The sequence below is a fragment of the Notothenia rossii genome (assembly GCF_949606895.1).
Source record: "Notothenia rossii genome assembly, chromosome: 7".
In the NCBI taxonomy this organism is placed as follows: domain Eukaryota; kingdom Metazoa; phylum Chordata; class Actinopteri; order Perciformes; family Nototheniidae; genus Notothenia; species Notothenia rossii.
This window is the reverse complement of record NC_136905.1, coordinates 7,758,731-7,816,558: the sequence shown is the minus strand read 5'-3', so window position 1 is coordinate 7,816,558 and position 57,828 is coordinate 7,758,731. Positions and strand designations below refer to the sequence as shown.

At 40.5% G+C, this 57,828-nt stretch overlaps 4 protein-coding genes across 10 annotated transcripts in view; 1 reads left to right on the top strand and 3 right to left on the bottom strand.

Moving 5' to 3' along the window:
- Positions 1–6,257: 6,257 nt before the first annotated feature.
- On the top strand, positions 6,258–22,843 carry gnb3a (guanine nucleotide binding protein (G protein), beta polypeptide 3a). Of its 4 annotated transcripts, none has more exons than XM_079640422.1 (9): positions 6,258–7,441; positions 10,120–10,227; positions 11,290–11,435; positions 13,045–13,108; positions 15,864–16,026; positions 17,764–17,830; positions 18,873–19,074; positions 20,599–20,815; positions 21,806–22,843. In XM_079640422.1, the coding sequence occupies exons 2-9, from the start codon at positions 10,171–10,173 to the stop codon at positions 21,910–21,912; spliced, it is 1,023 nt and encodes a 340-aa protein (XP_079496548.1). In that variant the 5' UTR covers positions 6,258–7,441; positions 10,120–10,170; the 3' UTR covers positions 21,913–22,843. The 4 variants fall into 4 exon arrangements, with proteins under 4 accessions (XP_079496548.1, XP_079496547.1, XP_079496549.1 ...); XM_079640421.1 differs by having other exon boundaries at positions 7,433–7,521; XM_079640423.1 differs by lacking the exon at positions 6,258–7,441 and adding an exon at positions 8,899–9,305.
- A 1,398-nt stretch (positions 22,844–24,241) lies between these two features.
- cdca3 (cell division cycle associated 3) lies at positions 24,242–28,559 on the bottom strand. Its single transcript, XM_079691231.1, has 6 exons — positions 28,403–28,559; positions 27,827–27,974; positions 27,650–27,746; positions 26,149–27,147; positions 25,997–26,064; positions 24,242–24,589 (listed from the first exon to the last, which is right to left on the bottom strand). The coding sequence occupies exons 2-6, from the start codon at positions 27,953–27,955 to the stop codon at positions 24,497–24,499; spliced, it is 1,386 nt and encodes a 461-aa protein (XP_079547357.1). The 5' UTR covers positions 27,956–27,974; positions 28,403–28,559; the 3' UTR covers positions 24,242–24,496.
- A 456-nt stretch (positions 28,560–29,015) lies between these two features.
- On the bottom strand, positions 29,016–55,981 carry pex5 (peroxisomal biogenesis factor 5). 4 transcript variants are annotated; one of them, XM_079691226.1, is made up of 17 exons: positions 55,773–55,981; positions 50,836–50,980; positions 49,334–49,372; positions 49,072–49,189; positions 48,098–48,244; positions 47,809–47,893; positions 45,457–45,547; positions 45,162–45,284; positions 42,790–42,903; positions 41,657–41,740; positions 40,208–40,327; positions 38,486–38,629; positions 36,558–36,628; positions 36,080–36,298; positions 34,779–34,944; positions 33,721–33,878; positions 29,016–30,948 (listed from the first exon to the last, which is right to left on the bottom strand). In XM_079691226.1, exons 1-17 carry the CDS (start codon positions 55,931–55,933, stop codon positions 30,702–30,704), a joined length of 2,232 nt encoding a protein of 743 aa, XP_079547352.1. In that variant the 5' UTR covers positions 55,934–55,981; the 3' UTR covers positions 29,016–30,701. The 4 variants fall into 4 exon arrangements, with proteins under 4 accessions (XP_079547352.1, XP_079547354.1, XP_079547353.1 ...); XM_079691228.1 differs by lacking the exon at positions 55,773–55,981 and adding an exon at positions 53,657–54,058; XM_079691227.1 differs by lacking the exon at positions 42,790–42,903 and having other exon boundaries at positions 55,773–55,980.
- Positions 55,982–56,949: 968 nt separating this feature from the next.
- Positions 56,950–57,828, bottom strand: part of clstn3 (calsyntenin 3) — a 46,021-nt gene continuing 45,142 nt past the window's right edge. Inside the window, exon 17 of the mRNA XM_079640914.1 lies at positions 56,950–57,828. This exon is cut by the window's right edge and continues 975 nt beyond it. The gene's annotated coding sequence lies outside the window, so the exon portion shown is untranslated.

Here is a 57,828-nt window from a genome sequence, read left to right as displayed (position 1 = left end):
TTCAATGGAAGAAATATGACTCGATACTGATGTACCATATGAGTAACATACAACCTATTACTAACACATAACTAACTAAATTAATATAAATGGGTTATTAAAAAACCTAAACTGTGTTAAAAGAGTTTTAGTGCACAGACAACGGTATTTAACAGCAGATAGCAGCGACTCCCTGTTTCTGAGATACAAAGAAATGTGTTAAAATACAAGAATATGAATATATATAAACATTATTAGTGCACTTGTGGCTCAGGTAAAATACTTCAAAGTCCTTCATTAACCGCTTAAACAATTTAATAGACCTAATAATTGTGAAAACATCAAGATGAGCACTTCAAAAAATGTCAATAAAAAAGAAAAATATTCAGTATCTGGGGCTGCACGATGTGTCGTGACGATAATCGCGTTATGCGCATGTGCGATATTCACATCGCGGGACTTTTTTTTTCTTTTTCTTTTTAGGACGAGCGATATTAAAGGGCCCATGTCATACTTTTCCGGTTATTACCCGTCCCCTTGTGTGTTATGAAGGTTTGTATGCATATAAACGGTCTGCAGAGTGGCTGAGTCCCCATTGACTTGCATAGAGCTCCCTGGTTGGTAATAGACGAGTTGGGATCGCGGAGAAATGCTCTCCGCAGACCCATTCTCACAGCGTTAAAAACCTTTTTCTTGCTCAATATCAAGCCACACTTATTGTTTTTACTTCGGCTGTGAGTGTTTGTGTGTGCTCAGGATGAGTTTCACTGTGTCTCGCTGTATCGCCGACCCGGAAATCTGTCCGCTCCTCGCAACGGCAACGAGCTCCTGGCCCCCCCTCCCTGAGAGCCCAGTGTGCTCTGATTGGTCGAGTTGCGAGACCCGACCAATCAGAGCTCACTGGGCTCTCAGGGAGGGGGGGGGCAGGAGCTCCAGCAAGCCGTTCAGGACAGAGAGTGAATACACATACTATACAGAGATGCTGTTTGAGAAACCAATGCGATTTTGGAAAATTGCACAATATAAATCTATTCTAGTAGACCTCAACAATGGAATTATGATCAGTATGGCCATGACATTGGACCTTTAAGTAGGCAAATGAACTCAAACACGTTATGTTACAATTATTGTTGCTGCTTGCTACAAAAGGAAAACTCGCGCGGCTCTCATGTCAGGACTACTTGAGTGAGTGACATGCAGGCTCTGCCTGCACAGCAAACCACGAATCACAATCATTCTTGATCAGATCACAGCAGGATACCCGAGCTAGCTCAGCTTGTTGCTCTGATAACTTAAGATCCAGACGTCCGTGACTAAAATCCTTCATCCGGTTCAATATCGTTAAAACAAATACCAATTGTATAGCATTCAAGTTCAAGAAAGGATGGTTTGCGGACAAAAAAAGCTTCCTTTTCTTAAATTCCTGTATTTTTTTTCATATCGCAGGGAAAGAAAATATCGCAATGTCAGTTTTTTCCAATATCGTGCAGCCCTAGTATTATCGTAGTAGTAGTATCAAAGCCACTTCATAATAACAATAATAATACATTATATTTATATAGTGCTTTTCACAGTGCTTAAACAATCTTATACAAGAAAAGAAAATACAACAAAGAAGACAGCTGATATCAATTCCTTTTTAATATCAAAAGAATACAAAATAAATCAATATGAGTCCATACTGATCTCACATGAGCTGCATACACTATGACACACGAGTGAGGGGCTCAAAGAGAGGAAAGAAAAGTTAAACGAAAGACTGTGTAATCTATTAAGTGATCAACTCACGCCCTGATTAAAAAAACGCTTCGGCCTGTTAGTAGTGCGAGCATGTGATAAAATGAGCGATTAGACGGCAGAAGGAAACTGTAAAAGCACATTTGTGTCAGAAACTACACTTTGAGGCAGAGAGGGAGAAACTGGAACAGAGCGAGAGAGAGAGAGAGAGGTGCAAAGGAGGGGGAAAAAGGATAGAAATAGAGAGATTACCGTTAATCCCTCATAAATGAGTGCATTTGTTTATGAAGCTTAAAAAATCCCCCATTTAGAATATGGAATAGTAATCCAACGAGAGATCATTTAATCATTCGGCGCGGTGACACTTGACTCCATTTTATCCGTCCCATTACAACCAGTGCAGCCCCCTCCTCTGTCCCGTGCATTAGGAACCAAGTACTGTTTACAGCCCAGTATTAACACTCTCACTCCCCACTGTGTTATAACCCCCCCCCTCCCCCGTCGCTGCAGAATTGGGTCGCAGGCCTGTTTAATGGACCCTCGGTTTTAACCTTTTCCCTCCACCCACAGGCCGAAGCACCCTAAAAGTCTGCATTAATCTCCTCCTAAGTAGGTGTTATGTCTATATAATACATCCTAAGCGCCCTGCACGTCTACTGTTCCAATAACACACTTTATGTATGAAGAAAAAGCATGACATGTAGCGCTGCGTGACGTCATATTTCCTGACTTTATGTGATTAGCAGAAATTACGTAAAGCGTCGTTATTAAACTGGAATCACGGCGTTCTGTTATTATGATAAGTGCTGCGAGCGTCAACGCGCATGTTGCACTTTCGCGCAATTGCTGCTATTTCCAGCGCAAATGACTCGTTAGGTATTTGATAGTGATTTCTGGACTTCATTTATGATGCTGTTTAAATACTATGAGGTTCGACAGGAGGATTCAAAAACATGATTCACGTCACAATAGTTGTTGACCGATATGGCATTTAATCCCGTCACCCTCCCTCCACCCACTTACACCCCATTTATTCAAAGCAAGGTTATGTGGCCCTGATCTACTCTACCTAAAAATGAGTATGTGTACAGACTTCATATGAACTGTAATCCAATAGAAAACCAAAACAACTCTTGCCCTCTTTGCCTTTATCCGTGTCATTTTTAAGTGCAATGCCCCCCTTTTTATGTTTTATGCTCCAGTTTAGTACATTTCTCTAAATCCAGGGTCAGCTCAGCTAAAACAGCCTCTCTGACAGGGCAAAGGTCAACACTTTTATACTAGAAAGCTTAATTTATTCACCAAATTAAACACAAAAAGTAGAATACACACACACACACACACACACACACACACAAAGCAAGCCTGTGTAAGAGTCACACAAAAGCTGTGTCATCCACTAGATCTTTGAATGTTATTTTTAATGTTGCACCTTTTTTACAGGGAGGTCACACACACACACACACACACACACACACACACACACACACACACACACACATACACATACACATACACATACACATACATACACACACATACCATGTATACATCACTTCAGGGGACATTACATTGACTTACATGCATTTCCTGGAGACTTATCCTAACCTTAACCATAACCAACACATGACTAACCCTAACCCTCACCCTAACCCTAACCAAGTCTTCACCCAAAATGAATGATTCCCCTCATGGGAACCTCCATTATGTCCCCATAAGGGAGGCGAGTCCCCACACGTGACTGTGTAAACAGATGTAGGTCCCCACAAGTATATGCTAGGACACACACACACACACACACACACACACACACACACACACACACACACACACACACACACACACACACACACTGTTGGCCAGGCTATCTGGAGTTTTTTTGGGGGGGGGTTATTTGGGGTATCTTGGGATCGATGCAACAACCCTCAAATTGGAGAATAACCGCTCTACCTCCTGATCCATGGCCGTCCGAAAGAAAAACCTCTACGTTCTAGGGTTTGTTTTGTACTTGTACCACCAGAGCAGAACTGGAGAGTGCTTTGGCCAGACAGGGAGTTACATGAGGTCAAAATGACGAATAAAAAAAGTTATATTTTGAACAAGAAGGACGGACAGTATAATAAAAAAAAGCACTTTATAGCAGTATGTGTCCACGCCTGGAGGGACTGTCTGCATAGTGACAATTAGTGGGAATTCATACACTTTCAAATGCGTTTCTGGACAGCATTTAGTCATGAAAACAGGAGGCAGAAGTAGCTCCAGAGTACCAAAGAACTCCAAATGTCAGCAAAAGGCAAGATAATACACCTTCATTTATTAACCTTTTAGTGCTGGCTGTGTTAACATGGTTGACACATCTTGTTTCACCGTGTTTGTTCAGCAAACTAATACTAGACACAATCAACATGAGAAAGTCAACATAGCTTGCGACAAAGTTCAGCCCTCTCTCACAGCCAAAGGATCAACATGGAAACTAGGGGTCAACAAACACAAGCTTTTCAATGGTCTATGTTGATATTTATTAAGCAATGGCAGATGTATAATGCTGATGAATTGTCGTGTTCATTGCATTTGATCAAATCCAACCATTCAATAATAATTACAATTGAAACACAGAATTGCTGAACTTTAATGGACGTTTATGTGACTCTGTACTTGTTTGCATTGTCTCTGTTTGCCTAGTTAGATCTGCACTTTGTCTGCACTGCACTTATTTAAAAAGGGAAGGATGTTTAGACTGAATAAATGTTCACAGGTTGTAAAAAAAACGACACCTTTGAAATATTATGAATAAAACATAACCACAGTTTTAGTACAACAGTTTTTTTATCAGCAGCATTTCTGTCTCAGCTTATACAATGAAAACTGTCTAAAATATATTAGATCAGAAGCATTTGTTCTACAACGAGAAGAGTAAACTCCTTTTTAAAGGTCCCATGTCATGCTTTTCCGGTTATTACCCGTCCCCTTGTGTGTTATGAAGCTTTTTATGCATGTAAACGGTCTGCAGGGTCACAAACCCTCAAAGTACACCCTGTAGGGAGTAAAACTCTAACACAGAGAAGACCTGTCTATGCTGCCCCAGAACGCCTCGTTGGAGATCTCTCATTTTCCATTGTTTGCTTCCTGGGTTCTGTGACGTGTGAACACCCAGATCAACAACAAATGACCGGATTAGCCCAAATGGACCAATCCGCGGAGCCCCTCCCACACCAGGATCCCTTGGCTAACTAACAGGGAGTCCCATTGACTTGCATAGAGCTCCCTGAACGCTGGTAATAGACGAGTTGGGATGGTGGAGAAATGCTCTCCTCAGACCCATTCTCACAGCGTTAGAAACCTTTTTCTTACTCAATATCAAGCCACACTTATAGTTTTTACTTCGGCTGTGAGTGTTTGTGTGTGCTCAGGATGAGTTTCGCTTGTTCTCTCTGAATCGCCGACCCGGAAGCCTGTCCGCTCCTCGCAGCAGTGAGCCTCGCAACGTCCCGACCAATCAGAGCACACTGGGCTCACAGGGGGGGGGGGGGGGGGGGGGGGTGGGGGGCAGGAGCTCCAACAAGCCGTTTAGGACAGAGAGTGAATACACATACTTTACAGAGATGCTGTATGAGAAACCAATGTGAGTTTGGAACATTGCACAATTTAAATCTATTCTAGTAGACCTCAACAATGGAAATATGATCAGTAGAAATGACCATGACATGGGACCATCAAAACATTCAGAAAAGACAACTTACAACAAAGACAGGCAGCATTCACACATACATAAAATAATAACAAAATGAAGTGCAATGTAGTATAATAAATATGTGTGTATTGCACAGGGAGGAAGACTAAGCGGTAGTATGGTAATAATCATTCTACCAATAGGGAAAACTACAATGAGAGAACAATGAGTTGGGCAAGTCAAACTCACCAATCGAAAGGTTTCAGTTTTTTACTCAACGCCACTTCAGCAGCTGATTCAAAGGACTGCAGACCACCTTGGTTATATTTAGTCACCATGTTTAGAAAAGCCTGAAAGCACTGCCTCCTGTTATTCAACCCAGTCTGTTTCATAACAAAGGTGATTCACTGCGTTGTATAATGTGAAACAGCACACTATCTAACAGGAAGGGGCGAATACTAAATGGTCAATTGACTGCATTTACATAACCCTTTTCCAGTCTTTGATACCCCTCAAATCGCTTTACATAAACAAGTCATCATTCAACCATTCACACACAGGCAGTGGCTACCATACACCTGCTCAGGATCTCACACACACACACACACACACACACACACACACACACACACACACACACACACACACCATGTATACTTCACTTACGGGGACATTACATTGACTTACATGCATTTCCTGGAGACTTATCCTAACCTTAACCAACACATGCCTAACCCTTACCAAGGATTTAGGTCTCCACAAGTATAGTAATGCTAGGCCACACACACAATCACACACACTCACACTCACACTCACACTCACACTGTTGGCCAGGCTATCTGGAGTTTTTTTTGGGGGGGGGTTATTTGGGGTATCTTGGGATCGAACCAACAACCCTCAAATTGGAGAATAACCGCTCAGCCTCCTGATCCATGGCCGTCCGAAAGAAAAACCTCTACGTTCTAGGGTTTGTTTTGTACTTGTACCACCAGAGCAGAACTGGAGAGTGCTTTGGCCAGACAGGGAGTTACATGAGGTCAAATTGACGAAGAAAAAAAGTTATATTTTGAACAAGAAGAAAATAAATAATAAAAAAAGCAAACCAGTCCACGCCTGGAGGGACTGTCTGCATAGTGACAATTGGTGAGATGTATTTGTTATGGTATTTGATCTCATTTGATTTGTATTTTACATTCTGTTGTCACTTTTAATAATACTTGTAATTGTATTTGATCTTTTAGCACTGGGCCACATCTCATACTTACGTTACTTTAAGTGTAATTTGAAGCCGATACTTGTACTTTTTCTGAAGTCAAATTGATTGCAGGACTTTTACTTACTTGAGTATTTTTACAATTTACTACGTCTACTTGTAAGACTCTTCACCTCTACACGGTGAGAATGAACCAGAAAGACCTCTCTCCTGGACCCTGCTGTGTTCCTCTGTGTCAGCAGTGTATCTTCCACCAATCTCTCTGCCCGTAAACTTTCTAAACTTAGCTTCACCTCGGGTTTACAAAGCAGAAACCCTGCTGCCAGTCATGCTGTAAATCTTCTACCTTTAGCACCATAAAAAGCCATGTTCTCAGATCCTCTATTTACCCCCCCCCCCCCCTCCCCTCCCCTCCACGATTTCCATCTCTTAGTTTTTGATTCGGATTCACCCCCAGCTTATGTCTTCTGACCCCATAACGTAGCTCTGCACCTTGTTTGGTTTCCCCCACAGTCTCCTCTCCCTTTCTGTCTCTTTTTACTCTCCCCCACCTCCACCCCCCACTCCTCTTCCTTTCTGTCCATCCCAGGGTTTATCCCCTCATCACTGATCTCCCTTCATCCCTCCAATCCTCATCTGTTCCTCATAGGAGCAGTGGAGAGAGTGTGTGACGGAGGAATATCCCACTGTGTGTGTGTGTGTGTGTGTGTGACACCAACAGTGAATGAGCGGGAGAAAGTGTATCACAGGGCGGCTGAACTTATGACAACGAGCAGAGGGGAGACCGCTGGAGGAAAAGTGATTTAAGATCTGCCAAAGCACCCCGAGGACTCTCCTTATCGGTGAGTGGATGCTCCTGTGTTTACATATTTGGTTCCTGGTAGTTGTGTCAAACTGCTCGGACGATGGATCACATGCAAAGGTTGGATACAAACTGACATTTATCCCCACGATTTGTTATAATTGAGTAAAAATCCTGACCTTTTTGACTGACATGATGATATATCCTTAAGCTAAATACAATGAATACCCCTATAGTTAATAGATCCTTACAATATCATATACTCGTGATCTTACAGTACGTTTAAAGACATGATCAAATATGGAGATGCCACTCAAATCACATTTAAACGCACTTGAATACTTCGTGGTTCTGGCACACAGCAGGGGGATCTACATGGGTCTTGTCGTGTAGATTGGTAATCTGTGATAAAAACAAATTCTCTTTGTTGTCTGCTTTGTTAATACCGTCCGACATAATCTGCATCATAAAACCATGCTAGCTTGTTTGTGTGGATGTGTCATGCGTCGTGGAAAATGTAACTTCAGAGGGTTTTGAAATGCACTTTAGAAAGGAGGGGGAAATGGCTTGTTGGTGAAGACTAGGCTCTGGCACTATGGACAAGATTGTGTTATATGTTATTTAATACTGATGTGAGTTGTGATATAGTCAAGTTTAGGTCTCATTTTGGTGTATATTTATTGCTTTGAATAGCGGGCAAAAACTACACATTATCACATTTAAGGTTATTATGACATCAAAATCCCATATTAGCATAAACAAATCCTGGTTATTGATTGAAGACATTGCTCACAACAGCTGTGTACAGTCCTAGATACTTCACAATCAGCTATAACAGTATGAACAACGTGGTTCAATCTTTCTCTGATCAAATGCCATCCATCCATTTCCTACCGCTTATCCGGGGTCAGGTCACAGAGGAAGCAGTGTTTTTATCTCACTTAATATATCATCATACCACCCAGGTTTGGTGTGTTAACCGGCTATGAGGAACACAGGAAACATATGAAGCTACATCACAAAATGAATCGATTTAAATATGTTTTGATCAAATTAACGACAGCCATGTTTTGTTGTTGGACCACAAATTAGAAAAAGCGCTTTTTGGATAAATGTGCAATCTGTCTCAAGTTCACAGGCCGAAAACACTCCACCTTTCACCGGCTGCCATCCTCAAAACTCTCCCTGCGTCGTCCATCTGCCCCCTCCCTCATTCTCATCCCACTATCTCCCCCCTCCCCCCACCATCCCCACCCTTTCTCCATCTCTTATCCAGATGCAAAGAGCAGTCAGTAATCGGATGAGAGCAGATTTGATTCAAAAGGCTTCCCTTTAAAATCTCAGCCAGTCGGATTTAAAACTCACTCTCCTGCCTCTCGCCTCGTACCACCCCCCCCCCTCCCTCCCTCCCTCCCTTCCTATCCTGTAGCTGTTAATGCACTTCACCATCCAGCAAGCCCTATCTGTCATTTAATCACTTGCAACAATGGCAGGGTCCAAGGGACAGAACGGCAAAAGGCTAATAGCAAGACTAAAATACTCATTACGACAATCACTATTGAAGGCAGTTCACCATCTGGAACCAAAGGCCTAAACATAACACTGGCTTCAGAGGTGCTGCTATGAAAGGCCGTGAATCAGCCCTTTAGCTGCATTCAAACACATCCTTCCCAGGCATTATAGAAAGATAAAGCATAAAGCCCAGTGGCAAAACAATTCAAGCAAATATCTTTCTCTTCCAGAGTCACTCCCTCCCTCCTTCACTCCCTTCCTCTCCTTTTCACTTCAAACAAATTAGAGGCAAATGCACTTGGTCATGTGTTTTGACAGGGACACTCATTCAAATAGTGAAAGACAGAGGGACGCATGCAATAAGATCAACGCGAGTATTTCTTCATATCAAGGTAAGAAAAAAGGAAATAGCATAGTGAGAATTAGATCCACACAAGAGGAGGATAAGTCTTGTTTAACACGTGCTGTTGTTGACACTAAAATACAACCTTGTAAAAAAAGTAGTCATTGAAATCAGATATAGCAGGTGCAAACACCCACAGATGGTTTCTCCAGCTTTTTTCATGAAGTTATCGTCCTGTTGTTTCTGTGAAATCAGCTTTGATGGTTTTGAGGACATTGTCCTACATTGTCTGTCCATTAAGGTGATTGCTGCCAAACATTGCTCATTTAATCACGACATTAACCTAATTCCATAGCCGTTATTTATTAAAGTGGGCGCTCGCTGGAGTGTTAAATTGTTAGCGCTGTGAATGATGTGTCGAGAAGTTGGAGCTGCTGACATTGTTGTTACAGGACTTACTGGTTTGTGTGTACATTCAGGGAGAAGTTGTGTGCTCTCCATTGATGTCTCGTCACCTGAAGAGAAAATACTTTGTTAATGTCAAGCTCATATACTCAGTGTGTGTGTGTGTGTGTGTGTGTGTGTGTGTGTGTGTTGAGTGTGTGTGTGTGCAGGATTGCGTGTGTGGGTCCTGCCTGTTTATAAAAGTTTGCAAAGTAGACGAGCGCCAGTTTGACTTGCAAAATAGCGCTCACTTGACACTGGAGCTAGGGAGGAATAACAATTGTTCTGGTAGGAGCAGGTACAATTCCAGCATGAAGTATTTCTCTCTTTTTCTTCACAGGAAACACTGCTTCTACGTCTTATTTTTAAAAAGCAGATTTCATTTTGACTTATGTCTGTTTTTGTTGTCTTGATTTCAGGATCATCATCTTTCTCTCCCTGTCTCCACTGGTGACCTAACGACCAGCGCCATGGGTGAAATGGAGGAATTGCGGAAGGAGATGGAAAATCTGAAAGACCAGATCACTGTCAGTATACCTAAACATATCGTCTTCGATAAACAATGCAGCTGATTGTTCTTTCTCTTTGACCTGAATTCATATCTTTAATATCTCTGCGATGAGTGGACCGATTGCTTAGATCCTTTAGTTTCGTAAAAGTTGAAATACTATGGTGTTAAAATACTAAATCTTCTGACTAATTCTAATACCTTTTTAACTAATATCTGAGAGAATGTGTGGCTCATTTCACTGACATGTATCTGCATTTTATAAATTCATTCATCATTATCTAACAGGTCCCCTGGAGTAAAAGTACTGGGATCAAATGTACCTCAAAAGTACTCGGTTCGTCGAATGACACATTTTTTACAGTGTGATTTTGTCATAGGAAATGTTACCGTACCGTAGATAATTTAAATATAGTTTGTCAATGTAGAACCAATAGAAGTGCCGTACTGCATCATAACATTAAACGTCAGTAGGACCATCAATATTATTATTAACAATTTGGCTCATATCTGTCATTACGTTCCTCTCACTTTGACATCAAACAAATAAAGTTCAAAGCATTTGAATATAGTTTTGCATGTACTGGCATTTCAGTGTTGCCATTTGTGGAGCCACTTTATGAATATTGTGTTGACATCATATTGCATTAAATGTGTTATGTGTATATATGCACAAAGTAACCAGTAACTAGCGGTTACAAAGAATAATTTAAATACTCAAGTACAAGTGCCCCAGCATTATACTTAAATACAGTACTTGATTAAAGGTACTTAGTTACATCCCACCACTACTTTTCACAGTTATCAAGTTAAATTATCAAAGAAAAGTATAATATCCTGTTTATGTCACTAACAAATACATGTAGAAACATTATGTCGTGTAGGCAAAAGAATATTTGTCTCTAAATGTAGTGTAGTGGAAAGTAGTTACTTAAAGTTTGTCAAAATATAACTTAAGTATGGTATTTTAGTTAATACGTGTGTGTGTGTGTGTGTGTGTGTGTGTGTGTGTGTGTGTGTGTGTGTGTGTGTGTGTGTGTGTGTGTGTGTGTGTGTGTGTGTGTGTGTGTGCGCTCCACAGGCAGCTCGTAAGACGTTTCAGGACTCCACGCTGCAGGAGGCGGCGGCCGGCGTCACGGTGGTGGGCCGGGTCCAGCTGAAGACCCGGAAAACTCTGAGGGGTCACCTGGCCAAGATCTACGCCATGCATTGGGGCACCGACTCCTTGTAAATACACACACACACACACACACACACACACACACACACACACACACACACACACACACACACACACACACACACACACACACACACACACACACACACACACACACACACACACACACACACAATCACACACACACACACACACACACACACACACACACACACACACACACACACACATTTATTACGACCAGAGATGGCAAAAGTACACACATCCTTTCCTCAATAAGTACAGATACTCGTGTTTAAAAATACTCTGGTGAAAGTAGAAGTACTGACTAAACTTCTTTACTCAAGTCAAAGTAAAGAGGCTTTGAAATGTACTTCAGTAAAAAGTACCCATAGCTAGCAGCTGTTTTAAAGAGTACCTGACCTCCCTTTATATTAATAGAACAATAATGTAATTGTTAGCTAATGAATGTTTCCATGCTGAACAACGGCAACATGACAACGTTTTCATTGGTCCCTCTTCTTTAGAGAAGACCAGGAAATGATGGATACACGGATCGTGTTCAAATCAATAGGCACGCAATGACTCTAAATAATAATGATCACGCCACCAAACACACATTCAAACTAAAGGAACCAGCCTGTTTGGAAAATGTGAGAAGTAGAAAGTACAGGTATTTGTGTTCAACATGTAAGAAGTAGAAAGTTCAGGTATTTGTGTTCAACATGTAAGAAGTAGAAAGTACAGGTATTTGAGTTCAACATGTAAGAAGTAGAAAGTACAGGTATTTGTGTTCAAAATGTAAGAAGTAGAAAGTACAGGTATTTGAGTTCAAAATGTAAGAAGTAGAAAGTACAGGTATTTGTGTTCAAAATGTAAGAAGTAGAAAGTACAGGTATTTGAGTTCAAAATGTAAGAAGTAGAAAGTACAGGTATTTGTGTTCAAAATGTAAGAAGTAGAAAGTACAGGTATTTGTGTTCAAAATGTAAGAAGTAGAAAGTACAGGTATTTGGGTTCAAAATGTAAGAAGTAGAAAGTACAGGTATTTGTGTTCAAAATGTAAGAAGTAGAAAGTACAGGTATTTGAGTTCAAAATGTAAGAAGTAGAAAGTACAGGTATTTGTGTTCAAAATGTAAGAAGTAGAAAGTACAGGTATGTGTGTTCAACATGTAAGAAATAGAAAGTACAGGTATTTGAGTTCAACATGTAAGAAGTAGAAAGTTCAGGTATTTGTGTTCAACATGTAAGAAGTAGAAAGTACAGGTATTTGGGTTAGAAATGTAAGAAGTAGAAAGTACAGGTGTTTGTGTTCAAAATGCAAAAAGTCATCAGAAAAATAAGTAGTGGAGTAAAGTACTGACACCAGAACAATGTACTTAAGAACAGTAACAAAGTATTTGTACTCGACTACCTCCCTCCTCTGATTACGAGTGAAGAAGCAACAAAACAGCACAATCGAAATGTCCCGTATCCATCATACTCTTCTTGAAAAAGCACCTGTTTTATTTTTACAGACAGAATATGATAGGTTTCTATTAATAAATGTTATTATTGTTGGTAAATTAGATCTTTTAAATTGTGTATTTTAGGTACATGGCTGGTGTAAATGTCTAATTGTCTTCTTTCTCCATCTTTGTTATGATTGTAACACCAGGCTGTGTGTCAGCGCTTCACAAGATGGAAAACTCATCGTGTGGGACACCATCACGACCAACAAGGTAGGACAGGGAGAAGGAGAGCTGTGAAAAAATCACATTCCACGTGAGGCATGTGGAAGACTTTGCTTTCCTATAACACCTTATATAACATCACCTGAAAGTAAATAAATACATCAAGTAGAAAATGTGTGTATCAATGTACAGAATACAGAATCACGTATATAGAAAACAGTAAGCAATCTGTATGATAACACAATCTACTACTAAGTCTAAATATATGAACAAAGGAATACTTAATACTTTATAAAAGTGGGTAAAGTAGTAGTAACATAAACAGTCAATATTTACACATCAACAGCAGACACATATCAATAGAATATCTAAATCATTCACAATATCCAAAATACAGACCAATCAGTAAACAGAAAATATCTAGAGACAGGATACTTGCTTTTTGAGGTAGTGTGAGTACAATATGTGCAAATCCTTCAGGTACAAGTACAGAAGTATTATCAGCTAAATGTACTTAAAGTTTCTCTTGTAAAATAATTCAGTATGCAGAATGACTCTTTTTAGATTATTCTATTATTATAGAATATTATAATTTAATGTGTTCACCAGCACCAAATGCATGTACGAGCGTTTCAGAGTTGTAATTTGTCAGTGGAGCCACTTTATGAATATTGTGTTGACATCATATTGCATTAAATGTGTTATAATATACGACAAGGACAACATATATACACATAGAATATTAAATACTTTACAAAAGTGGGTAACGTAGGAGTATTATAAACAGTAAATATGTACATATCAACAGCAGACAAATATATATCAATAGTATATCTAAATCATTCACAATATCAAAAATACAGACCAATCTAGTAAACTGAAATAAAGACAGGACACTACTTGCTTTTTGAAGTCCTGTGAGTACAATACTGTCTGTTCAAATCCTTCAGGAACTTTCCGTGTTCGAAGAGTTCCTGTTTGTCCCCAGATCAGTTCAACTGACAGCAGAAAGTACGCAGATATTAAAAAGTGCTGATTAAGCTTCATCCTGTTACTAATTTGAAATGTTCATTTCTGCCCACCCCCAAAAACTCTGTGTTATTTTGAGTTCTAAATACAACAAGTATTTATGAACGGGGGCTAGTGAGGGGTCGATGCATCTGTTTCAGGGTGTCCGCGGGGTCTTAAAAAGTATTAAAAGTTGATAAATCAATTTAGCGAAAATTAAGGCTTTTAAAAAGTATTAAAAAGTATTAAATGGCATTTTCCAAGGTATTAAGAAGTCCCACAGCAACGACAACATGAAACACCCTTTAATTTACTGAAACGACATGTCGGGAAACCCCACAAGGCGGCCCCATGCATAGCGCGCCGTAAAATGCTGCTTATTATTTTAAGTTTCGTTGCCTTGCTCCGCTCTGTGTGTGTGTGGGGGGGGAATAAACGACTACAGTAACGGGTCCCAAGGTGGGAAGACCGGCATACGCAACGCTCTGGGGGTCCAACGGCTCCGTGTGTGCCCTATATGATCATTTTCTGATAACGATGAAAGAGCCCGCCTCCCTCTCCCCACGTCTCCTGCTGCTGCTGGGCTGTCAGAAGAGGGGGAGGAAAAGAGAGGCAGTCACCGTTTATTAAATATTATTATATTATTATACAGAGAACAGAGTCGTTATCAATTTGTTTTAAAGCTCAATAAATAACAAAGAAGACCTCTGACCGGCACTTTCCTAATTTTGTACGGAAGATTTAAACTTTAAGGGACATGTTGACCGGCGGAACATTTTTTTTACGGAAACTGCCGCACGGTCCCCTCGTTCCTTGGAAAAGGCGGAGAGGTGGGTGTTTTTCATCTGCTGGTGGACTACCTGAGAGATACAGCAGGAGAACACGCCGTCCACCGAGGAGAATAAACAGAAGGGCAACCATGGCAACCATGCTCCGGGTTCTTTTTCGCTGCTTTTGGTGTATTTCGGGCGGCAGCAGCGCCACTTACAGGCATGACATAGTACTACATCGTTTCCAGCATTTGCAGCGGTCTAGTGTGAACGGACACGTTATTGAATCGAATGCGTTTGAAAGGAAGCCTTTTTTGCGCTTGCGTATGCGTTTTACCGTGTGGGGCCGGGGTCTAAGCCAAACTATATACGGTCACAGAGATTTGCTATTTTAAAGTAAAGTCAACACATATAGACCCTAAATATAGTCTATATTCAGAACGAGAAAAGTCTTAACATATATATCCTTTTTTGTAAACATATGACAAATGTGTGAGGGTGATGACGTCAGAGCATCGTCCTATGTGCCAGGGCTTAGCCCCGGACAGCCCCAGACCAATTTAACCCCTGGGTATTTGTGAGGGAGCTCCTATATGGCATTACCCCGCTGAAGCTCACCAAAGTTTAACATATTTCATAGTTCAAAGTTTTGTCAATTGTTTTGTTTATTGGTCAAATACTGGTTTCTAATGTTTTCTGAGGAGTTTTACTGGAATGAAAGAGCACAGAGTACAGAAGCAACAAAGCAGCATACTGCATTAAACCTGACCTTCACAGAGAGGTTGAAGTTCATGTGGAGAGAAGGCTTCAGTAGTCTGTCTGCACTCTGTTTAGTTTTGCTATCTTACAATCAATATAGTAAATGTGAGGTAAAGTGTGTTGCCAATGTAACCGGTTAGAACTCAAAGTTGCGATGAGGTCTTAAAATGTATGGAAAGGGTCTTAAAAAAGGTCTTAAAAGGTATTAAATTTGACTTCAGGATTCCTGCATATACCCTGTGTTTACTGACTCACACAACTTGCAGGTGAACGCCATCCCTCTGAAGTCGTCGTGGGTGATGACGTGTGCGTACGCCCCCTCGGGGAACCTGGTGGCGTGCGGCGGTCTGGACAACATGTGCTCCATCTACAACCTGAAGGGCAAAGACGGGAACGTCAAGGTCATGAGGGAGCTGGCGGCGCACACAGGTGGGGAGAAAAAACATGAGAAGACACTGACGCTCTTCACTGAGTCATATCCACTTTATCTAGAAGTCCATATTTCATTTGTACTCATTATAAATATCTATATGTGTTCAATTAGTAATCTGCTTTTTATTATTCATTTAATTTGACCCATACTGTCTTTCACTCACCGTTTTGAATTCATCTTATCTTTCATCACTTTTATTATAAATATGTATTCTAATTGTTATGTTCTTTTATAATAATTTGTATTCATATATGAACGCTTCATATTTTTTATTTATTTTGTTATTTACTTATTTATTCTTTTACTTTTTGAATTTTATTTTTTCCTTACTGTCTTTTCATTCGCTCAGTACTTTTGTATTCACTATATCTCTAATTATAATGATGTATTTGATTTGTAATTAGTATCTGGGCTGTTTTTATAATAATAATAATAATAATAATAATATTATTATTATTATTATTATAATAATAATAATAATAATGGGTTTCATTTATAACGCACTTCATATTTGAGTTCAAATCCTGAAGTGCTACTGTTTTTATATTGTTCCATGCTCACTGCATGGAACAATATAAAAACAGTACAACACGGTAGAAAGATTAAAAGGCAGTAAAAACAAACAATAACAAATAAATAAAAGGTCTAGACTCTAGGGAAAGGCTCTATTGCGTTTTGAGGCCTTTTTTAAAAGCCTCCAAGGTCTGTGGCGCTCTCGTGTGGTCGGGGAGAGCGTTCCACAGACTGGGAGCAGCCGAGCAGAAGGCCTGGTCTCCCATCGTACGGAGCTTGGTCCTGGGGGGTTTGAGGAGGTTGGATTTGCTGGAGCGGGTGGTCCGCAAGGATGTTTGAGGGGTGAGGAGTTCCTTGAGGTAGGGAGGGGCAGTTCCATGGATACACTACTGCACATGTGTCAAACTCAAGGCCCGGGGGCCAAATCAGGCCCGTGGTGGATTTAATTTCGGGCCGCGGGATAATTTTTAATTACTATTAGATCTGACCCGTCGGTATATTGCACGCACACCTTCACTCAATCCTGAGGGTCTCCTCAGCTCAGAGCCTGAGCCCAAACATTGATGACCTTGCACCCAAGATGAGATGCCAAGTATCTGGCTTGAACTAGCATCACAGAGCAGCACACTGAGTTTAATGGATGTTTCCTTCTGCACTTTTTTTCTCACGACAACAGGGCATGTTTGGTTTGTTCTTTGAGGGAAATAGTTTTTTTGAAGCTGCTGTTGGCCTGTGGGAAAATGTAATCATAAGAAATGACTCTGCAGATGGAGCCATAAGAAATGAATGCAACTGATTATTTCATGTTTAATGTTGTTTTTATAGGCAATAATCTAAGCTTTGTTAGTTCCAGGTTTAATATGTGCAATAAGTTCATTTCAATAAGTTTTACTTTAAACATTGAACCAGTCCGGCCCTCGACTAGTACCCACTTTTTAATTTTGTCCCACTGTGTATTTGAGTTTGACCCCCCTGCACTAGTGAGTGAGGAGGGATTTATTTTATATATAATAGTACTTATGTAGGTTATATGTTTTTGTTTTTCTTATTCTTTTCTCCTTTCTGTGTTCCATTCACGTTAAAAACAAAATCCAAATGTTTTAGGATTTAAGGAATCCAATATGGTGCGTAAAGAAGTGAGATTTGTGTTTTCAGCAAAGTACATGTATCAACAAACCAGGTCAATAAATACAAAATAAAAACATATGTTGTTTCCCCAGGTTACCTATCCTGCTGTCGCTTCCTGAGCGACACAGAGATCATCACCAGCTCTGGAGACTGTACCTGGTGAGGAGGATTTAAAAGGGTTGACGTTATGCTCTCATGTTGATTTAATAAAAATATTGCACGTATAATAATATTGTGTGATTAATCCAGGGCCTTCTAAATCTCACCATCCATTAGTGTAATTGTTTTTCCTCAGTTCAGTCTCTATTCTTTCCACCTCCCTACACTTGTGTTTTAAATGTTGAATTCTACGTACTAAAAACGAGAGACACATTACAAGCTAAAAGAAAAAACAAATACCATAAAACTGATTTACCTTTGACTAGTAATAATCCAAACACATTCGATCAGTCTAAACATTGATTTAAAATAGGTACGATGCAATAAACATTGAAAGGGAAAATGAAGGCACGAATTACACAAACTCTCTCTCTCTCTCTCTCTCTCTCTCTCTCTCTCTCTCTCTCTCTCTCTCTCTCTCTCTCTCTCTCTATATATATATATATATATATATATATTCTACTGTTGATTTGTATATATTTACTATTAATGTTTTTATGTAATTCTTTCTATATTTTTAACTGCTGTGTGACAATTTTGGATACATAAAAGTATATATAATTTGATCTAAATGCAAGTCTGGAGCGCCTCCAAACAGTACAACATACAATGCTCTTAAGACATAAGAAATACAAATACAAAATATGGTGGAATAGTTTTACAACAACTGACAAATACGCAGTTTTTTCATAATCTAGTAAAGAAACGTTCTACATGGTGTCAGCCTTATAGTTTTAGTAACCAAACAAAATACATGCTCCAATTTATCTCAGAATCAGAATACCGGTATCAGTCCCACAGAGGGGACATGTGCATTGATACAGCAGTAAAGAGCCAAAGACAGCTCGATGTTACCTAAGAAGCATGCTTACAACATTATATAAGTTAAAGAGAAAGGTATATACAATAAATAGGACCAAAGTACGTTAAATAAAGTCAATATAAGGAAACTACTCAGTGGTGATTAGGAGCTGCTGTAACCACCGGAAGCTTTCTCTCTCTCATCAAAACATAAGAGTAACCTTTGAGCGTCTCCTTGCAGCGTACTGTGGGACATCGAGACAGGGACCCAGAAGACGGTGTTCGCGGGACATCAGGGCGACGCCATGTCTCTGGGCGTGTCTCCAGACTTCAAGTTCTTCATCTCAGGAGCGTGCGACTTCACGGCCAAACTGTGGGACATCAGAGAGGCCGAGTGCAGACAGACCTTCGGAGGCCATGAGAGCGACATCAACGCTATCGGGGTGAGGACATACTTGCCAACCCTCCCGATTTTCGCGGGAGACTCCCGATTTCATTGCCCTCTCCTGGTTTCCTCCCGGGGTCATATTTCTCCCGCATTTCTCCCGATTTCTGACTAAATCCGATTTACTCAGGACTGTTTCCACTCGGACTTTAATACAGCTAAACCATTGTTTGGTTTCCATGGTAGCGCGTCTCTTTAATAGCGCGTGCAACTGAAATTCTGAGAGGGTGAGGCAGATAGTCACAGAAAACAGAACAATAATCAACAACTCTACCCTCTGCTCACTCCTTTCCTATAATACAGGTCCAGCCCACACATATGCTCCATTAAGACAGTGCACTTACAACTACAATAAGCATGTTAATGTTAATCTAATACAGCTCCTGCGAACCAGTAGCACCCCCTCCCCCCGCGGTGGTTTTGAAATGCTCCCGATTTCTGAGGTCCCAAGATTGGCAAGTATGGGTAAGGACTGGGGATTTACACGTTACGTCACTCTTACATTTAATTTAGCTCAGGCTGTTAAACAAAGGGACTTACGATAAGTGCAATCAACCGTGAGGAAAGACAATCAGATAAAACCTCACTTTTTTGTTGCTCAAAAGAGGCTCAGGATATGCTCTGAGGTTGAGTTGTTACTGCATTGGAGCGGGGTTCAAATCCAACCTGTGACTTTGCCTCTTGTCGTCCACAATGTCCCCCTTTAAAATATCTCCATCTAATTTATTACAAAGGTGAAATGGCGACAAAGTAAGAGATAACATTCTCTGTTTGGTTTGTTGGTGTGTTCGTCAGCAGGACAACAGAAACACTTTTTAAATATACTTTTAATTGATTGACTTAGTTTGTCAACACATCTGCTTTGATCAAAGTAGCTCTAATCCTTTAAATAAAACAAGACAAAGAAACAGGCCTTATTGAATGCTTTAAATCCAAAAGCATGTTTCCGTGAACAAAAGAAAACATGTACGTATAAATAAAAAAATGATGAATGAATAAATCCAATAAAAACAATTATAAAATAATATTAAGGCTTATAATAAAGCAAAAATAAATCACTAACATATTTATGGTTAGAGCAGATATGTGTATTATCTTTCACTACACTGTCCTCCACTCTCGTCTAACCCCTTCTTGTACATCTCCCCTCTTTCGGACGAATAAAGGTATTGTAGGTGACACATGCTACTTAGCCTGAGCTCATTATTTGTATTATTATTATTTGTTTATGTCAGTTTTATTTGAATTTGTTGAGCACTTGATCGCGGTTTGTGTATCTAGGTCACGTGTTTCATGTCGGGTGCGGATGACAGAGGGTGACCTTGTGCTGACATAGTTGACCGTCTTTGTCCCGTACTCTGTTTTGATTTTGTTTATTAAATATCGTCAACCTATCTTCCTTCAGTATGGACTTTCTAATTGAAAACAGCAGCATACAGCCAAGCTTAGCCTCTCAGCGACTCAAACTTAACTGGAATTTGAGCCGCCACACGTATTCTGATCTGATTCTTCTCTCCCCCAGTTCTTCCCCAATGGTAACGCGGTGATCACGGGCTCGGACGACGCCACCTGCAAGCTGTACGACCTGCGGGCCGACCAGGAGCTGCTCACCTACCAGGACTCCAGCATCATGTGCGGGGTCACCTCCCTCGCCCCCTCCAAGTCAGGACGCCTGCTGCTGGCCGGGCACGACGACTTCAACGTCAACATCTGGGACATGCTGAAGGCCGAGAGAGTGGGTGAGTACGGGAGGAAAACAGTGAGGAAAACAGAGAGGGTAACGTGGGGGCTGTGGGTCAGGTGGGAGGTATACCAATCAGAGGGTTAGAGGGGGGAGGTAGTGGAGTACAAATACTTCGTTACTGTACTTAAGCACATTTTTATGTTATCAGTACTTTTTACTTTTACTTCTCACATGTTGAACACAAATACCTGTACTTTCTACTTCTCTCATTTTCCAAACAGGCTGGTTCCTTTAGTCTGAATGTGTGTTTGGTGGCGTGATCATTATTATTTAGAGTCATTGCGTGCCTATTGATTTGAACACGATCCGTGTATCCATCATTTCCTGGTCTTCTCTAAAGAAGAGGGACCAATGAAAACGTTGTCATGTTGCCGTTGGTCACCATGGAAACATTCATTAGCTAACAATGACATTATTGTTCTATTAATATAAAGGGAGGTCAGGTACTCTTTAAAACAGCTGCTAGTTATGGGTACTTTTTACTGAAGTACATTTCAAAGCCTCTTTACTTTGACTTGAGTAAAGAACTTTAGTCAGTACTTCTACTTTAGAGTATCTGTACTTCTACTTGAGTAAAGGATGTGTGTACTTTTGCCATCTCTGCCAATACCCAGTGTTCAGGTAGCAATAGGTGACATGCAATCAGGATTATGTGATCAGATTACAACTAATAAGTAGCTATAATGAACCCAGAATACTTTTGACAAATGTGCAGGTAGATTATATTTACATTTTGAAGGGGGGGGCTTGATAATATGTTTGATTATGTCTTAGAAATATCCAACTTTTTTCATGATAATTAAGGCGTTTAACTCGTGAAATACTGGATGCATTTTATTAGTTTACCTGTTTTGAAATGTTTAGAGAGTAAATTGTGGCTTCATCCATTTTTTTTGGTATAAAGTCTAATATTTTCAATCTTTAATGTTGAGTTAATCCAACACTATTGACATATTGTATTGATAATCCCCCCTCCCCCCTGTAGGAGTGCTGGCGGGTCACGACAACAGGGTGAGCTGCATCGGGGTCTCCTCAGACGGGATGGCGTGTTGCACAGGGTCCTGGGACAGCTTCCTGAAGATCTGGAACTGAGGCTACTCGTCATCGAGCAGAGAGAGGAAGAGCAGGCCCGGGAGAGAGGGAAGAAGATTTAAAAAGAAAGAAAAGGAAATTACAGTTTGAGGGAGAAGAGGGTATTTCAATTGTGCCAAGCCCTATCTAACGTTGGAGAGGGGGAGTAATGTGAAGATATTCTCCTCTCACCTGGGGGGGAGGGTTTAGGGGTCTCAGTAAAACATCATTCCTCTTTAATTAATAGCTTATTATATCGCGGTTTAAATAAACATATGCACATTTATCGCAGCGTTTCACCCGATGAGAACAGTTGCCAAATGGAAATGGTAGCACACTGGATGAGATAGAGGAGTCCAGTTCCAGCCTGTTAGGGTTCACTAGCTCAGCGTGCTGTGTTTTATATCAAAGCATAAGTTATGTCATGAATTATATGAGAACTGTTGTGTCAGATTGTTGTTTGTTCCTAGTTCCCCCCCCTAGATGCTTACATTTACTTCCTTTTTCTTACTTTAATTAAAACTAGTTTGCAGTAGTGTTTGAGTTGTTTTGTATTTGATTGAGTGACAATATTTACCAGGATTTGAGGTCTCTATCACTTAGAGCTAAGCCCCTCCCCTTGTAGCTAGACCTGAAAAGTGCTTTGGGATAATGACATGTTTTCACGGTTCACTAAGCACTTAGAAGAAAAAAAAAGATGACCCTGTTTGTCTCAGGCCAGGAGGACTTTGCGTACGAGTGGATGATGAAGGCTATTGTGTGAGAAATAAATCTGTATGTGAACGCTTACTTTTTCCTCTGCGTGGTACACTTCAACGATGTACAAACAGAAAAATATCCACGATCCGACTCCAGTTCGGACCGCCTCTTTTCCAACGCTGGATACACGATAAAGTAAAGCAATACTACCTACTTCTCAATGACTGTCTAATAAACACGGGATTCTGCATTACTCACGTCTTCTGTTTATTTTCTTATCGCTGCCTTCTGTTAGTTATTAGTTCACATTACCCAGAGACCCAGATCAATTCGAATCTTTGTGTCGGAAATTATAATTGGACTGTGTCTGGGTTGTTAAGCTGTTTTGTTTTATGTATGTAGAAAGTACATTTACTCAAGTATTTAACTTAAAGGGGACCTATCATGCAAAATGCACTTTTTTATGTCTTCTCTACATAAAGATGTGTCCCCGTTGTGTCAGGGGAACTCACGCAGCGTCAGGAAATAAAACCCTCTCTCTTTCCTCCGTACCCAAATCTCTAAAAACGGGGGAACAACGGAGCTGATCCAGATTGGCGTCCGATATGACGTAATATCTGAAATGTGGACCCACGGCCTTATCAGAAACAATGCCCGACTGTTTTGGACGTAATATGGTCGGTGTTTACATTAGCATCGCTAACACTCAGAGCTAACCTGTACTGGAGAGCATGTGTGTGAAGAAGCAGGAAATAAAAAGGAACTCACCTTGTGGTATAACCGGCAAGAGAGAAAGCCTTTGAGCTCCATACTGTTTCAGAAATAATCCTTGATAATCCATGATATGGCGTTTCATCACGGCAGTATTTAGTTCAGACAGTAGCTGCCGGGTCCCGCATGAGCTCAGACCCCTACTTTTTTATTTTATTTTTTAAAGCTTTATACCCAAATTAGCACTTTTGAAACAGGAAGTGAAATAGAGGGATATGAGACATGGCTAGAATCCGTTTGGTATTTTGAGCAAAACACTTCATAGACATGTTTTTTATATATCTGAGACCTATGCTACTGCCTAAAAATAGCGTGATAGGTGACCTTTAAGAATGATGTTGGAGTACTTGTACTTTATTTCTGTATTTTGATTGCATTCTTCTCCTTACTGCACTTCTAATCCACTACACTTAGAAAGCCAATATTGTACTGTTTACTCCAAACTAAAGTTACTAGATACTTCACAGATTCAGATGATCTAATACAAAATGTAAATAAACTAAGAAACAAAGTATGGTAAAAATGTCTAGCAGAAGTATGTAATTCAAAGTAACACCACTTTTATCAGCTTTTATTCCATAAGAAATAATTTGTAATACATTATTATTCTGAAAGGAGACATGAAGCATAATAAGTACTTTTACTTTTGGCATATACACTTGGTTATATTTTGATGCCAATACTTGTGTACTTTCACTTAAGATGTAAATGCAGACATTTTACTTGTACGCACTGAAGTACTTCTGCGTTTACCTAATTAAAATATTGTTTTTTTATTAAAATCATGCCCCTGTAGTTTTCATTAATGAAGCTTTATTACAAAAATGTTATCGATAGAGATGAAGAGGCAAAAACAATGGGGTCAAAACCAAGAGTTGGGTCATTTTTACAAGGACGTTTATTGAATGTTTAGATAAACACAAACATGAAAAATTGTAAAATTGTTGACGACAAATACAAAGATTTAAAACTTAGGTAAGAAGAGAAATAAATGCATTTTTATTTACAAAAGGACAAACGGGAAACAAAGCTGCCGCAGCAAAAAGTAATATACAAAAGGGGAAAGTTTAAGAAAGCTGTGCACATAAAAAAGAAGCTTGTTTTAAAGAGGATTCTGTCCACGTCTCGCAGTGAATCATCGGTTCTCCTTATCCAGAGACACGGCCAGCGCTCTGCGGTCCATCGCTCCCAGCCTGGGCTTATCAGGAGTGGACACCTTCAGCTTCATCTGAGGGAGCGGGGGACACGTTATCTCTCTGATTTACTCTGTGCTGCAGTAACGACAGCTAAATTAATCACCATCACCCTAAAAAGTCAATACAAGTTCAGATAACGTTTTTAAAAAAGGAGTGTAAGAACTGCAAAGGTGGAAGAAGTACGCAGATATTTTACTTTGAATAAAAAGTGGCAAGCTACACATTTCAAAGTTCCAGGGAACTCACCAAGTGTCAGAAAACACAACCCTCTCTATTTTCCTCCATACCCAAATCTCTAAAAAAGGGGCTGCAACGGATCTGATACAGACTGATCCAGATTTGAACACTTCTATGACGTCACAGAAGTGGCGCTACGGCTATTGGGCAAACTCCACCAATCAGGAGGAGACAGCCACGGACATTGCCGTTGGAAAGCGCTGGAGACGCTGTAGTACATATGCCAGGCCTGTAGATGGTGCTGTTCTCACAGAATCAGCCCATGCAAAGACAGTGTTAAATTGAGCGAAATGAGGAATGGCTAAAATGCATGATCTGTTTGGTATTTTTGAAAAATAAAAAAGTATAAATATGCCTTATATAGGTATGGTCCTACACTATATTATTAAAATATAGCATGATAGGTCCACTTTAGATAATTGTATTATAATGATCGATGCATTTATGTTTTTATTCATTTCAATGCTGCACTTGGTAAAAAGGTAGCATTTTATTGGCAATACTTTATATACTGCCGGCCAGCTTGACCTATAATAATAATAATAAATAATTACATGTTGAAATGTATTTAAATGAAATGTTATAATGTGTTTCTGTTGCACTGAATCTTAATATTTTTAATAAAAGCACCTTGAATCGCCTTTGTGTTGAAATGTGCTAAATAAACAAACTTGTATCACCTTTTTTAATTATAGTGGAGTAGCATCAAAAATAAATACTCAAGTGAAGTTCAAGAGCCTTGAAACTTTACTTAAAGGTGGGGTAGGTAATTTTGGAGAAACCAGCTCGAGTGCGCAAGAATTTGAAAATACACAACCGGAAAAAATCTGCCCCTTCCTTCACAGTTCCTTACAGAGCCCCTCCTCTAACACACACAAATGCGCACATGACCAATGAGGGCACGAGATAAGTTTGTGCACAGATGGAAGGCTGACAGGCAGGTAGGCCATCCAGTTACTTTAGCCGGGCCGGCTCAGATGATTGGTCGTGCTTTTTACAGTACCACAGCTTCCACAGATGACATTTTTTAATGGATTTTTTGTCAAAGCACTTCAGATATTCATTGCTATCGGGATGTTAAGAGCATTCCATGGAATATAACAAAAAGTGTAACTCGAGCCGGTTTCTCAAACTTACCTACCCCACCTTTAAGTAAAGTAAGTAAACCTACTTTTCTCCACTCAAGTGAGTAAATGAAATACCTGAGATCGTTGTTCCCTTGGAGAGTTTGTTCCCTTGAGCATCTGCAGCGGGGAGCGGCCTTCAGTACCTTTCAAACAAAATGGAAATGTCAAGCAACTCGATATAATATTCCTTACAGTATAAGTGATAAACAGAAAGAGTCTCCACACACCTTTCTGCTTCAGTTTCCCAGACAGCCTCTTGTTCTCACTGTTAGCGTTCTTCACGGCGACCCGCACAGCGAGAGGAGAGGAGCCCCCCTTCCCGCTGTGGACTCTCCGAGCTCTTATCCCGGTTGCCCCGAATCCTTTTCCCAACCACTGGGGCTTGAACACCACCTGACTGGGGCTCTTTGCGTCGAAGCTGGGGCAGCGGATGCCTGATCTGGAGACGCTCGGGGGCTCTGGTGCAGGAGGAGGAGGAGAGGAAGACGCCTCCTCTGTCTCCTGAGCTTTGGTTTCTGTCTCCTGAGCGTTGGTTTCCGTCTCCTGAGCTTTGGTTTCTGTCTCCTCTGTCTCCTGAGCTTTGGTTTCTGTCTCCTCTGTCTCCTGAGCTTTGGTTTCTGTCTCCTCTGTCTCCTGAGCTTTGGTTTCTGTCTCCTGTGCTGGGGAAGCCTCTGAATCAGCGGCGAAGGAGGGTTCAACAGGGGTCTCTGGTTCAACAGTGATTGTAGGAAGGGCGTAGGTATGATCCAAGTGGTCCTCAAGGGTCTCCACGTCCGCACTCATCCTTGGAGATGAAGCCCCGTCACAGTGCACGTCAGCGAAGATCTGGGCGGATGTCTCCCCCTCATGGTAGGTGATCAGGCTCATGCTCAGCCTCTTGTGAAGCGGAGTCTCTCTGGCTTCCTCGGCCTCCTCCAGGCTAAGGTCCGTCTCTGTTTCCAGCTCCACGTCCTCCTGGGGGGTCTGCAGGAGCACGAAGGGGCTCTGGTCACCCTCACTCTGGAGGGGGGTCACCAGGAGGTTAGCGTGTTCAGCCAAAGAGTCGTAGGTGTGTGAGGGCTGGTGGGACAGGAGGGGCACGGTGGACGCCAGCTCCTCTTCACCCTTAAAACTCTCCTCCTCTCCCTCCACGGCGTTGAAGCATTTGGGAGGCGCTTCAGGGACTTGGCCCTCAGACTCGTTGAGCAAAAGCAAGCCCAGGCGGCAGGCGAAGGACCCAACTGTGGCTGTTAGGGGAAATTAAGGAACGATATGTTACAGGACTGCAGATGGAAATGAGCTATTAGCTATAATCTGGCATAATTCATATTTTCTCTTCTCTGATATTAATGTATTTGTATGCGTGGTCCTTGTTGAAATAAATACATAATAACAACAGGACTATTTGCACGTGGGGAAAAGCCAAGCTGGAGATTATTCTTCAACAAATATATGATAAGATTTACTTTATTTATCCTGATTTGGGGATTTTTCATCACAGTAACATTAAAACAAAGCAATGTGGAAATGATAGAGCAGAAAACAAACAAATAAAGTATAAATAAAACGTGAGCAGGAAACAAACAAATAAAGTATAAATAAAACGTGAAAATATACATATTGACAGTGAAAGACACAAACCTGTAGACTTTCTGTCAACTATACAATATGAAGGGCCAACTTACAGCTAACAAAATGTTTTTTATTTTTTTTATTGTGATTGGAGGATATTAGTAAATATATGCTTACCGCTCATGACTTCTCTGGCGGGGGTGCGGCTGATCTCGATAGACGGTGAGCGGGGGTCTGTGAATGCCAGTGGACACTCGGTTTTGGACACGGCAACCTAGGAGAAACATTAGCTATGGTTGACCTGTGTTTAAATGTTTCTCCCTGCAGTAGATCACAGTATGTCTGGTAACCTACCTGGATGGGGGTACGATCGAGGGCTGTTGGAGAGCGTGGGTCCATCAGATCAGTGACTCGGTTGTTTTTGATCGATGGTTCTGGTTTTATTGGTGCACAAACCACCACCTTGCTCTCACTGGATCCCATGATGCTTAGTTAGTGTTATCTGGATCAAGTTAATGGGACAGAATACAGTTTAATTGTCTACCAGAGCAAAAATAATAGTACAGAAAAACCGTAAGGTAGTACTGTGCCCTACTGACGGTTAACGTTAACCTTGATTTAACCTAGACGTACAGCAATATATCCCATCGTTTTTAACTTGAAATATCTCGTTTACATGCGTGCATTACTACTTCAATGTAACAATTGAAACCCCTTATATCAAGCAGTTAGCTGAAAATTAAAGAACTTGCTAGCAAATTAACAACAGGCTAGCTTAGCTTAAGTCAGTTAGCTTTACGTTTCCACATTTAAATTGGATATTAACTTTAAAATGTTAATGTTGTGGTAGTAACCCGAGTTGAATACATTGCATATACTTTCTCTTACTTTAACCGAGGTGTACAGTATTACATATTTTATCTGGCTTACCTTAAAAGAGACGGAGAAAGTCGATCAGACGTGTTGCTTTCACTTATTACACAGTAGAGATGATAACAGGCGGAGGAAACACAGGGCTTTTAAAACATTTAAATGGAGCGGCTGCGTGCATGTTATTTTCAAACGGACCAATCAGCGTGAGCGTGCCCTCACGTCCGCAGCGCTGATTCGCTAAGAGCAGCGTTCTAGAACGGGGCGTGGTCTCCTACAGATAACGCATTTTAAATTTGAAACGAATGCAAGTTTTGTTTTTGTCACGTGGCGAGAGAAAATGAGAAGTCACTCCTGAACAAATGCACCTCGACAGGAAATGCCTCATTTAATAAAGTGATACTTTTATAAGGGAAATCAAAGACACAATACTTTAAACATATGTATATCTATTTTAAATACATTTATTTGTATAGAAATACACTTTGTACTATTATTTCGAAAAATATATTTAAAAAATGAAAAAAAGTAAATCTATGTTTAATTAAACCCACCAATGGCTATCAAAACATATTGAACTTAAAACAATGTTATTTTTTACTTTTTTCCAGCTCTCCATACTGTTATTGTCCGCCATTTTGTTCATTGACCCAGAAATAAATAATCTGCAAACGTCTGGGAACCAAAGCTTTATTGCTGAATATTATATTAAACATTGCAGTCAGGACACAACTTGCCTGAACACAATTATAGTGCAACAATTATGTTACAATACACAATATGGCAGAGAGCATTATCTTACAACGAAGCAAATTGTTTTACAAGAGCGTTATGAAAAAGAGCAAGAGAAGGGAGGAGCCCAGAGAAACCGTTCTCAATGATATTACACACACACACTTAACGAGTACTTTTACTTTTGATATGCGATGAATTCAAATGAATATTACTTAAGAGATGTGTCCTCTCAAGATTTACCTCCTGCAATAAATCCATATCAGTAGCATTATTTACAGGTGTGTGTGTATTACTTCCACAATGAGCTGAACAACACACACACACACACACACACACACACACACACACACACACACACACACACACACACACACACACACACACACACACACACACACACACACACACACACACACACACACACACACACACACACACACACACACACACACACACACACACACACACACACACACAGTAACAGTCCCGCTGGTTGTCAGTTCGATATCCTTGTTGATAATTGATTACTACAAAATTAAATAACATACAAAAAAAGAAAGACAAACGAGCCTCTGCAGCATCTGATTGGTGTTTGAACTCTGAGCCTATTCCTTCTCTTGGGAGCACTTTTGTTAAAAAAAAAAGCAGTACTCTTTTTGATGTCACAGCAACATTGTACATTTAATTACAAAACTGTAGAGAGTTTACAGTTCGATCTACAGCCTACTGTGGAGGGAGAGAGCATCGAGAGTCATGATGAACACTACCGGAAGAACACAGAGTGCTACAGGAATGACGTAGCATAGAGTTAGCATCGCACTGTGTCAACAACAACTCAATGGGATTTGTGCAGAACATAAGCTCTATGGCAAAGAAAGGTTTTTGAGATTTGGACACTTTTTGAATTGTGAATGCAATCAGTTGAAGTAAAAAGCCAATGTTAGGATAAAAACAAAACTACACCACGGTCACATGATTCCAAAGACTAGCTGGGTCGTGCGATGTGAAGAAGTTCAATGTGAAGATGTTTAATATCCCAAGCAACCTCTGTAGTTACATTCAGCCCCTTGTTAGCCATCACCTTTTTGAGGACATGTTGAAGTTTCAAAGTGGGGTCTTACCGACTTCCTTTACGTCATAGCACAACATGAGAACACCTCTTAAGCTCGTGTTAACCACAGACCTTATTTCAAGCATCAGAACCAAAAGCCTTTTCAACGAAACACTGACTTCAAGAGAAGGAAGAGCAAAGAAACTCATGTCGGATGCTTTATGTCTCCTTCCCGCGGCGCTCGTGATTTTCTTTCTTCATGGAGAACACAATTCAAATTAACAACAAAAGTGACATTAAATCAAACCCATTTCTTCGGATGAACAGAGTCAGAGGAAATGTGCGGGCGGTCCAACATGTTGAACACAGTTTGTGGTTCATCTGGCTGTGTCTTCCAGACTAATACTGCAATGTTTTTGAAGTCATTTAAGAGCACATGAAACCACGAGCGACTGTCTCCAGGATGATTCACAGTGTCTTCCTCGTCCACTTCTCCGTCACCGCTCCTCTGCTCTTCATTCAGTCTCCCAGACATTTCCCTCCCAGCGAGACGCACTCACACTCGATGTGGCTTCATTCTGTCCCGCCCTCAACCTCCCTCTGGTAGAAGTGAGCCAGCAACGTGTCTAAGTCTCGTCGGTCGGCGGCAGCGTACAGAGGGCTCTCTCCCATCATGCTGAGCGCCATGCGCAGCGTGGACCAGATGTTGTCGGACATCATGGTGGCGGCGGCCCCCCCGGGACCCCGCGCTGCCCTCGCTCCGTCCACTGATGCCTGGCGCTGCAGAGACAGAGCCTCCAGGAAGTGCTCCACCGCCTCTCTGAGGAAACAGGAGGGAGACAGCAAGAGAGGATGAGTAACGGCTACTGTTACTGTAGGTTCTGATTATAGAGAGAGAAGTCCCTCCCTTCCCGGGGGGGCTCCATGGGACCTTATTTAGGATAAAGTATGTATTGAAGTCAATGGAGAGAGAAAGATTATCTTTCGATCCCGTTTGAATTGTGCCACGAATTACACATACGATGTTTGTCAATTTAAAAGATAATTTTGCAAGTCAAAAAAATAAAACTGTGAAGTAACACTTTCTTTGTGTGAAACCGCTCAATGAACTACATCTCCCATCTCGCACCACACACCCAGACGGCCGTCACGTTGGAACATTTCACTTCTTTCTTTCAGAATGAGGCGGAAAGTATTAAAAGAGGTGAAAATCACTCCAAGTCTGGGCATGTTGAGAGCTGTACATACACACAAGGGGAGTGAGTCGGTTCCTAAGAGCCAGCATGCGGGACCGGGATTCTGGGATTTGTAGTCTTTCTAGTTGAGTATTTTTCATAGTCTTATATTTCAACAGTTTTACGACAAATTATCTTTTTAAATTGACAAACATCATATGTTTAATTTGTGGCACAATTCAAACGGGATCCAAAGATAATCTTTCTCTCTCCATTGACTTCAATACATAATTTTTCCGAAATAAGGTCCCATGGGGCGGAAGTAGATGGGCGGGACTTCGCCTCTCTATATCAAGGAAAATCTTAGGTCACAGGCTCCTCCAATAGTGCAACACAATAACACAGATAACACATAAAATAGTGCAATAAATACAAATACAATAGAAATAGTGGAAGGAGAGTCTACAAGATATTGGAACATGATATATTGGATAAATAATTTGTAATTTTCAGACGGATGAATGTTATGGATGTCCTTTCAAAAGTTCAGGTGTTTATCACAATAACACAACATTACATGTTAGACGCTTTTTATCCAAAGTGACTTCTATTCTCAATCCTGTGGACAATCCCCACAGGAGCAATTTGGGGTGAAGGGTCTCAGGGACACAACGACATGCTGACTGCAGTGGGGTTTGAACTTGCTGTCGTCTGATTCGAAGATGAGCGCATTAACCCACTGCGCCACACGCCTCCCTACCACTAATAAGCATTGCCGTGATATCTGTTTCAACAGTTACTTTATTTCTTTCATTTCTGTATTATTAGTTTTGTATCTTATCTTAATTTTGTACCTATTTGAATCCTGTTTTTTCACTCTGACCCTGTTGGTGCTATGAACGCATGAATTTCCCCAAAGGGATAAATAAAGCTCCATCTTATCTTATCTTATTACATCACCATTGCTAAGGAGGATCTGGTATATAGATGGGGGGGGGGGGGAAATATCAGAAACACCGGCTTTCATTGTAACACAGTATCATGAAGTGCAGCCTGCGAAATGATCATAAAGTCAAACCCTGACTTATCCGATGTATTAAACTGTGTTGTTTTTCACTACCTAATGAAGTGGCGACTGGTTCTTTTACCCATTGCTGTTGACATATAGTGAAATTTAAAAAGGATTGCACCAGGGTTTGTTACACACTATTATAACAGATAGAACAAGAGAGCCCAATCAAATCAAATCAAAAGTCACACAGAGACACTTGATGGTATTCCATTTAAAACTAACATGATGTTTTCCTAGTAGAGGAAAGTGATTTTGTTAAACAATTTTTTCTAACACTGGTGCTACACAGAAACTATCTTTTATCAAATAAAGAAACCCACGTCAAATCTTTAGTCCGACAGCTTACATTGGGCATATTTAATGTTCCTATCAAAGATCAATATAGAATTAAAGAATTGGGAGGGATGAACCCCTCTGTAATGGTCTCACATGCAGAGCACACACAGGGACATGTGTTCTCTGCTTTTAACCCATCCTAGTACCAGGAGTCTAGTACTAGGAGCAGTGGGCAGCTCTTGCACAGCGCCGGGGAGCAATGGGAGTGAGGGGGGAAGGGGGGTGTCCGGTGCCTTGCTCAAGGGCACCACAGCAGGGCAGGAGGTGAACTGGCACCTCTCCAAGTAGCAGTCCACACTCCATATTCAGGTCTGGTCGGGGCCTTGAACCGGCGACCCTACCAGTCCAAGCCCCTACTGACTGAGCCACTGCCGGACATCAACTCATGTGTGGATTACATTTCGTTTTAGTTTTCTAGGCCACCTTGTGCTTTTATAATCATTGCAGAAAAGGATTCCCACACTTCCTACCACAGCAGAGAATAGTTATAGATTCACCAAATGTTCTTTTGTAGTCTGAACGGAGTGTAAATCATTCATGGGTTCAGTTTAATGTAACACTACACTATACTACTACTGATTTCTCTTTTTGTATTACTGCCGAATTGTATTCCATATTTTATTCCATTCTATATCTATGTATACTGCTATATTTTACTCAAATTCCTCGTACGTGTCAACCTACCTGTTTCTGACCAAGCAGTTAAATGAATAAAACTACTTTTTAACCATTTTTGGTTAAATGAACCCTTTTTGAAGCAAAGGATGCATCAAAACTCACCTTTTCACTCTTGCCTTCAACTCCTAATCCACTAACCCCTCGCCCTTGTTCCACCTAGCTTAGCACTACTTTTGTTGTTATTTTGTTTCTACTTGACTTGCTTGTATAGCGCTTTGAGCACCAGGAAAAGCGCTATATAAATCAAATGTATTATTATTATTATTATTATTATTATTATTATTATTATTATTATTATTATCATCTACAACCCAGAGTCTCCCTCCCTCACCTGTGTGCCCCCAGGTTGACGCAGCTGATTCCCAGGTTGTATCGACTGCGGATGAACCCTGGCTGCAGCTCCAGAGCTCTCCTGTAGGCGGCCACAGCTTCCTCTGAGCGGCTGCCGTTAGCCAGCGTGGCGCCCAACTTATTCCACAACAGGTAGTCCTAAAAGAGACAAAAAGAGGGGTCAGAAACAGGCAGAGCACGCAGCACGAGGTCAAGTAGGGTGCAATAGCTGCCCACTGCTCCTAGTGCTAGACTCCTGGTACTAGGATGGGTTAAAAGCAGAGATCAAATGTCACTGTGTGCTCTGCATGTGTGACCATTAAAGAGGGGTTCATCCCTCCCAATATATATATGGATCTTAATCATTCAGGTTAGGATTTTCATATTGCTTATCAATTTTGGTTCTTATTGGTTCTTTGATGCGGTCCAAACAAACCTATGAAAATGTCTTCTTAAAAGGTAGGGTAGGTAAGAATGGAGAAACCAGCTCGAGTGCGCTAGAATTTGAAAATTACTAAAATCTGCCACTTCCTCACAGAGCCCCTCCTCCAACACACACGAACGCGCACATGACCAATGAGGGCACGAGATAAGTTTGTGCACAGATGGAAGGCTGACAGGCAGGTAGGCCATCCAGTTATTTTAGCCGGGCCGGCTCAGATGATTGGTCGTGCTTTCTACAGAACTACGGCTTCCACAGATGACATTTTTTTAATGTATTTATTGTCAAAGCACTTCAGATATTCATTGCTATCGGGACGTTAAGAGCATTTCATGGAATATAACAAAAAGTGTATCTGAAGTGAATTACCTACCCTACCTTTAAATCTATATTCATATTCACAATTCACTTATGAAACTTGTAAAATAACTGCATCCCGTTATATTTACGTGCTGTCATTAGAAATATGCAATATCATTCTGTGGATTACCTTCTTTGTTATACAAGTAGCAGCTATTAGAAACAAACCGAACCCGTGTTGTTGGTTGTTCATGTAATCAGAAACCAATCCTAACGAGGACCGACGTTAGGATCTCAGCTCCGGCTTCTTCACTGACCTGTGGGGTGACTGAGAGCGCGGCGCTGAAACAGTCCACCGCCTTATCGTACTCCCCGCTGAGGTTGAAGAGGACTCCGAGTCCACACTGCAGCTGCGGGTCAACCTGAGCCGGGTCGGAGTTCGCTGCGTGCAGGAAGAGCGACTGGACGTCTCCAAACAAGGATCTGTGCGAGAAAAACAGAAGGAAAAATGCAAAGAGTTAGAAAACGTTAACACACTATATATCACACTCTAAATCTAAACTTTAAAGAAGACGGAGGCCGTTTCTTAATCGCGAGGATGCTTGCTTGGTAGCACATGTCTTCCGAGTCACTTGCTTCAGAAGCGAGGCAAGAATCCTTCCTGGCATTCGGAAAATGAAGAGTGGAACAGGCTAGCAAGTGTGCGTCATATGAGAGGCCCCGCCTTACATTAGGGTCTAAGGACAGAGGGTGTCGTACTGTCATACTGATGTTCTGTACAAACTGTGAAGTCCACTGAGACAAATGTAACATTTCTAAAAAAAATAATTTTTTATTGATTTTCCGCCACAGATTTCGGGAAATTGGTCCGTGCGCAAAGCATTGTGGGGATTTGAAGGACGCGAAGTCTACCCATGTGCAGCCTCGAAATTTCCCCCAAACCAAGGACGCGGCCTCGGTGGAATTCCAGGTATGCTGGACATTGGAACGGTCCTGCTGCGCCACTTGATGACGTAGCATCCTTGAAATATTGGCTTGGAAGCCAGTATCCTCGTGATTGAGAAACGGCCAGAGTGTCGGCGGCACTTTGAAGCAGCAACCAAACGCTGACGTATGCACAAAGGTGATTCAAAGCCAGTACAGGGGAAAAGGGCGTTAATGTTGAATAAAGTGGATTATTTCTCTTGCTTTCTTTTTTAGATTGTGGGAAACATTTGGTAAAGTAAGACTGAGACAGTTAGAAGACAAATCAATTAGATGTGTAGCTAAAGAATAGTCATTGAGAATACATTTTAACGCCAATATGTCACATGCCATTCCTCTTAATACAATATATGATAAAGATTTAACTGGATCTGCAGGTTGAGTTTTTGTTGTGTCTCGTCAAAAATGTTGGTCTTGTCATGTTTATTTTTTGTCTCATCAAGCTCCACGTTAATTGTTACTCATGTTTTGTTAAGTCATTTTTGTCTCGTCTCCCACTTGCTTAAATAAAGTATTTTTCTTATACTTTAACTCTGTTTCCTGGAGTCGTGCATTTGAGTCCTACTACCTTGTGTTTCAAGTTCGTGCAAATTTTACCTCTGAAACCAGTCAGAATAAAGTGTGTGTGACTCACTCTGGCAGCAGGGATCCGAACCTCTCCCTCTCCTTCTCCCTCTCACTCGCTCCCTCCTGCCTCTGGCTCTCGCTCTGCTCCCACACTGAGCGGTACTTCGGGTTGTGCTTCAGCCAATCACGGAGCGTCTCACAGGCCTGCCTGTGCAGCGACTCGTTGGTGAAACTGACCGCCAGCGCCATGAGAGCCGTCAGGTTATCGTTCTGCAGCTCTATACATCTGAAGAGAGAAGGGGGAAAACAATGAGAAAGAAAATGTTAAAAATGGTCGATTAAGTGGTGCCTACAGAAACAAAATCTAAAAATTTTTTTAATATTATGTTACAGACTTACAAATTGTGTGTAATAACTTTCATCATCAGTTGGTACAAACAATGACTTATAGAGGTTTGTGTGTGAGGGTGTGAACCTTTTTAACCTTTTTATTTCCAGTCTATGGTTTAAACATTTTGAAGCATTTTGCAATTTTGACATCTGACCTGCGGAGGGCGCTGATGGCGGCGAACTCCTGCTCGTTCTCAGCCTGACAGGATCCCAGATACTGCCAAGCCTGGATTTAATGACAATAAATATACAAACAACACATCATCAATACACCTGCCCTCTGTGAGGAGACAGACACGAGGAAAATCACAAGTTAGGAGACACTTTAGACGGTTTTTACACGTGGTAATCATCAGAATACTTGATTTATCACGGGGGGGAATTCGGTTTTTGTGACAGTATAAAATAAAAAAACATAAATAAATATAAGATTTTATGGTAAAATAGTTTATAATAAATAATAGAATATAATTAAATGTTTATATTATTATAATAAGCCAGGCGAAAATGTACAGCTAGTACTACAATATACTGTATATAACAAAAATAAATATGTAAAAATGTTTATATGTGCAATATAGACATTAGAGTTTAAGGATAAATTCAGATCTAAATGAGGAAAATCACTCAATTAGAGGGTAATCAAAGAATAGTAAACTTTATAATAATCGAAGGATCTAATGTGTTTTTAAACGGAGCAGAATTAGAACTAGTCCCCCACTTCAAGTATCTTGGAGTCATACTGGACTCGAACTTGACTTTTAAGAAACATATTAAGAAAGTATCCAATAACATTAAATTCAACTTGCAACATGTTAAACAAATTAGACCTTTCTTAACTGTCAATGCTGCAAAGTCATACCTCCACTGCATGATTCTATCCCACATTGAATACTGTTTGACAAACTGCTCGTTTGCTTGTGCCACAAACCTGAAACCCATAGAACAGCTGTACACGAGAGCTATCCAGGTGTTTGACAGAAAGCCACATTCATACCACCACTGTACCATCCTTGAGAAACACCATTTCTTAAGTTTTGACAATTGTCCATCCATCCATCTTCTCCCGCTTATCCGTGGTCGGGTCGCGGGGGTAGCAGTTCCAGCATAGAGCCCCAAACTTCCTTTTCCCTGGCCACATCAACCAGCTCTGACTGGGGGATCCCAAGGCGCTCCCAGGCCAGCGAAGAGATGTACCCTCCACCTGGTCCTAGGTCTACCCCTTGGTCTCTTCCCAGCTGGACGTGCCTGGAACACCTCCCTAGGGAGGCGCCCAGGTGGCATCCTAACTAGGTGCCCGAACTACCTCAACTGGCTCCTTTCGACGCGAAGGAGGAGCGGTTCAACTCCGAGTCCCTCCCGGATGACCGAACTTCTCACCTTATCCCTAAGGGAGACACCAGCCACCCTGCGGAGAAAACCCATCTCGGCCGCTTGTATCCGCGATACAATTGTTTTGACAATTGTAAGTCTTTTAAAAGTATATGTGTTTTTTTATAAATGTTTACATGGACTGCCCCCCCTCCCTCAGGGGAATTCATCCACAGAAAACACACTGGACGCTGCACTAGTTCAGAAACCAGAGGAGACTGTGAAGTCCACCGCAGACGGACCACTTTTGGACAAAATGTCCTCTCCATTAAAGACAACTCTTTGTGGAATAGCCTCCCAACTGAGACACGGGATTGCCCCACTCTCAATAGTTTTAAAGGTCAACTCAAAGAATGGCTGAGAAACAAACAAACGTGCGATCACCGCTAAATGCACTTTAACACAGGGGTATCTACTCTGGCCCTTTATATGTCGTAGCTGCTGCATTGTGTTACCATGTGGTAAATACTTGTGTATGCTGCTCTTGCTCTTTTGCACTTTTTGAATAACATGTATTTAGCTTTTACAATGTTTGTAAAATGTAAACTTCTTAAATGTTTTATGTGAGGGACTGCGGATGGAAATGGGCTCAAAGCTAGATCTGTTACGCTTGACACATCTGAATGTTTTAAGTGTTCATGACCGTGCATTGTCCCTGGGAAATAAACGATTAAATAAATATAAAGTCACTGAAAGGCGGTAGGAGTCTCACCAGCTGGTTGTCTGGTTCTTTCTGCACGGCGCTCTCAAAGAACCGCACGGCACCGGGGATATCCCCCGCCTCCATCCTCTTCACCCCCTCGGACAGAGGGTCCGGGTGGGACAAGTACGGGTTCTCCTCTTCAAACTGATACCCCTGAGACAAAGAAAGAAAACATGGAGAACAGATTAGATTGGATCTTTTTATCCACACAGCATGAAAAGAAACCAATGCACATGAAGAAGAGTAGGAAAATAAACAAACTGTATAATCTGTGGACTATCCGTCACGTCAGAATCAGAATCAGGTTTATTGCCAGTTAGGTTTACACACATGCGAGGAACTTGCGTTGGTGTATTTTGGTGCAAACATGAACACAGTTAAAAAGGATAAAAGGTAAGAAAAGCAACCAAATTATGAAAAACTATTCGAAACAAACCTCTTACATTAATGCACACAATGTTGACAATATCTGGGTTTTTTACTGCACATATTTTATTCCATTCTATTTCAATGTAATTACTGCTTTATTTTATATTTGACTATATTTTTCCTTATTCTTAAAATAGTTCTCTATCTGTGTTTTTTTGAAATTGTTGTTCTTCTTTTATGTATGCACCTCGACATCAAGTCAAATTCCTTGTACGTGTCAACCTGGTAATAAACCTGATTCTAACATTAAGATATAGAAAATGATTTACATTTAAAACTACGTAAAGGGCCAACTTACAGCCAAGGATATTATTCACCAGAGATCAGATGCAAAAAGCAGACACAGAATCCCTCTTTGGACTTAGGTCCACAATTATGTGGTAAAAAAAATGGTCCTTGTTTTAAGACAATGCCTGCCTTTCCAAGAATGTTTCATCAATAAATGGAAAAAAACCAAACTATTTTTTATATTTAAAATCTGTAACGAGGAAGTGGAGGAGCCAACAGGTTCCGACGGAGGGAGAGTGGATGGACGTGATTCATGTGTAATGGAAAAGTTGTGCACTGAGACTACGGAGTGGAACGTTTGAGAAGAGGTGGAAGGGATGGCGGGATTTGGTGCGGCCCACAAGACTAGATTTAGTTTTTTACAGTGGCGTTTTTATATGTACAAAGGTGGTGGGGCACAAAAAACGTAGATGTCTATATATAAGCTTCTGCAGGGACGTGCAGTGAGGTTCATGGCTGGTGAGGCACTGACTCTTCAGGTTTACAAATATTATATTTTTCCCTAAATCAAAATATAATATTATTTTCAAAAGCTTTTTTAGTCTGATGCTTTGATTACTTTTAAACAGACAGTTCAACAAAAGGATACCCAAAAAATGTAATTTTATCATTTAAATATTTAATTGTTCTCTCTATGATCCCATCTTCAATAAAATGGCGGTCTTACCTTGACTTGAAGATGAAGTCTATTTGCCTATCCTTCTGGACAAAGATCTCTATTCATTTTTTGTAAAAGTCCTCCTTATCTTCTTGTAGTTTCAAAAGTCTATCATAAATCTAATCGATAGATTTATGATTAGAAAATTATAAAAGTAGAGTAGACATGTGGATATTATCCACATTTTTTGGTAATTATTATTTTAATACTTTCTGCTGACACTAGGTGGGGCTGCCCCTAATGATGACCAGTCGCCACTGGGTTGTTTTAAAAAGAGGACGATAGCCTAATGGCCGTTAAAGAGCTCTTGGCTCCGAGCAAGAGATCATTAGCCCTGATGTTTCTCTGACGGGTACCTTGTCATAGGAGGTGCTGAGCAGCTGATCGAAGTCCGACAGCCAGGGGTGGCTCTCTGCGTCTCTCTTGGCCATCTCCTCCCACTCCTGCTGCAGCTTCTCCCAGAAATCCACATCACTCTGACAGAACGACACATCATCACCTCACATTATACATCATCCTGGACTATAGACCTGCTCGACCTTTACTTTCTCAAAGGACAGACGATGGTGTATTGATGCGGTTTCAAAGCGTAAACAAGTCAAAAGAGAAACTCCTACTCTCTGCAGCACTTTCTGCACTCGATGCATTTTGACCTGTCACCTGTGTGTTGAATTTGCACTATCCTCCTTTTAATGCACAATTTCATCGTTGTACCTTTAACCTAAATGTATTTTTACATATGTCTACTCAATGCTATTTTTTGTTTTTATGTTTTGTCTTTTACTGGTAACTGTATTCTGTGTGATATCAATTTCCTGTGATTAAAATCAGAGTACTGTGAAGCACCTATAGATGAGAGTAACGGCCCGTCAACACAGCGGCTTTGGAAAGAGCTTGCCGGCGGGCGTGTCTGAAGCCCGACCAACGACCAATCACATGAATCTCCCGCCCCTGACACACAAGCAGCGGTTTGATTGGCTAGAGCTTGTACTGGCATATGATTTGATTGGCTGACGCTTCCACCGAAAGCTTCAGAAGCTTCAAAAGTTGAACATTGCTCAACTTTTACAGCCTGAAACGCTCTGCTTCCCACAATGCAGTTTGGCGAAAAGTGACGTCACCCCATTCAAAGCGAATGGGCAGAAGCTGGAAGAAGCTTCCAACGCTGCTGTGTGGACGGGCCGTAACACCTACGTCACTTCCGGGCGAAAATTACGGCCTCGCCCACTTTAGGGGGAAAACAACGCTGTCATTTGAATGGCGGTCAATGCAAATTCTGACGTTTTTGCCAATCCGATCAGAAATGTAAGAAAACCGTGGATTTGTGGATCTTCAAAGAGCCCGATTACGATGGCCAGACAGGCAAACAATTACATTAAATCATTGGAAATCGACAATCGGGCTCGATATAACCCAGATTTGCGTCCAATATGACGTAATATCAGAAATGTGGACCCACGGAAACAATGCCCGACGCGTTTTGGACGTAACATGGTCTTTGTTTACATTAGCAAGCATCGCTAACACTCAGAGCTAACCTGTAATGGAGAGAGTACATGTGTAAAAAAACACAAGCTCCGCCCCCTTTTCGTTTTTTTCAAGCTAAGGACCCAGAATCAGCACTTTAGTAAGAGGGCAAACACAGAGGGATATGAGGGATGTCTAAAATACATGATCTGTTTGGTATTTTGAGCAAAACACATCATAGACATGTTTTTATATATTTTATACATCCGAGACCCATAATATATGCCTAAATAAAGCATAACAGGAGACCTTTAAGTGGTCTTTTATTCTCGTCTCACCTCCACTGCAGCTTTAGCTTGCTGGAAGTCCGGCCCTGAAGTAGCAAACTCATCGACCCAAGCTTCAGCCGAGTCGTGTGAAACCTGAGCAGCAGAACAGAGCGATGAGAGACGCAAACACGAGGCAGCACATTCTGGCTATACAAATGTCAATAGAGCCAATAATGGAGATATTAAAAACAGGGAATATATAGAGGGGAGGGAATGAAAAGGAGAGGAAAGAACAAACACAGGAAAAGCTCAAACTCTATTACAGTTCTTTCAAATTAACTTCTCATTATTTTAATATTACAGCTACAACAAATATAACTGCTCTAGTAGCACAGCTTAGGTATAGCAATATCTGCAGCTATGACTTAAAGGTCCCCCATTATGCAAAATCCACTTCTTCATGTCTCTTCTACATCAACATGTGTCCCCTCTTCTTCATGTCTCTTCTACATCACCATGTGTCCCCTCTTCTTAATGTCTCTTCTACATCAACATGTGTCCCCTCTTCTTCATGTCTCTTCTACATCAACATGTGTCCCCTCTTCTTCATGTCTCTTCTACATCAACATGTGTCCCCTCTGTGGAAAGAGACTCTGAAAGTTTCAGGAACAAAGATTCTCTCTCTTTTTGTCCTGATCCATTTATATAAAAACCTGTCTGAAAATGAGCTGATCAGATTTTGGCGACTTTGTGATGTCATAACGATGTTTTGGCTTGTGTAACCATTAGCCAATCAGCAACCAAGGTAACCCCCCCACCTTATCACCTGAATCTCCTCCTAGAGCACCATTGAGTTCTTTGTAACCAAATCTCTCTCAGAGGGGTGTGGGGAGGGGCTCCTTATTTTCATCTAAACTGTAACAGACAGAGAATCAGCACTTTGGAAATAGGGCTGAAACAGAGGGGATTATGGGTAATGCTGCAATGATCTGTTTGGAGCCAATCAGAGACAGGTTCTGTATATATCTGAGACCTATAATATATTGATGGAAAACAGAATAATAGGGGACCTTTAATATTACACAACAGCTACAGAATAGTAACTGCTGAGTGTATCTTACTCTATGTTAGCTCTAGTAGCTTAAATATAGCAATATCTGCAGCTATGAATTAATAAAACCTATCGACCTCAGGGGTCCTACCTGCCTGACGACCTTTGCCCACTTCCGAGCTTGTTTAGCTTTAACTTTCTCATTCTTCTCCTCCCTCTCTGGAGGCTGCAGGGGGAGACTCCCTCCCCCCGTCTCCGTCAGGAACTATGGAGGGAGGGAGGAGGGAGGAAAGGAGGCGAGAGGGAAATGGGGCGATGTTTCGAGGAGTTTTTTTTTTTTGGAGGGGTAGGCGGAGTAGGAGGCATTTCAGGTAGTTTAAGGATTAAGGAGTAGATGAATGGAAGTTTTTAATTGAGGAAATGACAAGCCGAGAGTTTGAAGACAGGTCCAAAAACATGGGAGAGAGACATGTCAGAGTTAGAGGGAAATTACAATGAAGCTAATGTGAGCAGATATACACATGCACTGTGTGACAAGGACGCCCGTTGCTGCCAGGATTACATTTTAGATTGCTGTATATCAAATAAGTAAAATCTTAAGATCTTAAGCAAGTTAACGGTCATACATGTGAGTCTATTTTCCAGTACACACTGTGTGTCTGTTACCACTGCTCTCAGTTAGTATTCAGTACTGTAGCTCTGTTTTTCTTTCACCAGTGTATAAGCCTTTGTGGTTTTAAATAGCCTACATTTTTTTTTTTAAAAACGAGTTTAGATTTTTTTTTTTTCTCAACTCCATTGAAGCTCAAGCTGCAAATCTGCTCCTTATGTGGAAAACTCATATGTTTAACAGGCTTATAATGCGGCATTTTTTATAAAACAAATGTCAAATGTGTGAATTATGGGTCAACATTTCAATGAACTAAATCAATACAGTAAAATAAACGAGGGTACAGTAAGTCAATATTTAGATTTAATAGGCGAAATTGTGATTTATTATCTCACGACGTGGATTCATTATGTCCTCCTTTTGATGAACTGCAACGTATGTCTTTCATATCGAACTGGCAGAAAGAGACTTCTTTTGATTTTAGGGGGAGAGTCTAATTAAATAAAGCAGTTTTCTGGCATCAGCCTGAGTTGAATGAAGTCAAAGTAATTATTTAAAACCGCGAGTTAAACTGAGGACACATTGTTCACATTAAAAAGCTAAAAACTCAAGAAGGGTAGTTCTCTTTTTGCTGAATAATTTCCATCTGTAGAGCTGTGCAGCTTCAAATTACAGCGAGGGCAGCGGTTGCTTTTGGTTACATCGGTGGAAAATGTTCCTCTGATGAGTCACATCACTTATACCCAGAGCTGTGACATAGTGGAGTACAAATACTTCGTTACTGTACTTAAGTACATCGTTCTGGTATCAGTACTTTACTCCACTACTTATTTTTTCTGACGACTTTTTACTTCTTACATTTTCAAAGCAGGCTGGTTACTTGCACAATCATGTTGAATGTCGTTGTTCTTTGTGCAATGACAATAAAGTTGTCTTAAATGTTCCTCAGAGTTCTTATTTATTTTGCATGTTATTTATAGCGAGGGTGATCTCGTCTAAGGTTAATGGTGAATCAAGTTCTTTTGAAACATCTGGACCTACTGTAGGGAAATTGAGTTTGTCTAAGAAAGCACCAGAGATGGCAAAAGTACACACATCCTTTAGTCAAGTAGAAGTGCAGATACTCGTGTTTAAAAATACTCTGGTGAAAGTAGAAGTACTGACTAAACTTCTTTACTCAAGTAAAAGTAAAGAAGTATGGGCTTTGAAATATACTGAAGTAAAAAGTACCCATAACTTTGTGTCCTTGGGCAAGACACTTCACCCTAATCTGCTGTATTCACTGTTACATGTCTGATATGCGTTACATTTACAAATACCTGTACTTTCTACTTCTTACATGTTGAACACAAATACCTGTACTTTCTACTTCTTACATGTTGAACCCAAATACCTGTACTTTCTACTTCTTACATGTTGAACCCAAATACCTGTACTTTCTACTTCTCTCATTTTCCAAACAGGCTGGTTCCTTTAGTCTGAATGTGTGTTTGGTGGCGTGATCATTATTATTTAGAGTCATTGCGTGCCTATTGATTTGAACACGATCCGTGTATCCATCATTTCCTGGTCTTCTCTAAAGAAGAGGGACCAATGAAAACTTTGTCATGTTGCCGTTGGTCACCATGGAAACATTCATTAGCTAACAATGACATTATTGTTCTATTAATATAAAGGGAGGTCAGGTACTCTTTAAAACAGCTGCTAGTTATGGGTACTTTTTACTGAAGGACACTTCAAAGCCTCTTTACTTTGACTTCAGTAAAGAACTTTAGTCAGTACTTCTACTTTAAACACCGGTATCTGTACTTCTACTTGAGTAAAGGATGTGTGTACTTTTCTGCTTGAACTGTGTAAAAGTGAAGCAGAGAGCCTCCCCAGAGTTGAATGAACCCCCCCTCTGCTCCTCGTACCTGGTTGAGGTGGGAGGCCCAGCTCTGAGCCTCCTCCGCCTGAGCTCTATCTCTCAGCTGTTTGTCTGTCATGTTCTCCACTGTCACACTGCCCTCTCCAATCTGCCTAATGAAACGCAGGAACTACACAACAAAAAGGACAACAAAAAAGGCATTTTACCATTACCAGATCCATACTGATGTGTTTCTTAGGAACTACTCTATAGAAGTGTTACAGAAAAAGAGAATAGATATGGTGATAGAGAATTTAAAGAGTTCAGTGAGTGACATGGAGGGACGTGAACACGACGCTCACCTCAGAGTTTTGTAACTTTGGGTCGTCGACCTTTGAGACGAGCTCATTGGCTGTTTGCCTCAGATCCTCCCCCGGCTGATACTCCTTCGTCCTGTCACATTATCAAAAACAAATGTATGTTAAACTGTGAGGAAGGAGTTAAACATGACTGTGTGTAAGTGCCTATGTACATAGGTGAATAATAAAATACAGAGTGGGGCTAATAATCCAAAAACAAGATCACCATTTTCGAAATAAAAGTCATACATTTAGAAATGAAGAAGCTAGAATTCTGTCTGATTAAAGTGAAGGACACAAGAACAAAAAGATGTGGGAAAGTGTGGGTTTCAGTGTTTCCGCCAGACCAGGGCTGAGAGGGCGTCCACCCCGAGAGCGGAGGTGTGACGTCACGTTGTGTCACGTGACTTGAATTTTGAATTGAGCCGTCCCTTATAGATACTGGGTGTTTCTCAATGTCGAGGACGCTTGCTTGGTAGCACATGTCTTCCGAGTCACTTGCTTCAGAAGCGAGGCTAGAATCCTTCCTGGCATTCGGAAAACGAAGAGTGGAACAGGCTAGCAAGTGTGCAGGTGTGCGTCATATGAGAGGCCCCGCCTTACATTTTCCGCCACGGATTTGGGGAAATTGGTCCCCGCGCAAAGCATTGTGGGGATTTTAAGACCGCGGAGTCTACACATGTGCAGCGTCGAAATGTCTTGCTACGAAGTACGCCGGGCTCGGTAGAATTCCAAGTATGCTGGACATTGGAACATTCCTTCGGCGGCACTCGATGACGTAGTATGCTTGAAATAGTGGCTCTGGAGCAGCTTTACTCGACATTGAGAAACACCCATTATCTCTTTACGTATTAGTGATGGGGATTCCGGCTCTTTTTAGTGAGCCGGATCATTTGGCTTCCAAACGGCTCTTCATGTTACCACAGTTTACCACGGAGCCGCAGTTTCGCCGATGCGAGGCTCCGGCGCTCGCAGTTCACGCGCGTGCTCTGCTAACACGCTTTGCTGGCGGTGAAAATAATCCCACCAGACTCGTTTTTTCCTTTTCGTCATTTCAAGCGGTAAAAACTCGATCTTCTCTCTAATTATTTATTTGTTTGGACGCCCTCGGCTCGAGTTCAGGGCGTCCCTGACAAATGGCGGCCCCCTGGCGGAAACGCTGTTGTTTAATCCAACCTTGCAAAGCGATGTAAGTAATGTGGTGACTTAATAAAAGAAAAACGTTATCCCTTTTATTCTCTATTAAAATGTGTTTTTCAAACTCAGGAGATTTCAGATTTTTCTCTTGCAAATGTTTGACAAAAATGAAAATATTCAAGTTATGTGAGTTCACAACTTTAAGTCTGCAAATTCAGATGTTTTCCCTCAATATTACCCCATTTCCCCGTCTTTGTCATTTATTTTCAAACCACAATGGAATATGTTGTCAAATAGTAATCCTAGAATATCTGGATTGTTCTACAAGAAGACTGGAACAAATACAATCACGTCCCATCCACACAGCAGCGTTAAAAAAATCTTCCAACGCTTCTGCCCATTCACTTTGAATGGGGTTACGTCACTTTGCCTCGCTTTTCGCCGAACTGCATTGTGCGGAAGCAAAGCGGAGATTTCCAGCATTTTCAGGATTCAAAAGTTGTGCAATGTTCAACTTTTGAAGCTGAGGTGGAAGCATCAGCCAATCAAATCCCGTTTATGCAAATCTGACAGTACAAGCGCTAGCCAATCAAACCGCGTGCAAGCTGGGAGAGACATACAGCAGTTCATTTTCTATATTCCTGAAAATGGAGGAGAAATTAGTTATTGCGGTAGCAAATCACCCGGTTCTTTATGACCAGTCCCGATTTACTTACCGGGGTAAAAACCGGAGGAACCAGGCATGGAGGGAGGTGGCAGAGACAGTGAGTGAAACTGGTAGGTTTTTCGCCTGTTTGGGGATTTTATATTCAGTTTAATTCGTTTTAACATTGCTATTGCTTTGTATGTCGGGGCGGGAGATTCATGAGATTGGTTGTTGGTCGCGTTGCTCGCAAAAAATCCCCAAGCTTCAGATAGGCCTAGCCCCAAGATTTTTTTCCGCTGCTGTGTGGACGTACCGTCAGGCTGAAGGTCGTACAAGCTAGTCATTTTGAGGTCAGTGCACTGTGTTGATGATTAGATATCTCAGAACAGACATGGTTAAAAGTTATAGGAACTTAATCTATGCTCAGAAATGCATTGTTCACCTTCTACTATTCTCTTTTTGTCTTGTATATGGTGCTCTTTGTATTAGAATGTACCTTAAATAGCTAATGATATAAGCCAATTCTCCTTTGGAATCGTTCAACACTCGAGTCCCTCATCCCCGTTTCTCACCATTCGCTCTCCTTGTCTCCCAGATCTCCGAGCCACAGCTTCTCCTCCGACTGCTCCAGATATTCCTCCGCCCAGCGACCAGGATCTGAAGCGGGGAGAGGGAGAAAAAGGATGAGCACATTGTGAAAAGCACACACTATGCAAAAAATAAAAGGATTTATCCGTAGCTAGTTCCCTCTGATGTCAGTGAGGATTGATGACGGATGACAGACTGATGATGATTACAGAAAAGATGAAGGGCTTGTGAAGCAAAGCGTGTTCAAAGAGTGAAACATAAGGGGGAGCAAACCTGCAGCCTCAGCGATAAACTCTTTCGTCCAATCAGCTTCTGCCGCTTCCCCGAGAGCCACGAGTCCCGGTGCGGAGGCGGAGTCCGGACCGGAGAGGAACTCAGCTGTCCAATCACCGGAGAGCGCCAAAGCTGCCACATCTGGAGCTGTGACGTGGAGGAATACGGTGCTTAAAACACAGGAAACTGTTCGTGCAAAGACTTAAAGGTCTCCTATTATACTGTTTTTCATCAATATATCACAGGTCTCAGATATCTACAGAACCTGTCTCTGATTGGCTGAAACACCAAACAGATCATTGCAGCATTACCCATAATCCCCTCTGTTTCAGCCCTGTTTCCAAAGTGCTGATTCTCTGTCTGTTACTTTAGATGAAAATAAGGAGCCCCTCCCCACGCCCCTCTGAGAGATATTTGGTTACAAAGAACACAATGGTGCTCTAGGAGGAGATTCAGGTGATAAGGTGGGGGGGGAGGGGGGTTACCTTGGTTGCTGATTGGCTAATGGTTACACAAGCCCAAAAATCGTTATGAAATCATAAAGTGGCCAAAATCTGATCAGCTCATTTTCAGACAGGTTTTTAAATCCCAGGGCCCTATCAGAAACGTCGCTATCAAAAACAATGTGCGACGTGTTTTGTACGTAACATGGTCTCTGTTTACGTTAGCAAGTATCGCTAACACCCAGAGCTAACCTGTACTGGTGAGCCTTTTTTTTTTTTTAAAGCTACGGACCCAGAATCACCACTTCTCGATCGAGGTGAAACAGAGGGATATGAGGCTAGAATGTTTGATCCGTTTGGTATTTTGAGCAAAACACCTCATAGACATGTTTGTTATATATTTGTATATATCAGAGATCTATAATATAGAATACAAATACTATAATATGAGACCTTTAAGCCTGACCCATCCAAATGCTGGAGAAAATACCTAAAAACCGGCTTGTAAAATACTGAAGTAATGAAGTGTACCTCTTTGTGGAGCTTGCCTGTAGCTCTGCTGGTCAATCTGCTGCATTTCCTCCAACAGCTGACCCATGTCAAATGTGTGAGGGGGACGAGGGGGCGCCTGGAGGAACTCATTCACCAGCTGCAGCACAAACATAGAAAAGAAATTCAGCTTTTCAGAGACCATATCAGGACATTTGCCCCCAGTGTTCTCAGGGCTACGCGGCTGAAATGCTTCTGTTATTATTGTACAGTGTTGAATGTGAAAATGTGAATAAGTGCTGACCTCTTCCTCAGTTGCAATTTCAATAGAAGAGGGAGGCATCTGAGAGAAAAAGGAGAACATTTGTTATAAAAACATGTTATTTTCAAGAAGCAATTTCATGAAAACACTGAAATATGAAGAGCACAATGTACGAGATGAGGATGATAGATTCAGCTGTCTGACCGAGAGTAGGCTAGAATATATTTATTGTCATTGTATTAATACAGAAAGACAAACCTTATCAATGCTATAATAAATAAACAAACAGTCGATTGATATCAGAAGATAGTTTTTTGTTAAGTAAATGTTTTGTAAGATCGAAAGATATTCAGTGTAATATGATATAAGACAAAGTCCCTTTTTCAGTTGCTAAAAAAGAATTGCTTTAATGATTAAGCACTTATCAAAATAGTTGGCAATTCTTTTTCTGTCAATTCACAAATTATTGCAGCTTTAAATCTTAATTGTGAACAGGCATGTATATATGCAAATACTATACATATCCACCTATGTCATGACACTTTTCTCTGTGCGCGGCAAAACAAGCTGAATGTAATAATTATGTTGGTTGTGGAAGCGCCAGTGAATGAGCCCCATTAACTGAGTTTTAAACATCACTTTAAATGGAAGATCCCCATAGGCCCCGCCCACTCGGTCGGATCCGCGATCGGCCCCAACATTGGCGATCGGAGCGTCCCTAATACAAAGCAACCTGTTACTTAGTCATAAAGTATTTATTCCATCTAGGGATATTGCCACACATGCCATGTCTGTTGTTAAGCAGCAACTTCATGTTAACACTAAAGTATGTGCCGTTGGTATCAATGCTATAATAAATACAGAAGTAAATAGTATAAAACATTTCAGAAAATAGTGAAAAAGTAAGAGCTGAAGGTGATGTCTTTAAATGTTTGTTTTGTCAGTTTAAAACAGGAACAGGAAATCCACATTTTTGAGAGGCTAAAAAATGCATTTTCTGCAATTTATTCATGAAAAATTACATATTTATGAAACCTAAAAGCAGCCGGTTACATTAGTCATGTATTATTTATTCCAGCAAAAGGTGTTTCCAAACATGCCATGTATGTTTCCCGATAGCACTGGCATTTCTGCAGTCTATAAATATTTTAATAAATAAGGTAAATACAAACAGGCTCAAATAACACTTTCAGACTGCTTATGAATGCAATGAAAACAAAACACAACAGGAGCTCCACTGTGTTGAAGATTTTTTTTAAATACTAATAGTCATGTTCATGTGATGTTTTGGTGTTGTTTTTGTTGTTGTTGTTGTTGTGTTTTGTTTATTTTCGTTAACTTTCAAGTGGGAACTAAGTATTTTTTTATAAGTTTTTGTGTTTCTCTTATTTCCCTACGATTCTTTTTGAGAAAGGTGTGGGTAATATAAGATTATTTTCGGGTATGGTGTGTTTATAGAGACATGTTTTGTGAATAATTGTTAAACCTTAAGTTGTGCATACCATGAACGGAACAATTGAAAATGAAATGTATTAGTTACTCACTGTAGGTGTTGAGCGGTGCCGCCATGCTCCCCCCTCCGTGGTCATGTGACCGGTCAGCTTCATGAGGGGATTGGCTCCCCCACACTCGGCCTCCACCAACTCCCGCATCGCCATGGCAACACAAGCACGAGGCAAACCCTGAGAACTGAGACGGGGAAAAGACAATCAAATACTGTCAGTGAGCAGGAAGTTAAAGGAATCATCGTTTGTTTTAATTGGACTCTTCTCAGTCAAAGTAAAGCACAGCATTAGATGCGTGTTAATCCATTTAAATCCAAAAGGTAAACTGCATAGGGGTGAACTAACGATTATTGTCATTGTTAAACATTTGGTCTACACAGAATGTCAGAAAACAGTGGGAAAATATTCTTTGCAGTTTCCAAGGTGATGTCCTTCAAATGCCTTGTTTTTATATGAGAATAAATAGAGAAAAGCATGAAATCTCCATATTTAAGACACTAATATATTATAAATTCTAAAATATATCCACATCCAACACTTTAAAATGTCTTCTTGTATTTCATAGCAGTGATATGCTATTTTAGCTCGTATTAAATGTTATTCTGTTTGCATTTCAACCTGTGAGCCCCGAGCCTGTTTTTCAGGTCTCAGGCTCGAAAAGGACATGCCCAGAACAAATGACCATATCTTCCCTTCTAAAGGGGGTACATTAATAATCTTTTTTCTCAAAGCAATGTTACATCTGTGAGTTGGATGTAGAAGAGTCAGAATCAATGTAGAATTTTTTTATTTTAAAGTAAATTCAGATTGAACATAGTAAAAAATTTTATTACTATATAATGTATTACTTATAGTGAAAACCACCTTTGAATGATGGTATGGTAGACTAAAAGCTTTAGGAATCCAAACTATAACATATAATAAGTACCTTGTTTCAAGTTTGATGCAAAAAAAGTGAAAGTTGACCTTTTTAGAGAGATTTAGAAAAAACCCCACTTCTGGGGTCATTTGGGTGCATTTTCCATATCTCTGGCCCCCCTCGGTCGATTTTGATGATTGACATCTCTTTCTAACCGTCAGAGCCAATAGAATCGAGGGGAAGTTCTTAAAATCCATCTAAACATTACCCATTGGTGAATGAGTGCTGCGCAGCCAGAATGCCCAAACCCGGAAGCTGTCATACACTCTCGTAGCTATCGTAGCAGCTAATATGAAAACTCCGTTATTGACATAAATATAGGTATTATAAAATGGATTATAATTTATCAGTAATCATTTCAGACACATTGGATTAACCTATGGATTAACCTTCAGCAGCGTTTTTATCGTTTTGATGCCATTGAACAACAGCAAACGGTAAGACATATTTTCAGTTTAGGCTCTGTAAAGCTACGTTGAGTGATGTCTGGGTTTGAGTTCTGATCGCTCAGTGATGATACTTATACCCCTAGAATCTGTGGAATCTCAGCTTGCTAGCTGATATCTTATTTGTATAGATCCGATAAGTATAAGTATGTATACCTAGAGTTCTGTGCTAAGTGCGTTAGCATTTTTTCACTCAGGGCTCATTTAGACGCTTCTTGTGAGACTTGGGTTTTGTTTCAGTAAAAATGGTTCGTATCGTCAGTTAGCTGAGTATGACACATTAATAGGTTGTTAAATGTTAAGAAGCCCTGAGACAGCTTAACAGGTTAATGACTGTTTAATGTATTTAATGTTATTTGACACTGTGTGTTTTTTGCATTATGTCTCCACACCTTCAATGTTTTTTCAAAAGATAAAACTTGATTTGCCTTTAACGATGAATTGATTATAAAATAGTTGGCAATAAATCTTCCGGTAATCCACAACTAGATTAGACAGTTTATTATTGCAGCTCTAAAACTGCACAGTCATAGGTCTGATTCCCGAAGGAAGATGACAGCCGCTGAGGCCCATTACGACACATTATGCAAAACCAAAACGAAGCATCCTGCAAAGGGGCATAGAATAACTCATGTGTAAAATTAACCTGTCAAGTGTTGTTTTGTTATCTTAGAAAATGTGTGAGTCAAAAACAAAATGCACGATAACAGACATCCAGAGTTCATTGAGGATTCAGTGTTGTGTCGAACGTGTCCACCACGCTGCACAGATAGTCTCTGTCACATCGACAAACTGAAGCTCCATCTGCTGTTTTCCGTGTCATTTCCTGGCTGAGGGTGAACCGTGAATAATGTGGATGTGATGGCCCGGCAGGCACAGACATTCACTTCATGTATCACTCTGCAGTAACTTCAGAGAGCTTTAAACTGCATTGCAGCCTTTGCAATGACAACAAGACGACATTTTAAAACGATACCACTTGTCTTGTATGGATATATTCCAAGACTATAGTTACTTTCATACAGGTCTGGGTATTGAACCCAAATACTTCTTTGGTAATGATTAGTGAACCATATGTCCACAGCACGAATATCCAAAAGCTTCTTATTTTATACTTTTCTCAGGATCCCCATAACCCATTACTGCAATAACAACCACTAGGATCCGCATAAAAGACAAGAAATACATTAAAATACCACATTTCTACAATTCACAATAACAATAAGAACAAAATCTGACAAGTCAAAAACTGAAAGCTGCTTGCAAATTCAAATGAAGTTGAATTTAATTAAGGAGATATTTCCAAATACATACATTAAATATGTTCCACATTTCGAGGTTTCCATTTGGACAAGTTCTTATCGACTTTTGTTGAGACTACATTTGTTTTATAATAAAGGGTTGTATGGTCATTTAAACGACACCCAGACGTGGTCGTCAATATGATTGTAATATTAATTTCAATTAGAACCTCATTTATCTAATGATCACTCACCTGATTGTCCAAAATCAAAACAATTAGGATCGTAAAATCCTTCTGACGCAGTTCAGCTCCTTCATGCAAATGAAAATAACATAATCAGGTCCAAGAGGAAACTTGCAGCTCAACTCACTGACTGACCTACATCACGGATGAACAGCTGACAAACTGTTGAACATGACGGCCTACTCAACTTTTCTATCCCCCCCTGGAGGAATACGTAATGCTAACAACTTCCATAATGAACTGTCAGTAACAGAACAAGTAACTCCCTGTCCTCCACTCAACTCCACTCTAGCAGTGTTCACTTAAAAGAAAAATATGAAGAGTCCACTCCTTTCACTCCTATCGTCCAGGCTTAACAACTAATTATTCCCACTGATTGAAAAAGCTGCTGTACGGTGTGATGATTAGGGTCAAAGTAAGAGGATCAGACACAGATATTAATACACCATCACTGATAGGACAGTGACACTTGTTTACTTGCTCACTCAGAGTGTTACATGCACGGCACGCACCACTGTCTGGTTTGGATTAGCCACCAGATAGAACATCGACAGACTACTGTGGAAAATCAGGACTGCCTCTGTTCAGGATTTATTCCCCTCTAGAGTCAGGAAACAGGCAGGAAACGTGAGCGCAGACCCTTCACACTACATTGTTTTAACATCTTCCCTCTGTTAGACTCTACAGAAAACACAAAAACAACCAGACACAAAAACTTCTTCCAGCAGGACGTCCCTCCTGAAACGTTAACATCACTGAAATGACGCTATATATGATCAATTTTACCCCAAAAATACATACTGTTGTTTGTAACATGCACATATCTTAACTGTTAAATCTGAACCTAAGCTGCTGTATATACTGAGTACATATACATGCATAGACTGCACATACATGTACTTGTATAAAGCAACCTTTTAATTTAGTCATTCAATATGTTTTTCACTGTATCTGCACTTCTGCTTACAGTTCACAGTAACAGTCTGATTTATAAATAAAAATCTATGTTAATGTTTAATTTGACTCTTGTTCAGCTTGTGTTTAATAACTTTGATGACTTTGCAGATTTAGGTTGTAAAGACAACATATAGAGTCAACTAATACATGTTTATATATTAGAAGTTAACTGTCAGCAGAATATCAAGTAATCCAAATAAGCCCCACATCATAGTTATGTCCACATAATCCATTAATAATTGAACTCCAGTAATATAATATATATGAATCTGAAATGGAGCGTACTGCAAAGAGAATACTTTTACCTCTGGTACTTTTTGATAATTATTTTGAACCTTTAAGTACAGTTTGTAGAGCTTGTACTTGTAATAATAACGTATTCTTAAACTGTGTTACTGCTAAAGTGATAGCTGAGTATTACTTCTATCACTTTCTTTTTCTGTTTAAGTATATTAAGGACAAAAAAGATAAATTCCTGTATGTCTGCTCATATCCTACCTGCTGCATTAACAGGGACAGAAGGTGTGTGATTATGTTCTGCTAATCCACACATAAGGTGGACACATGAAATCAATGCAATGTCAGTATTAAGGAATTATATATGTAATGTATGTCATCTTATATCTTAAAATGTTCTTATAGGCTATAAATGTCCCCGCTGTGTGACTAAAAAAATATTCCAGATTCTGTTTTTATCTTGTGTTTGTTTTGTTAGCATAGTTTCTTAATATTTATGTGTGGAGAGCTGAACGTAAGAATGTCCCTGTACAGTGAAACTGCCTGTTATACTGTGTACGTTAATATGAAATATTGAATCTTGTATTAAGGTGCTTTTTACCTGTCTTGTGTCAGAGCAGTTACCTGTACACTGATGGCATTGTTTAGCACGATGCTAACTGAGCTCCAGTCAGAAACAGATAAATTAGCTTCGTAAACGTTAATTATAAAATATGCTAGAACTTAGCCAAAATGCTGTCTATTAAATAGGAAATCAAACAAAGTCTATTTAAATAATAAAAAAATCGGGTTTGTCTTCTAACAATAGCGAATGTAGCTAGCGTTAAGCTAATAGTGAAGCTAGCTCCTGAAGGGCCAGTGCAGAGATCATTCCTGCTGTGTGTAGCCGGAGAGAGGCGTCTACAGACGGGCAGCGTGAGGTTCATCTTACCGCCGACAGCTGCTGCTGCTGCTGCTGCTGGAGCCGAACCGACACTCACTCCTCTCCGGTGTGTCCTCCACCAACCGTATCAAAAAGACAAGTGCCTCAGTGTGAAAGCTCCCAGTAACCGTGTGGAATATCAGCGCTTCTCCTTTATTTACCTTCCTCATCCATGACCCACAAACCCTTCACGGATCGCTCTGAGAGTGTCGTAACGTAGGAACGTAACGGTTGGTTTGGTATTCTTGAACAGGCTTACGTAATAAGACTCAGGGAGTTGAGAGCATTGGAACGATTGAAAGACAAAAGAGAACGTAAATTATTTACGTAAAATAAATATTGCGCAGGGGATCAAAGTCCAGTTGCCAGGTGAAAAAACACCCCATGAAGCAGTGGTGGAAGAAGTACTTTGCTTGTACTTAAGTAAAAGTAGAAATACTACAGTGTAAAAATACTAAGTTATAAGTAAAAGTCATGCATCGAAAATGTTACTTAAGTAAAAGTACAAAAGTATCATCCTCAGAATATACTTGAAGGACCAAAAGTAAAAGTGCATATTGTGCGTTGAAGCTCAATTCAGAATCATATGTATACTGGATTATGATTATTGATGCATTAATGTGTAAATCACAGATGGAGCTAATTTAGATTACCTACTTGTACTTATACTACTGCTAAATATCTTAACCTATAATTGTATATTATAGTTTATTTATATGTTTTATTAGCCACTAATCTGAATCTGTAAAGTAAATAGTAACTAATTTTGTTAGATAAATGTAGTGGAGTAAAAAGTACAAAATTGGCTTATAAAATGAAGTGGAACAGAAGTATAAAGCATCAAATAAGGAAAGCAAAAGTACCCTAAAATCTTAGTAGTGCCGTGCCGTGGGTCCACATTTCAGATATGACGTCATATTGAACGCAAATCTGGATAAACTCCGTTGTAGCCCCGTTTTTAGAGGTTTGGGTACGAAGGAAAAGAGAGAGGGTTTTCTTTTCTGACGCTGCGTGAGTTCCCTGACACACCGGGGGCACATAATAATGTATAAAAGACATCAAAAAGTGCATTTTGCATGATAGGTCCCCTTTAAACTGATTCTTCCAGATTAAATGACCTTACTTTTTAAATACTGTTATGTGCATTGATTCAGTTCCTGCTTTAACAAGAAAGCTCTCTCATGGAGACGTCATATAGTGTTTTTATTATGAATTTCGTAATGTTTTCTGACAGTTCTCAATAACAATTATTCAGCATAATCCATGTCATCATCGTATCAATAATTACAGGTAATGTTCCAATAGTAACATAGTAATAATATAAGTTATTAATCAATGCAATGTTTATTCCTTTCTTAACATCACACTCAAAAACGACAGGCTTTATTTACTGACAGGTTTAGCACTGCACATTGATAGGTTACACAGACAGACAGCAAGAGACACAGAGGGAGAGTGGGGGAGAGGCGGGGGGGAGAAAGGGAGGTGAGGAGAAGCACATTCATTGAATCAAATATATTTCATGGAGTGAGATAGAAAATAAATTAAAGGTTCAGTTTTGAAATGTGAAAAAAGTGTGAAATGAGTGAGACGTATCGGCGTATCACAACAATGTGCCCTCCTTTTTCTGTGATTCAGATATTGACAAGTTCTTAAATTACAACAATATTACACACAAATTAAGAAACACTCATCAAGGGATTATCATCCTTATCACAACTACTATTATTATTAGTATTATTATTATTATACTGTTTTTCTGATGCTGTAAAGGTGATCACTCGAATGGAAAAAAAGTAAACCTGCTCCCTCTCAAAGTGTGCAAAAAAAAAAGAGAGAAGAAGAGTGGCTGCAATAATAATAGTAATAACAATAATATCACAATATTCATCCTCGTATGTACAGAAAATTCATTACAATCAATACAATCAAAACTGCCCAAGCTGAGCGGACATTCTGGAAACAGCAGGGGTAGCATTATGAGGTGTGTGTGTGTACGTGTGTGTGTGTTGTTGCATTTGACGTCTTATTGTAGAAGCAGTGAGAGTCATTAAGAGACATTCCA

What these genes read in the sequence shown, in the direction of transcription:
- pex5 (XM_079691226.1), bottom strand. Translation starts at nt 55,933, where the DNA reads ATGAGGAAGGTAAATAAAGGAGAAGCGCTGATATTCCACACGGTTACT. An exon ending in CAGGCAAGCTCCACAAAGAG is followed by an intron (nt 48,245 to 49,071) that starts GTACACTTCATT and finishes TCCACGTCACAG; the next exon opens with CTCCAGATGTGGCAGCTTTG. An exon ending in CAAAGTTACAAAACTCTGAG is followed by an intron (nt 45,285 to 45,456) that starts GTGAGCGTCGTG and finishes TTTGTTGTGTAG; the next exon opens with TTCCTGCGTTTCATTAGGCA.
- gnb3a (XM_079640421.1), top strand. Translation starts at nt 7,450, where the DNA reads ATGCTCCTGTGTTTACATATTTGGTTCCTGGTAGTTGTGTCAAACTGC. An exon ending in ATCTGAAAGACCAGATCACT is followed by an intron (nt 10,228 to 11,289) that starts GTCAGTATACCT and finishes TGCGCTCCACAG; the next exon opens with GCAGCTCGTAAGACGTTTCA. An exon ending in GCTGAAGGCCGAGAGAGTGG is followed by an intron (nt 20,816 to 21,805) that starts GTGAGTACGGGA and finishes TCCCCCCTGTAG; the next exon opens with GAGTGCTGGCGGGTCACGAC.
- cdca3 (XM_079691231.1), bottom strand. Translation starts at nt 27,955, where the DNA reads ATGGGATCCAGTGAGAGCAAGGTGGTGGTTTGTGCACCAATAAAACCA. An exon ending in CGCCAGAGAAGTCATGAGCG is followed by an intron (nt 27,148 to 27,649) that starts GTAAGCATATAT and finishes TTCCCCTAACAG; the next exon opens with CCACAGTTGGGTCCTTCGCC. An exon ending in TGGGAAACTGAAGCAGAAAG is followed by an intron (nt 26,065 to 26,148) that starts GTGTGTGGAGAC and finishes TTTGTTTGAAAG; the next exon opens with GTACTGAAGGCCGCTCCCCG.